The 65,929-nt window shown below is 47.0% G+C and overlaps 3 protein-coding genes across 9 annotated transcripts in view; 1 reads left to right on the top strand and 2 right to left on the bottom strand.

The window, feature by feature from the left end:
* The window catches only part of DUSP18 (dual specificity phosphatase 18), a 4,975-nt gene extending 4,219 nt beyond the window's left edge, over positions 1-756 (top strand). For 5 of the 6 annotated variants that reach the window (XM_037817024.1, XM_037817023.1, XM_037817021.1 and 2 more), the window contains one exon: positions 1-756. This exon is cut by the window's left edge. In XM_037817024.1, coding sequence (XP_037672952.1) covers positions 1-283 — 283 coding nt within the window. In that variant the 3' untranslated portion in view covers positions 284-756. The other variant, XM_037817026.1, reaches the window with a different exon arrangement.
* An 18,393-nt stretch (positions 757-19,149) lies between these two features.
* On the bottom strand, positions 19,150-25,614 carry SLC35E4 (solute carrier family 35 member E4). Its single transcript, XM_037817354.1, has 2 exons — positions 24,385-25,614; positions 19,150-20,111 (listed from the first exon to the last, which is right to left on the bottom strand). Exons 1-2 carry the CDS (start codon positions 24,989-24,991, stop codon positions 19,681-19,683), a joined length of 1,038 nt encoding a protein of 345 aa, XP_037673282.1. The 5' UTR covers positions 24,992-25,614; the 3' UTR covers positions 19,150-19,680.
* A 3,091-nt stretch (positions 25,615-28,705) lies between these two features.
* TCN2 (transcobalamin 2) lies at positions 28,706-42,829 on the bottom strand. 2 transcript variants are annotated; one of them, XM_037817261.1, is made up of 10 exons: positions 42,709-42,829; positions 42,179-42,388; positions 38,977-39,169; positions 37,941-38,116; positions 36,745-36,906; positions 35,588-35,760; positions 35,264-35,450; positions 34,208-34,379; positions 31,663-31,778; positions 28,706-29,262 (listed from the first exon to the last, which is right to left on the bottom strand). In XM_037817261.1, exons 2-10 carry the CDS (start codon positions 42,240-42,242, stop codon positions 29,201-29,203), a joined length of 1,305 nt encoding a protein of 434 aa, XP_037673189.1. In that variant the 5' UTR covers positions 42,243-42,388; positions 42,709-42,829; the 3' UTR covers positions 28,706-29,200. The 2 variants fall into 2 exon arrangements, with proteins under 2 accessions (XP_037673189.1, XP_037673190.1); XM_037817262.1 differs by having other exon boundaries at positions 42,179-42,385; positions 42,709-42,777.
* Between the last annotated feature and the right edge of the window lie 23,100 nt (positions 42,830-65,929).

Here is a 65,929-nt window from a genome sequence, read left to right as displayed (position 1 = left end):
GGGGCAGGGCCGCACACTGCTGCACTGCGCCGCCGGCGTGAGCCGCTCGGCCACCCTCTGCCTTGCCTACCTCATGAAGTACCATGCCATGTCCCTGCTGGATGCCCACACGTGGACCAAGTCACGCCGGCCCATCATCCGGCCCAACAACGGCTTTTGGGAGCAGCTCATCCGCTATGAGTTCCAGCTGTTTGGCAAGAACACAGTGCACATGGTCGACTCCCCGATGGGCATGATCCCTGACATCTATGAGAAGGAGGTCCGTTGGATGGTTCCATTGTGAGCCACCCCGGCCAGCCCCTGCCCTGGGATCAGAGGGGCAGGGCTACCATTGACCTATATACACCAAGGTCTGAACTTGAACATTCTACTTTTGCTGATGCAGAAAATCAGATGATGCCTTTTAGTAAGGTCAAGAGAAAAGGGAGGGTTAGAATCCTTATCTGTAAAGATCAACCTCACTAAAAGTAAGAAGGTGGAAATAAGTTTCCCACCTCAAGAGTGGCAGGTCATGTCTACTAGGGCCTGGCTAGAGAGGATGATGAGGCAAGCAATGTTCAGATGGTCCTGCCAACAGCACACAATGCACGTGGCAGGCTTGGAATCCTGCAGCCCTCCCCTGGGCTGATTCACCCTGGAGCGGCTCCACCAGAATCCCACTGTTCTAGTTTGCTAATGCTGCCGAAATGCAAAACAACAGAAATGGATTGGCTTTTATAAAAGGGGGTTTATTTGGTTACAAAGTTATAATCTTAAGGCCATAAAGTGTCCATCAACAAAGGGTACCTTCACTAGAGGATAGCCAGTTGCGTCTGGAAAACCTTTGTTCGCTGGGAAGGCACGTGGCTGGCATCTGCTCCAAGTTCTGGTTCAAAATGGCTTTCTCCCAAGACGTTCCTCTCTAGGCCTTAGCTCCTCTTCAAAATGTCACTCTCAGTTGCTCTTGGGGCGTTTGTCCTCTCTTAGCTTCTCCAGAGCAAAAGTCTGCTTTCAGAGGCTGTCTCCAAAATGTCTCTGTAAGCTGCTGGTCCTCTCTCAGCTCCTGTGCATTCTTCAAAGTGTCCCTCTTGGCTGTAGCAAGCTCACTCCTTCTGTCTGAGCGTATATAGTGCTCCAGTAATCAAGGCCCATGCTGAATGGGCGGGGCCATGCCTCCGTGGAAATTATCTCATCAGAGTTATCACCTCCGGTTGGGTGGGTCTCATCTCCATGGAAACACTCAAAGGATTCCAATCTAATTAACACTAAAATGTCTGCCACACAAGATTGCATCAAAGTGTGTGGCTTTTTCTGGGGGATATAATACATTCAAACCGGCACACCCACCTTGTTCTTTTGAACCCAAAGCCAGAGCCTTAGCCATCGTGACACCTCCTGTGCTCTCGATCAGTGCCAGCCAGCTAGGTAAGTATCCTGCAGCAATGCTCTGGGGGCCTGGCAACTCAGGAGACCCCCTCCCAGCACCTTCAGCCACAGCAGCCCAACTTTGGTTTTCCAGATTGGACTTGCGCATTATAGTTTTCAAAGAAAGCATTCCCTTTTTTTTTTTTTTTTTTTTTTTAAATTTTTTGTGATTTTTTTAAATTGTTTTTTTAAAAATTGTTTTAGACAGCAAGGTCTCAAGGTGCCCTCAGTGGTCCCCCAGCAGCTTTTAATGAAAGCTGGCATTGGCCGCCTTCTCCAGGGCATCTGCTGAGAGGGCAGGCCTGATGTCAGGCCTCAGGAGTTCCTCCCATGGGCCTTGGCTCAGAAAGCTGGTGCTGCAGATCGGGGCCCAACTCTGTCACCTCTGTCCCTCCTCCCCATGTGGCCTGAGGCCACTTGGAGCCTCCGTGTCCTCACCTGTCATAGCAGTGACAGCCCTTCTGTCCCAGCAAAGTGCTCTTGCAAAAAAAATCCTATGTGGAAGAAGGAAATCCAAACAAATGGTCCTTTCAACCCTGACCTCAGGGGAGCCCTAGATTGAAAAGCCTTTTCAGAGTTCCCCATGGGTCTTGAAGCAAGGAGCACCCGCCCAGCTTCTTCCCAAAATGCCTTGCTTAGAATCGCTGACCATTGGAACCAGCACCCGCATCTGGCTAACTCCTGGGGTCTGTGGTGGTATTTGCCAAAGGTACAGGTGAGTGGGCCCCACCAGTAGGCCATGGAAGCCAGCATTGTCCACAAAATCCTGAGGTTCCTTGAGACCAGCTAGTCTGATCCAAACATTTTCAGAAAATATATGAGACAAACAAAAGTCGTGCAGAACTGTGGGCCCAGAGCCTAGAGGAGGCCAAATTCCCTTTCTCTCCAACAGCTGTGGGCCCAGAGCCTAGTGGAGGCCAAATTTCCTTTCTCTCCAACTCTACTCCCACCCCCACTTCCACAAAGGGTCCCACTTTGGGTGGGGTGAGGGGAATGAAAACCATGGCTCAAGACTGATCCTCTCATATTAAAGATGGAAAAACACCCACAGGACACCAGGGCTGGTGTGAGAGAGCCCCCGCCAAGCAGCCTTTCTGGCAAAAACCCTGACAGAAAATTTCTTTTAAAGCAATTTTTTAAAGAAACTTGTTTGAAGATATTAACTTCTTTAAGTTTATAAATTAATTTGTCATAAAATTAAACTTTTTTTTTGGATATCCAGTTCTATGAGTTTGAACACATTTATAGATTCATGAACTCCCACCACAATCAACACAGAACAGTTCCACCACCCCCCAAAATTCCCTCATGTTTCCCTTTTGTAGTCAAGCCCTTATCCCATCCCACCTTCTGGCAGAACTGATCAGTTCGCCATCCCTCTACATTTGCCTTTTCTAGAGTGTGACACAAAAGTCATCATACATAATGTGACCTCAAGGGTCTGGCTTCTTTCACTCAGTGTAATTAATGTCTTCATTCATCTTGTTGGTTTTTATGGCTAAATAGTCTTCCATTGGATGGATGGACCAGTTTATTTTACATTCATTCATTGAAAGATATTTGGGTTGTTTCCAGTTTGGGGCTATTATGAATAAAGCTGCTATAAGCATTTGTTTGTAGGTTTTTGTGCGAATATGTTTTCATTTCTCTAGGGTGTGAGCTGAATCACATGACAAAAATATATTTGATTTTTTAAGAAATGGCCTAGGGGCGCGGGGTAAGATGGCTGAGTGGTGAGGTGTGGGTTTTAGTTACTCCTCCAGGGCAGTAGGTATAAAGCCAGGATCTGCGTGGACCAGACACCGCAGAGCAATTTGACTCTGGACATACTTCATACAACACTCACGAACATGTGGAACAGCTGAGATCAGCGAAATCTGTAAGTTCTCATGGCCAGGGGACCTGCGCCCCTCCCTGCCAGGCTCAGTCCCATGGGAGGAGGGGCCATGGGTGCTGGGTATAAGGAGGGAGAACTGCAGTTGCAGCTCTGATTGAAAACTCAGACTGCTGTTCAAAAACTCCAAACAGATAGACTGAGACCAGACACCGGAGAATCTGGAAGCAGTCAGCCCAGCAGAGAGGAGATAGGGCTAGCAAAAACAGCAAAAAAAAAAAAAAAAAAAAAAAAAAATCCCAAAAATAAAAACAGACTTTTTGGAGTTCTGGTGAACATAATACAGAGTAGGGCAGGGCTCAAACAGAATCAGGTGCATATGCAAATCCAGAGGGCAAGGATCCTTGTCTGAAGATCTAGTTTCTCTGTTTTCTTGATTGTTCCTTAATGGCCCTAAACTCCTTGTCTCTTAGCATTTCAAATAACCCATTAGATCTGGAAGGAGGGTGCCTTTTTTTTTTTTATCTTTTTCTAAAACAATTACTCTAATTTGCAATTTGGGCCCAGGCAAGAGCAGAGCTAAGCTAGCTCTGAGGGACAAAGCAATAAGTGTAGTGGCTGAGAAAATTCGCTAAACACCATAACTTCCCAAGATAAGGGAGGCATCCCTTTACAGCCATCTTCCCGGTGGGCTGGGAACGCTCCTGCCCAGTGCCAGTGCCACAGCCCAGAGCTATGCCAAACAACCCAGTGTGACAGGAAGCATTTCCAGCAACATGCACACACGCCAAAACATCTGGAGTGGACAATAGTCTTTTGCCCACCCACAGCTAACTATCCTGGAGCTGGGAAGGCGTAGCTGTGTGAAAAGGGGGAAATTAACACGCCCCATTCAGCCATCATTTCAGCAGGCTGGGAAGGCCCCTACATGGCCCTATGGCCCAGAACTTGCCTTGGATGGTGCTCACCTGTGACATAGCACAGTCTTCCCTCAGCAGAGGCCCTAGGAGGACATGGCTTGGAAAAGGGACCCACTCGCAAGTCCCAGGGACCATACGCCAATGCCAAGAACTTGTGGGTCAGCGGCAGAGACAAACTGTGGCAAGACTAAACTGAAGGATTAGACTATGGCAATGGCTTTAAATCTCCAGGAACACCTGGTAGATTCGATTCTTAAAGCCGCCCTCCCTCCCTAACTGCTCAGACACATGCCCCACATTCAGGGTGGGCAGCACCAACTACACACGCAAACTTGGTGCACCAATTGGACCCCCACAAGACTCAGACCCCCACTCACTACAAAGACAAAGTTGGGGAGAACTGGCTTGAGGGGAATAATTGGCTCGCGTTTGCTACCTGCTGGTTAGAGAAAGTATACTCCACCAATCTGTAGATATGACAAATTGGAGATGTGTTTGAATCAGCCTACATATCCTAAAAGAACCCTATCAAGTTAAGCAAATGCCAAGAGGCCAAAAACAACAGAAAATTTTAAAGCATATAAAAAAACCAGACGATATGGATAACTCAAACCCAAACACCCAAATCAAAAGATCAGAGGAGACACAGTACTTGGAGCAATTAATCAAAGAGCTAAAGACAAATAATGAGAGCATGGCACAGGATATAAAGGACATGAAGAAGACCCTAGAAGACCATAAAGAAGAAATTGCAAGACTAAATAAAAAAATGGACAATGTTATGGAAATAAAAGAAACTGTTGATCAAATTAAAAAGATTCTGGATACTCATAGTATAAGACTAGAGGAAGCTGAACAGCAAATCAGTGACCTCAAGGATGACAGAACAGAAAATGAAAGAACGACGGAATGAGGAAAAAAATCAAAAAAATCAAAATGGACCTCAGGCATATGATAGATAATATAAAATGTCCAAATATAAGAGTCAGTGGTGTTCCAGAAGGGGAAGAGAAGGTAAAGGTTTAGGAAAAGTATTCAAAGAAATTGTTGGGAAAACTTCCCAAACCTTCTGAACAACATAAATACACAAATCATAGATACCCAGTGTGCCAGTTTGAATGTATTATGTCCCCCAGAAAAAGCCATATTCTTTGATGCAATCTTGTGGGGCAGACATAAAAGTGGGGATTAAGTTGGAATGTTTGGATTAGGTTGTTTGCATGGAGATGCGCCCCACCCAACTGTAGATGATAACTGATGGGATATTTCCATGGAGGCGTGGCCCCACCCATTGCGGGTGGGACTTGATCAGTGGAGCCATATAAACGTGCTGACTCAGAGAAGGAACTGAGTGCAGCTGTGAGTGATGTTTTGAAGAGGAGCAAGCTTGCTAGAGAGGAATGTCCTGGGAGAAAGCCATTTTGAAACCAGAACTTTGGAGCAGACGCCAGCCACATGCCTTCCCACCTAACAGAGGTTTTCTGGATGCCACTGGCCATCCTCCAGTGAAGCATTAGCAAACTGGAACAACCACTTACAAAGGAAACAGCATAAAAGTAAGTAGTGACTACTCAGTGGCCACCATGGAGGCGAGAAGGCAGTGGCATGACATATTTAAAATTCTGAGAGAGAAAACTTGCCAACCAAGAATTCTTTATCCAGCAAAGCTCTCCTTCAAATTTGTGGGAGAGCTTAAATTTTTCACAGGCAAACAAATGCTGAGAGAATTTGCTAACAAGATTTCTGCCCTACTTGAGACACTAAAGGGAGCCTTACCAACAGAGAAACAAAGAAAGGAGAGAGAGAGATGAAGAAAGGTTCAGTACTAAAGAGATTCAGTATGGGTATTTTAAAGGACATTAAGAGAGAGAGGGAAAAAATATATCTGACAAACATAAACCAAAGGATGGGATTCAAGAAATGCCTTCACAGTAATAAAATTGAATGTAAATGGATTAAACTCCCCAATTAAAAGATATAGATTGGCAGAATGGATCAAAAAATATGAACCATCAATATGTTGCATACAAGAGACTCATCTTAGACACAGGGACACAAAGAAATTGAAAGTGAAAGGATGGAAAAAAATATTTCATGCAAACTACAGCCAAAAGAAAGCAGGTGCAGCAATATTAATCTCAGATAAAATAGACTTTAAATGCAAGGATATTATGAGAGACAAAGAAGGCCACTACATACTAATAAAAGGGGCAATTCAACAAGAAGGAATAACAATCATAAATGTTTATGCACCCAATCAAGGTGCCACAAAATACATGAGACAAACACTGGCAAAACTAAAGGAAGCAATTAATGTTTCCACAATAATTGTGGGAGATTTCAACCCATCACTCTCTCCTATAGATAGATCAACCAGGACAGAGGACCAATAAGGAAATTGAAAACCTAAACAATCTGATAAATGAATTGGATTTAACAGACATATATAGAACATTACATCCCAAATCACCAGGATACATATTCTTCTCTAGTGCTCATGGAACTTTCTCCAGAATAGATCATATGCTGGGACATAAAACAAGCCTCAATAAATTTTTTAAAAATTGAAATTATTCAAAGCACATTCTCTGATCACAATGGAATACAATTAGAAGTCAATAACCATCAGAGACTTAGAAAATTCACAAATACCTGGAGGTTAAACAACACACTCCTAAACAATCAGTGGGTTAAAGAAGAAATAGCAAGAGAAATTGCTAAATATATACAGATGAATGACAATGAGAACAAAACATATCAAAACCTATGGGATGCAGCAAAAGCAGTACTGAGGGGGAAATTTGTAGCACAACACAAATGAATTAGCTAGAAAATGAACAGCAAACCAGTCCTAAACCAAGTAGAAGAAAAGAAATAACAAGGATTAAAGCAGAAATAAATGACATAGAGAACAACAACTACAACAAAAACAAAAAACAGGAGAAAACAAATAACACCAAGAGTTGGTTCTTTGAGAAGATCAACAAGATTGACAGGCCTGTAGGTAGACTGACAAAATCAAAAAGAGAGATGACCATGTAAACAAAATAATGAATTAGAAAGGTGACATTACTGTGGATCCTGAAGAAATTAAAAAAATTATTAAGAGGATACTATGAACAACTGTATGCCAACAAACTGGATAATGTAGAGGAAATGGACAATTTCCTGGAAACATATGAACAACCTGGAGTGACCAGAGAAGAAATAGAAGACCTTAACCAACCAATCACAAGCAAAGAGAACCAATCAGTCATCAAAAAAAATCCCACAAATAAATGCCCAGGGCCAGATGGTTTCACAGGGGAATTCTAACAAACTTTCTAAAAAGAACTGACACCAATCTTACTTAAACTCTTTCAAAACATCAAAGAAAATGGAATACTACCTAACACATTTTATGAAACTAATATCAATCTAATACCAAAACCGTGCAAAGATGCTACGAAAAAGGAAAACTACAGGCCTATCACCCTAATGAGTATAGATGCAAAAATTCTCAACAAAATACTTGCAAATCAAATCCAAAGTCACATTAAAAATATCATACACCATGACCAAGTGGGGTTCATTCCAGGCATGGAAGGGTGGTTCAACATAAGAAAATCAATGTATTACAACACATTAACAAATCAAAAGAGAAAAATCAAATGATCATCTCAATAGATGCTGAAAAAGCATTCAGCAAAATCCAACATTCCTTTTTGATAACACTTCAAAAGGTAGGAATTGGAGGAAACTTCCTCAATATGATAAAGAGCATATATGAAAAACCCACAGCCAGCATAGTACTCAATAGTGAGAGTCTGAAAGCCTTCTCTCTAAGATCAGGAATGAGACAAGGATGCCCGCTGTCACCACTGTTATTCAAAATTGTGCTAGAAGTGCTATCCAGGGCAATCCAGCAAGGCAAAGAAATAAAAGGCATCCAAATTGGGAAGGAAGAAGTAAAACTGTTATTATTTGCAGATGATACGATCTTATATCTGGAAAACCCTGAGAAATTGATGATACAGCTACTAGAGCTAATAAACAAATTTAGCAAAGTAGCAGGATACAAGATTAATGCACATAAGTCAGTAATGTTTCTATGTGCTAGAAATGAACAAAGTGAAGGGACACTCAAGAAAAAGATACCATTTTCAATAGCAACTAAAAAGATCAAGTACCTAGGAATAAATTTAACCAAAGATATAAAAGACCTATACAAAGAAAACTACATAACTCCACGAAAAGAAAGAAAAAGGGACCTTAAAAGATGGAAAAATATTCCATGTTCATGAATAGGAAGGCCAACTGTCATTAAGATGTCAATTCTACCCAAACTCATTACAGATTCAATGCAATCCCAATCAAAATTACACCAACCTACTTTGCAGCATTGGAAAAGCTAGTTATCAAATTTATTTGGACAGGGAAGATGCCTTGAATTGCTAAAAACACTAAAAAAGAAAAATGAAGTGGGAGGACTTACAGTCCCTGATTTTGAAGCTTATTATAAAGCCACAGTAGTCAAAACAGCATGGTACTGGCACAAAGATAGACATGTTGATTAATGGAATGGAATTGAGAATTTGGAGATAGACCCCCAGATCTATGATTGACTGATCTTTGATAAGGCCCTCAAAGCCACTGAACTGGGACATAAGTCTTTTTCAATAAATGGGGCTGGGAGAGTTGGATATCCATATCCAAAAGAATGAAAGAAGACCCCTACCTCACTCCCTACACAAAAATTATCTCAAAATGGATCAAAGACCTCAATATAAAAGTACCATAAAACTCCTAGCAGATAATGTACGGAAACATCTTCAAGACCTTTTATTAGGCAGCCACTTCCTAGACCTTACACCCAAAGCACAAGCAACAAAAGAAAAAAAACAGATAAATGGGGACTCCTCAAGCTTAGAAATTGCTGTACCTCAAAAGAATTTGTCAAAAAGGTGAAGAGGCAGCCAACTCAATGGGAAAAAATTTTTGGAAACCATGTATCTGACAAAAGACTGATATCTTGCATATACAAAGAAATCCTACAACTCAATGACAATAGTACAGACAGCCCAATTATAAAATGGGCAAAAGATATGAAAAGACAGTTCTCTGAAGAGGAAATACAAATGGCCAAGAAACACATGAAAAAAATGTTCAGCTTCACTAGCTATTAGAGAGATGCAAATTAAGACCACAATGAGATACCATCTCACACCAATTAGAATGGCTGCCATTAAACAAATAAGAAACTACAAATGCTGAAGAGAATGTGGAGCAATTGGAACTCTTATTCATTGTTGGTGGGACTGTATAATGGTTCAGCCACTCTGGAAGTCGGTATGGCATTTCCTTAGAAAACTAGGTATAGAGTTACCCTTTGAGCCAGCGATTGCACTTCTCGGTATATACCCAGAAGATCTGGAAGCAGTGACACGAACAGATATCTGCACGCCAATGTTCATAGCAGCATTATTCACAATTGCCAAGAGATGGAAACAATACAAATGTCCTTCAACCATTGAGTGGGTGAATAAAATGTGGTATATACACACGATGGAATACTTCATGGCAGTAAGAAGAAACGATGTCGTGAAACATATGACAACATGGATGAACCTTGAAGACATAATGCTGAGCAAAATAAGCCAGGCACAAAAAGAGAAATATTATATGCTACCACTAATGTGAACATTGAAAAATGTAAAATAAATGTTTTTTAATGTAGAATGTAGGGGAACTAGTGATAGAGAGCAATTAATGAATGGGGAACGATAACCCAATAAGAACAGATAAGCAATAGTGGGTAAATTTAACATTCTGGGAATGCCCAGGAATGACTATGGTTTGTTAATTTCTGGTAGGTATGGTAGGAACAAGTTCACAAAAATGTTGCTATATTAGGTTATTTTCTTGGGGTAGAGGAGGAACATGTTGGAAGTAAAGTAGTTATTTTAGGTTAGTTGTCTTTTTCTTACTCCCTTGTTATGGTTTGTTTGAAATGTTTTTTTATTGTATGTTTTTAAAAAAATTTTTTGATATAGTTAATAGTTAATTTAAAAATAAGAGTTAAAAAAGAAAAAGACAAAAACAATGAAAAAAATATGCAGAGCCCCCCTGAGGAGCTGGTGGAGAATGCAGGGGTGTTGGGCTTCCCCACCTCGATGGTTGCTGATGTGCTCACAGACATAGGGTCTGGTGGTTTGATGGGCTGAGCCCTCTACCATGGACTTGCCCTTGGGAAGTCTGTTGCTGCAAAGGAGAGGCTAGGCCTCCCTATAATTGTGCCTAAGAGCCTCCTCCCGAATGCCTCTTTGTTGCTCAGATGTGGCCCTCTCTCTCTAGCTAAGCCAACTTGGCAGGTGAAATCACTGCCCTCCCCCCTATGTGGGATCTGACACCCAGGGGTGTAAATCTCCCTGGCAATGTAAAATATCACTTCTGGGGAGGAATCTAGACCTGGCATCATAGGATGGAGAACATCTTGACCAAAAGGGGAATATGAAAGGAAATGAAATAAGCTTTAGTGGCAGAGAGATTCCAAAAGGAGCCAAGAGGTTGCTCTGGTGGGCACTCTTACGCACAATATAGATAACCCTTTTTAAGTTCTAATGAATTGGAATAGCTAGCAGGAAATACCTGAAACTATCAAACTACAACCCAGAACCCATGAATCTTGAAGACGATTGTATAAAAATGTAGCTTATGAGGGGTGACAATGTGATTGGGAAAGCCATAAGGACCACACTCCCCTTTGTCCGGTGTATGGATGGATGAGTAGAAAAATGGGGGCAAAAAAAAAAAAAGGCACCCAGTGTTCTTTTTTACAATTGTTCTTTTCCACTTCAAGTTTTATTCTTATTATTTTTGTGTGTGTGGTAATGAAAATGTTCAAAAATTAATTTTGGTGATGAACACACAACTATATAATGGTACTGTGAACAGCTGAATGTATGCTTTGTATGACTGCATGGTATGTGAAAATATCTCAATAAAATTGAATTTAAAAAAAAAAAGAAAAGGCCTAACTTTTCCAGAATGGCCGTACAGTTTGCATTCTCATTAGCAATGTAAGAGAACCAATTTCTATGCATCCTCACCAGTATTTGGTACTGCCAATATTTTTTTATTTTAGTCATTCTGCTATCTATGTACTGATATCTTATGGTTTTAACTTGAATTTCCTTAATGACTAATGATGTTGACTTTTTTTTTTTTTTTTTTTTTTTTGCTTTCCATATATCTTCTTTGATAAAAGTGTGTTGTTTTAGTTTCCTTGGCTACTCAAGCAAATACCATACAATGGGTTGGCTTAAACAATGGGGATTTGTTGGCTCTGTTTTGAGGCTAAGAGAAAGTCCAAATCAAGGCATCATCAAGGCAATGCTTTCTTCCCAGAGATGCCTTCTGGGGCTGGCTGCCACTGTTCCTTGTTCCTGGGCTCCTCTGTCACATGACAATGCACATGGCGGCCTCTCCTGGCCTCTCCCTTCTCTTCTACGTTCCCTTGAAGTTCAGCTTCTGGCTGCTCCCCCTGGGGCTTTCTCTACCGATCTGAATTTCATTCTGCTTATAAAAGACTCCAGTAGTAGGATTAAGACCCATCCTAGCTGGGTTGGGCCACACCTTAACTGAAGTAACCTCACCAAAAGATCCCATTTATAGTGGGTTCATACCCACAAGATGGAATTAAGTTTAAGAACATGTTTTTCCAGGGCACAGAGCCGCAAACCACCAGAGTCTGCTCTCTAGACCTCCAAAAGACATGTCCTTTCCACATGCAAGATGCATTCATTCCATCACGACATCTCCAAAGCCTTAAGTAACAAAGCTAAGTACAAATTCTCACCCAAACTGGTTGTGGGTGTTGTCTGTCCTGGTGCACAATTCCCCTCTGTGGACCTGTGAAATTGAGAAAATGAATTATCTACTTCCGACATACAATGGAGGGGCAGGCTTAGGGTAGACATTCCCATTCCAGAAGGGAGAAACTGTCAGGAAAACAGGGTGATGGGTCCCAAACAATTCTGAAATGCAGCAGGACAGACTCCATTAGATTTCAAGATCAGAAAGTTATCTGGGGTTGAGGTTTTGTTGTCTGGCCCTGATGGAGCAGTAGCCCCATGGCTTCCAAGCACTTGGGCGCCAGCCATGCTCTCCCCAAAAACTGGGGTGAAGGCTCTACCCTTTCTAAGCATCAGGATGGCAGCCAGTCTCTTTGCAAATGCCGGAACATAGGCCCCACCCTTTCCAAGAACTGGGGTGGTGACCACGTTCTACATGAATGTTGGGTATGTTGGTAAAAGAAACGGCCATTTTCCTTTAATCCATTCCTGTGGGTCCTATTTTAGGTAGACCTTTTGATTAGGTTATTTCAATTGAGATGTGATCCACTCCATTCAAGGTGGGTTTGAATCCCCTTGTTGGAGTCCTTTATGAGAGGGTAAAGGACCCACAGGAGGAGGCCCAGGAAGCTCATAGAGAAAAGCCCTGGAGAAACTAAGAGAGAACTGACAGGAGCTCAGAGAGGAAGCCACTGAAGCCAGAAGCTGAAAGCAATGAAACCTAGGAGTGAAGGACCATCAGATGCCAGCCATGTGCCTTCCCATGTGACAGAGGTGTCCTTGGTGCCTGCAGCCTATTTTTGGACCAGGTGTTGTCCTGTTGATGCCTTGAATTAATCATTTTCATGGCCTAAGAACTGTAAATTTTGAGTTGATAAATCCCCATTGTAAAAGCCAACCCATTTCTGGTATATTGCATTCTGGCAGCTTTAGCAAATCAAAACACTGGGGCACAAGCCCCACCATCTCTGAGCATTGGGGTGGCAGCACTCTCCCTGGACAACAGGGTGGAAAACCTACCCACTCCAAGCACCAGGGCAGAGGGCCTGCCCTCTCCAAACACAGGGGTGAACCTGCCCTTTCCACACACACATAGGTGGGCCCACTTCTGTAGACTGTAGTTCCACTATCAGTTCAGTTTTCAAAGCCTTTGCAGTATAATTCAGATCTGTCCTGAGCTTGTGTCACCCAGAGGCCAGTCGGAAACCCAGATGGTCTATCTAATAGTTCAGTTCTCAAAGTCATTGAGATGTTCCTCAGGGTAAGATCCATGCATGTGAACGCAGAGTTCATATGCAACTTTATGGGATTCAGTTCTCAAGCTCCCTCTCCACGATCTCCACACCACAGTTTTCAAGACACCCTTTTCCTGGGCTTCTAGTTAGAAAGTGGGGGTACAGAAGGAAGTCTCCCTGCTCTGCCTTCTGTGACTGCATCTTTTCTGGGGCCAAGTGGAAGGAGGAAGAGAGAGAAAAAAAGCAATGGAGATTTCCCCTCCCTCTGATCTTCAGACCACAATTCCTTTGATCAAACAGGATTCCCCTCTCTCAGTGTTTTAGGTGCTTTCCCAGCTGCCACTGCCACTGTTAGTTTCAACTTCAGTGTGGGGCTTGCCTGGGGCCGGCCAGAAGTGAAAAGAAAAAATAAAGGGATTTCCCCCACTTTCTGTGTCTGTAGGCCATCCCTCCACAACCTTTCCTTCTCCCCAGACCAGAAAGACAGGACTTCCCTTGGTGCTCTTTCCACACCCAGTACTCAGTTCCAGAATTCATGCAGCCTGTGAAACTAGACTGGGAGATAAGGGAGTAAAAACAAAACAGGAATCTCATCACCCGATTGTGTATACCTGAAGTTCTCGTTTCCTTCCCCAATCTACCTGCTACCACTTATTTTTCAGGCCTCAGATAGCCACTTCACGCACTCTTTCCAGGGGTTTTAGCTGCATTCATAGGGACTGACAGGGTATGATTACTCCATCTTACTTAGAACTGTAACGCTAAGAAAAGTTTTTTAAACTACATGCTCACTTGTTCGTGCCGGTTTGGGTGTATTATGTACCCCAAAACGCCACGTTCTTTGATGTAATCTTGTGGGGGCAGACTTATTAGTGTCGATTAGATTGTAAGTCTTTGATTGAGTGTTTCCATGGAGATGCGACCCACCCAACTGTAGATGATAACTCTATTTAGATAATTTCCATGGAGGTGTTGCCCCACCCACTCAGCTTGGGCCTTGATTAGTTTACTAGAGCACTATATAAGCTCAAACAGAAGGAGCAATCTTGCTACAGCCAAGAGGGACACTTTGAAGAACGCACAGGAGCTGAGAGAGTAGCTGCAGCTTACAGAGACATTTTGGAGACGGCCACTTAAAGCAGACTTTTGCTCCAGAGAAGCTAAGAGAGGACAAATGCCCCAAGAGCAACTAAGAGTGACATTTTTGAGGAGCTGAAGCCTGGGGAGGAATGTCCTGGGAGAAAGCCATTTGAAACCAGAACTCTGGAGCAGACGTCAGCCACGTGCCTTCCCAGCTAGCAGAAGTTTTCCAGACACCATTGGCCATCCTTCAGTGAAGGTACTTTGTTGTTGGACAATTTATGGCCTTAAGACTGTAACTGTGTAACCAAATAACCCCCTTTTCATAAAAGCCAGTGGATTTCTGGCGTTTTGCATTCCGGCAGCATTAGCAAACTAGAACACCATCTGACAGCTCTCCACTCCTTTCCCGTTTTTTTTCACAGACATTTCCCCTTATGAATCCTTGCCATTTATTCCCATCTTTGTGTCACTTCTTAGAGGCTTTGGTCTAACACCATCGTACCCACCTCTCAGAAGTGCAAAGAGACAGTTTAAAAGCAGAAAGCTTCAAACACACATAAAGACCTCTCACTGCACATCTTTCTAGACTTCCTCTTGGCAAAATATCTGCAATGCCTTTACCCTGAAAAAAAAAAAAAGTTTTGCTAATAGCTGGGGAATGCCAAGCTAGAGCCTTCTTTTGGCAAATCCTCCCTGAGCCTGCATCCCCCAACCCTGAGACTTCATGCCCCAGCTCTGTTCTTTACAGCAGAGTGGGAAGTGGAATTAGGAGATGGTGTCCTAGCCCTGCTACTCCCTCTTTGCACAAGGTCTTCTTGGCTCCTCCTCCTCTTTGGGCTTCTGTTTAGTCAAATGTAAAATGAGGATTGACCTAGATACGTGGTTTTCAAACAGGGTTCCTGGGAGATCTAGCAGAGGTACCCCAGTGATGAGGGGGCCCTAGGCCTTGCCCTGGTCCATTGGGCTCCTGCATAAGACTGCACAGATGAGGTTCCTCCATGAAGAAAGCTCAAACCACAAAGAGAAATGCCCAACCAGTATTTCAGAGAATACCCTGGTGGGGTGCTGCAGTGTTTAGAGAATACGAGAAGGGACATGTCAGGAGGAGGCAGAAACAGGACTAGAGACTGGAAGGTTCCAGAAGGCTCAGGGACAGGAGCAGCCCCATATATATAGCTGGAGGGGTCAGGAGGCATTTGAATGGGCTTGGAGACATCAGAGCATCCAGGGCCTCCAATGCCAGGCCAGAGAGCCCAGGTCTTCTCCCATCTGCAAAGGAGGCTGCCTCCAGCTCCCTTGTTGAGCAAACTTTTGCTGAGGGCCTGCAGTGGGCCAGGATGTGGAGCACAGTGTCAGGAAGGATGCTGAGGTGTAGCCAATAAGATCTAACCCAGAGCAGGAGGCTCCCAGACTAATTCCCCATGGCTCTCGACTGTGTCCTCAATCACTCACCCAGAAAACATCCAGTGATGTGGTAGCCGGCTTCAGTGATCCCCTCTTCCTGATATTCATGCCCTGTGTCATCAATATAGGAAGGTCCACCATGAATAGGGTTGACCTATGCAACAAATAAGATATTGCAGAAATGACAGAGTGTGACTTCTGAGATTGGTCAAAAAAGGCATTAAGGCTTTCTGCTCTCCTGGATTACTCATTCTGTTGGAAGCCAGTTATCGTACCTCGTGAGAACATTCCAGCCAGCCTTCTGGAGACACTTACTTGACCAGAACTGAGGCCCCCAGCCAACATCCATGAAAGCGGATCCTCCAGCTCCTGCCCAGCCTCCAGATGGCCTCAGCCCTGGCCGCCATCTTGCCTGCAACTTCAGGAGAGCTCCAGAGTCAGAACCACCCCACTAAGCCACTCCCACCTTCTGGATCCACAGAAACTGTGAGACAATACATATTTGTGGCTTTAAGCCAAAAGGTTCTGGGATAATTTGTTACCCCCAAAGTAAAGCAACTGCTGCCTGCTCTGCCCCCAGCTCTGTGCCCAAGACCCTGTCCCCATGGTCAGCCTGCCACCTTCCCACCATTGGGACACAACAACAGCTCCTAATTTGTCCTCCACATAAGATCCAGACCAAACTGAAAGCCCCATTTATCCACCAATGTTTTTATTGAGCATCTGCGCCTGGCTTTTTCCTGCTCGAAACCATCCACGGCTCTCCACTGCCCTCAGCGAAGTAAGTGGTGTGGTTTCCTGGGGGTATTTGCAAACTGGGCAGGAACAGCACAATGTTGGAGTTCCTGGCAGCCCTGAGCTGACCTGGGGGCAACGGAGGGAGTAGCCAGAGTCTTTGTTTGCCCTGGTCCCCTGGAATGAACACGGGCCACCTGGGGTGGCACCCTGGCACCTGGAGCAGAAAGAAGGCAGCAGCTTTTTCCCGAGTCCGCAAAATGGCAAGACACCAAGAGCAGACCTGTCTGCCCCAGCTTCCTCCAGGGCAGGGCTAGGGGTTGGGTAGCTGGGGGCACCCATCCCTGCCTGCTCCAGCAAGAGGATGTGCTGGGAGCCCCAAATGTGCTACTGAACGCTGATGAGGGGTGGGGCGGTGGCCCAGATTGGGGGTGGTGCTGGGAGGCGACTGTGAGTAGGTTGTTAACATTTATTGAGGACCTACTATGCTTCAGGCACTTTTGGTTAGCATGTTGTATGCATTCACCCACTGGAGCCTCCCAAGGCCAGATGGGGTTAAGGTTCTACTCGGCCCCCACTTAGCACACAGAGGCACGATTTGGAGAGGGAAGGCCCCTACCCAAGGTCATGCAGCTTGGACATGATCTGATTCCAGAGCCCCTGTCCTCAACTAGTCTCCTCTGCCCACTCCATGCCAGACATTTATTGTGAAAAGAAACAACAATCCAATTCTCAGAGCCGGATATAATCAGGGCCCTGCCTGGAGAAGCTCCAGGAGCTGGGTCAACACTGGGGGCAGCTGGTGTGCCCCCAAACACAAAGCAGCAATCTCAGCTCTGGGGCAGGGGGAGCAACCCAGAGAAAGTGACAACTGTTATCCTGAGGAGGAGGCAGGGATAGGATGCAAACCCTGAGGCTCAGAAGTAAAGTGACTTGGCCAAGGCATCAGAGCTAGGGAGGGGCAGAGCCTACTTCTCCATGAGAGTCCTCCCCAACCTGGGCCCCTGCAAATGCTTCCCATTAGTTATTCCTGCAATCCTGACTTGCAAGAATGCTGTGAGGCCAGGAAAGACCAGCGTGAGGTCACAGCATGGGTGAGGACAGCAGAGCCCTGAGGACGTGGTCCTTTTGACTCCCAGTCCAGGGCTCTGTGCGTCCACTGCTGGGTGCAGTAATCAGGAGGGCTTTGGCTGTGACCTTGGGGGAATCACTTTAATGCTCTAAGATCCTGAGTCTGGGGACAAACCAGCCCCCAGGACAGGCACAGTTTCTAGTTCCCTCCTGCCTCACCCTGCAATTGCCCCAGGCAAGTTTTGATCTGACAGGAGACTCATTTAAACCTCCAAGCATTTTGAGAAGCCTAGGAGCTGAGCTGAGGGTGTGCAGGGCTGCAGCCTGGGCCCCCTTAAATGATGTGGGCCTGAGTCACCAGGGAGGCTCTGTACACCCAGAGCCTGGCCCAGCCTCAGAATGCAGCTTCCGGAGGTGCCCGGGCTGCACGGGGACCGGGCTGGGCCAGTGGCAGCTCTGAGTCACAAGGAGGGCCGGAGACCGGTGACTAAGCCTGGGTCCCACTTCCCCTCCTGCCAGGCCAGGCTGGGCGGAGGCTGGGGCCAGGGGCCAGGAAAGCCCACGCCTGTCGTCCCGGGACAGGTACCTCCCAGCCCCTCGCTTCCCACACCCCAGCCCTGCCTAGTATCAGCTGGCACACAGTGGCCCTCAGTGAATTCCACTTAGTGAAGCAATGAATGATTCCTCCCCGGAGCCCAGGCCCCGGACCCCGGGCCCCAGCCTGGTCTAGCTCCCATCCTTACCTAGAAAGGAGAGACGGTCCCCATTTTCCAGAGGGGCCTGGCACCTCAGAGAGGAGAGATGACAAGCCGAAGATAGGGACAGGGCCAGCTGGCCTGGTCAGGGAGGGGCTGGGCCAGCTCTAAGGGCTGGGGCTCCTGTCCTGTGTTCTCTACACCCCCAGGCCTGCCTCATCAGCTATGGCAATGGACCGTGACTGCCTTGGACACGGAAGGTTCCTCAGTCACTGAGGCCACAGCCACCCTTCCTTCCTCTGCCCTCTGTGCTCCAGCCCTGGGGACCACCTCTGACAAAGACCCTTCCTTCACTGGGTTCATCTGGCTTCCTTTTTCTTTATGGTTTTTCTTTCCAAGGAAAGCTGTATGGTTGGGCTTTCTCCTCCAGGAAAAGGTTTAGCCATGAGAAGGAAGGGGATATGTAGGAAGGGTGTCCCAGACAGAAGGAACAGCCTGAGCAAAGTCTTTGGTGAGCAGGTCTGGGATCCTGGGGGAGCCCAGGGAAAGTCAGTAGGGCTGGAAGGCAGAGCCCAAGGGGCTGAGAAGTGAGGAGGGAGCCCTGGGGAGGCCACAGCTCTTGCAGTCTGAGATAGGATAGTCTGACTTTGTCCCCAAAGCACCGAGGAGTCACAGAAGGGTTTGGTTTTAGGAAGATGGAGTGGAGAGGCCAGGCCAGGGCAGGGAGGAGTCCGCTGCATCATCCAGCAGATGGGCAGTGGTGGCCCAGCCAGTGGGGGATTCTAGAGAGTCGGGGGTGGGAGCCTGCACAGGCTGGGGTGGGCAAGGGAGAACATCCTGGTGTCTGCACGGGTGGCTGGCAGCCCCATGCCCACCCTCTTCCCTCCTATTCCCCTGAGGAATCATGACACAGGCATACAAGCAAAAATAGTTTATTTCAGGACGGAAGACCAAAACAGGGGAGTCCGGGGGGTGAGGCTGCGGTAGCTGCCTGGAGTTGGCCTGGTTTACCGCAACTCCCTGGGGAAGCCCAGCAGCAAAGAAGCCTGTCCTTGGCCCACCCCACTCCCCAGCTGCCTCCCCCACCAAGGTAAGGATTGTGCAGCCGCCAAGAACCACCATCATCATCATTATCATAATGCATCGAGGTCTTCAAAGTTTGGCCAGCAATTTTCAGCATAGTGGTTGACACCGATCACAATAATTACTCCGTCAAGCACGGTATATGTGCCAGGCTGGGACACACCATCCAGTGGTGAGTGGGGTCTCTGATGGGGTGAGGGAGGTATAAGAGGGAGGCAGGCCTAGAGGGGAGGCCCCCTTCCAGTGTCCGAGGTCACCTTTCCAGAAGGTGCTTCTCCCTCCTGTGGCCCCAGTGATGGCGTGTGCCTGCTCCCCCCACTTTTCCTACGGCCAAGTGGCTGAGGTCGGGGGCTGTCACAGACGGCCCATGCATTCCCCCAGGTCTCAAATACCCTTGCCAGGCCGGTCCCTCCACCACAGTCCCCGGCGGGCAGCCCAGGAGGCAACAAACTCACAGTTGTGGTAAAGGAACATTCCCGAAAGGGTGAGTGCAATTCCCACGTAGCTGAGGCCACTGAGGCGACTGCCAAAGAGGAGCCGGGACAGGACAAGGTTGCCCACGACGGTGAGGTTGCCCAGGACGTGGACGGTGAGGGCGGAGGTGAGGGCCAGCAGGGAGAAGCTGGCCAGGTTGTAGAGCACAGACAGGAGGCAGCTGAGCAGGATGCAGGCCCAGAGTTGGGAGTCGGGAGCGGGCGGCGGGGTCAGGCCAGCCTCCAGCACCAGTGCCGCACCCGCCAGCAGGCAGAAGCTGGGCAGCGAGGTGGTGTAGAGCAGCGTCACTGCGTCCAGCCTCTCCTCCTGCAACAGGGCACCTGCAACCAGGACAGTGGCCATCAAGCCCCCTGAGTGAGGAAGACAAACCTCACTCGGCCGACACGGATGGCCCTCTCCTCCAGGAAGCCCGCCCTGACCTCTCTGCCTGAGTCGGTGGCTCCCCGCTCTAGACAGCCTAAGGTCAGCGTTCCGGAGTCAGCTGGCCTGAGTTTGCAGCAGGTGTGTCCATTTCTTACTACCTGTGACCTGGGCTCTTGCAAGCCACTTCACCTCTGTGAGCCTTGGTTTTCTGGTCTGTAAAGCTGGGTAATAATAAAACCTAACAGGAGGGTTGTTATAAAGATTAAGACAGATAACACATAAAATAGAAAATGAAATAAATAAGGCTGTTATCACCAACTTCGAGACATCTCCCAAAGGCTGAAATGATTATCTGCTTATAGCTTCTACCTTAGGCCTGCTTAAAAATAGCTTTTGGGGCTCCTCAGACTCTGTAGAAAAAACATCCTAGGTTCTTAACCCGGTTTTCAAGCCCCTGTACCAAGTGGCCCCTCACCCACCTTTCTTGGCCTCAGCCCTTACTGCCCCCCCCTGCCCCCTCAAATCCCACCTCCTAGGACCACACATTTCCTTTCACCACCACAGCAGGGTCGGGCCTGCAGAGCAGTCCCAGCTATGCCTCTCACTCATGACGTGAGCTTCAAATTAAAAACAAAAAAGTTTTGGGTTTTTTTTTTTTCCCCAGAGAAATGAGAACGTTCTCATAATGACTGTGGTGGTGAATGCATAAAAATAGAGTTTTAAAATAAATAAACGGTTTGCATCAAAACGGTGGGTCCATTCATTGCTTCATTCACTTATGACCATGGGGATGACAAAAAGACAAGAAAGTCATTGTTTGCACTTGGCCATCAGCCACTGGTTATAATGACTATCAGCATCTTTTGCTCTCTACACTGAGGCTTGTCAAGATGAATCCAGGACTAAGAAGAAACCTCTTAGCTCTGCAAGGAATGAAGGAATCCTTCTGCTTTGCACATGTGTACACGTGTGTGTGTGTGTGTACCTGTTAGCACCTAGCCAGTTCAAAAAGGACACGGCCCCCATCATCCACGGCAGCTGCAGTGCAGGTGAGGCGACAGCGTTGACCCGAGGGCAATGATGGCATGGAGCTATCGCCACGATTTAGTGGAGAGCCACGAGTAACCGGTACAGACCCCATCCTGGCATCCCTGCATTTTCTGAACATGCATTCCAAATAGCCACAGATGCTTACTCATAGGCTCCGCTTAGAATAGGAAATTTTATTTCTTTCTCAATTTGATTCTGATGTTTGGGCTTTGTTCTCTAGGCAACAGTCCCGCCAGCTCAAGCATTTCTAGAAATGAACAGATAACTGGAATGCCTCCTGCTCGTTGGCTCCAAATTTAGCACGCGCACAGGCGGCTCCTGGCCTGCAAGTTACAGGTCGTCCCAGGAAGGCATTCGAGTTTTCAGGTGAACACCGTTGGTGAATTTACTCTCTGTGAGGCAGCCAGACAGGAGGGTCCTAACCTTCCCACTCCCCCCATCCCATCCACCTGCTCTGCATCCCACCGGGCCCTCCACCTCCCCTCCCCGCGGCCCAGGGAAAGAACAGTGGTCTCCTGCCAGAGGTGGCTCACCCTCACCCCAGGCCCCAAATGCTGGCCTGTCACCCTGCCTCCTTGGCATCCACACCCCTGGAAGCCCCCCAAACCTTCCATCACAGCCTCTCCCTCTCGGAAGGCCCTTTTGTTTCAGCATCTAACAAATGTCCAGCCCTTCTCTTAACCCTGTCCCACTTGCTACCGGCTTATCCCTGACCTGTTCCTCTGCTAGCTGTGTCGTGTCAGGCGAGCCGCCCTCTCTCCCTGCCTCGGTCTCCTCCCATTTGTGTGGGAGAGTGACGACACCCCTTCACTGGGGCATGCGGAGTTCTGAAACATGGTCCTGGAGCGCGGTGGTAACTACCCATGATGGCAGCTGTTACGACCTCCCAACTCTGCTCTGGCTGGCTGATGCCCTGTGTCCATACATGCCTGTTTCCTCTTCCCACAACACGATTTCCTGCAATATTCAGCTGAAGAGCTGGACACGGTGCTGCCCTAGAGTGAGGGCTCCGTAACTGTTCACTATTATTACTACAGTATTGTTATTTTCATCGCACCATGCCTCCTCCTCCGAGCAGCCTTCTCGGGTCTCCCCAGGAGAAAGCAACAGTTGCCACCACAGTGGCACCTGCCTTGGCTCTAGCGCTTCTCTCACTTGCCACTGTGATCTCTACTTCTGAGTGCGTCCCTGCCAGCCTGACAACTCAGAGGACAGGGATTGGGTCAGGCCACTCCTGGCTGCCAGTGGGGACAGCGAAGAGCAAGGTCCTCTCAGGAAGCAAGTTGGCATCCCACTTCCCAACCTCTAGCCCCATGGGCTCTCCTCTCCCTGGACTCTCTTCCCCAGTCCCATAGTTCTGCTCTCAGGAAAGGAGCTGGTATCAGCCATTTCCACTCTAGTCTGAATTTGGCCTCAGTGCCTCTCCTGGAGCCTCTGGCAGTAGAAACCTGGCCTCCAGCCTCCCAAGCTCCCTCTTGGCACCCCGAGCCATGTAGCCTGGCCAGCCCACCAATTCTGCTGCCAGAGCCTTTAATGAATCCACTATTTAAGAAGTAGCTGCCCTGGGCCAGGCCCTGTGCTGGGTACTGGGAACATGGAGATGCCCCAAAGCCTGGCCATGGGCCCTCAGAGCTCCTGTCTGGTGGGAGGCAGACAGGTGCACGGTGGCTATAATACAGGGCATTTGGAGGTGGGATGGGAGATGGGGACAGGGCCAGGGCAGCTGAGATGGGAGAGAAGAAGGAGCTGGAAGAGGCCAAGAAGCAGCCTGATGTCAGGCACCTGCAGCTCCAGAGCCCTGAGTGCCTGCTGCCCTGAGCCCCTCCTGCAGGCCAGAGTTGCCTGGGGCCTGTGCAAGGGGCGCTGGCCTTGGCAGGTGAGGTGTGGGCCTCTGGGCTGGGGTTTGCCAGGGAGGCCCTACTGGGTCGGGTTTCCCACTGCCAACTCATGCCCGGAGCTCATGCCCGAGCTGTCCCCAGATCTCATGTAACCTGAGGGCAAAAATAGAACTGGGCTTTGGCCCAGCCTCAGGACCCAGGAGGCTGGGGACAGGGCCTCTGGTTGCTGCCTTCGAAGATACCAGGGCAGGGCTGAGCTCTGACTTCAACCTTCCCTAGCCACAGGCGGCCCTTGACTCCAGCCCAGGCCCCTCGAAGCCCTCACTTTCTTCCTTCTCCCAGGCCTGGGTCACAGATTTCAAAGCTGGAAGGGAAGGAGAGCAAGAGGCCCCTTGGACTCCATCAACTCTGACCCCCCTCCACTGAACAAATGGGGAGACTGAGGCCCAGACAAGGCCTGAACCTGCCCAAGGTCACCCAGTAAGTATGAGCAAAGGTGTGGCCCTGGACTCCCCCACATTTCCCTGGAGTTGAGGCAGAGAGAAGTGGGGGCTGTGACTCAGATGCCCCTAAATAGGACAGGTAGGGAGGTGGCCTCCACCCACAGGCAGAGTGATTTAGCAGGGTCTGGGCATGGAATCTTGGTCCCATCCTCTACCCAGAGCCCCAGCTGCCCCCACCCGTCAGAGTAGGGTCCCAGAGTTGGCCCTTAGGAGCTGCGTGGCCCTGGGCAAATCCCAGAATCTCCTGGGTCTCATTCCATCTTCTGTAAAATGGGCATGAAACTAGTGGCTGTCACTCAAGGTCAACCCCCAGCCCTGGCCTGCCCCACTGTGGGTTCCCAGTACACATCAGCCTTCCCGGACTTAACCAAACCCCTCATCTTCCAAAGCCCAGCTCAAGGACCTTGACTGTGTCCTCTCTCTCATTCCAGTCAGGCCACCCTCTGGGTTCCACAGCCTTAACTGCCTGGGTTCAAATCCTGCCTCTGCTGCTCACCGGCCACACAGCCCAAGCCAAGCCCTTCCCACTCTGGGTAAAATGGGGACAACACAGTACCTGCCTCAAATAGGGGGGCCAGCGTGGGGATCTAGTGAGAGAGAGGGCTTGACAAAGCACGGGACATAGATACTGAGTGGGCCTCTAGAGACTGGGTCCTGGAACACACTGAGCCATTTCGCCCTTTCTGAGCCTCAATTTCTGCCTCTTCCAAAGCCATGAGCCTCAGTTTTCTCAACTGTAAAATGGGATGATGGCCATACCCCCTGGCCAGGCCATCCAGGCCACACACACAGACCCCCCCCCCACCCCAACCTCCTCAGCCCATGATCCGGGCACTCACTCTGCTGAACTGACTTGAGTCCGCGGAGACAGGTGGCCACCAGCAGGAAGCCGCAGCCGGCGAGGGGTGCCCGGAGCTCTCCCGCCAGGCTGCAGGCGGCCCCCAGGCAGAGAGGGCCCATGGCGACGAACTGCAGCGGGTGGTGGCGGCGGCCGAGCAGCAGGGCCGAGAGGGCCAGCGTGAACAGTGGCGTGGTGGTGGTGGCCAGCTGTGCCAGGTCCAGCGGCACTGCGCTCAGGCCCACGTTGCCGCAGGCCATCGAGGTGCCGAAGGTAAGGCTGAGCAGCAGCACTCGGTGGCGGGTGCGACCCGGCAGGGGGCGCCGCGCCCCCCAGCGGCACGCCAGGGCCGCCGCCAGCATGTGCAGCGCCGAGAGCAGCAGGGGCCGCCCGAAGCCGTGCACCGTGAAGATCCACTTGTTGAGGCTGGACATGCTAGCGCCCGCCAGCAGCCACACCAGGGCCACCACGGCCACCCGGGCCTGACCGGGCCGCCCGACGGCTTGGGGACTGCCGGGGGACCATTCGGGGGACCCAGCTACTTGGGTACCGCCAGCCCTAGCGGAGGTCATCCTGCTGTCATGATGCTCCAGCCGGCAGCGGCACATCCGTCCCAGAGGTCCGGGACAGGAGGCAGGTTCCCCAGTAACCGGCTCTGGGTCCACAGAGGGTCCCGTGTTTGGGGCCAGGCCAGGTCCCCGTTCCTCGGACCCGTGCCGCGTCTCAGACAGGTGAGGGGACCGTTTCTTGCGCCAGGCCCATGCTCACCGAGATCCGGGCACTATGCTGACCGAGTCCCGGCTGGGACTAGGGAGAGCCCAGGTCGTGGCTTCTAGGATGCCAGGCTCTCTGGCGCTCAAGCTTGGCCTGGTAAGCTCCGGGCACCTGTGCCCGTGCCGGGTGACGTCTCCACTCTTGCTCGTGGATGGAATCCTTCCTTTTTCTCTTCGATCCCGAGACCATTAAGGTGGTACCCAGATTCCGGGACCTCCTGCGTGCTCAGGTCGTGACCAGGCCTGGTCAGGGGCGATCCGGGCTCGCGCGCCGGGTGGCGTCAAGGGGTCCTTGCTCGCTGCCTCCGCCAATGCCCCGGTCTTGCGGCTGACTCGCCCGCGCTCGGGCTCCAATGGGCTCCGGCTGGGCCTGCGCTGCCGCTCTGACTCCCCGCGGCTCCGGTGCGGCTCCCGCCTGGCTCCAGTCCCCGCCCCGCCCGGCAGGCGCGGTCCCGGCGTCCCGGGCCCCGCCTCCGCCGCCATCGCTCCCGCCCCGCCCCGCCCCGCCCGGAAAGTTGGGCTGAGCCCCCGTTCCCGCCCCCGGCCAGGCCCCGCCCCCAGAGCCGCGAGGGCGCGCGAGCCAGGGGGATCCCCCGGCCAGGCTCCGCCCCGCCCCCACGCCTTAGGCAGGCAGCCCCTCCCGGGTCCTTCTGGCGGTCCCTCCATCGCGCCTCCTCCGCCATCGGCTGGCGCATTGCCCATCAGAGCCCCCTAAGCTGGAGAGGTCGGCCTGTCTGCCCCTGTCGCCCACGATGGGGATCAGGCCCCACCCCACCCAGCGCTAAGGCAAATCCCCCTACTCGGGGCGGGAGACACCCGGGTATCCCACAGGGGCCCCTCCCCCATGCCATCTTCAAAGAATGTGCCCACAGCCTTCCATCCCAGAACCAATCCCACGTCCTCTAGGTCTCTGGACAGTTATCCCGTGAAACCTCGATATTCAGCAGAGTGGGCCATGGGATCCCTTAAGGCCCCTCTGTGGCCCCTCTGTAGCCCCTCGCTATCCCCAGCGGCACCCCCCACCCAACCCGGGCGCGGGGCGGCGCCCCCTCTGGGAGGGCGGAGAGACGCTAAATCACACCTCGCTACCCACAGCTGCGGAAGCAGGGTACCGACCAGCACCCACCCGCGGCCGGCAGTCCCTGTCCCGTCCCCTGGGTACTCAGAGTTGACTCATCGCTGGACTTCCTAGGCTCTTCCCAAACCCCAGCACTGGCAGGGCAAAGAGGCCTGGCCTGTGCCGGGGGGCGGGCAACTGCCACTGAGTCTGGGCCTCGGTTTTCCCATTCGAAGGATGATGCCCTCTGAGCTCAGGGTTGGGTAAACGGCGGGCCCCACAGCAGTGCAGGGGGACCCGGATGCCAGGCCGGGCCCCCGCCTCCCTAAACTCTCGATTCCGGGTGCTCAAGGACCCAGAGTGGGGGTGGAGGTTGGGGGGGTGCCTGGCCCAGTGAGTCACCCGGTACCCGCTGCGAGCCCCTTTCCTGACAACGGCTTCCTCTCGTTGCAGAAGCTCTTGCCCGGCGGGACACGGCACGCCCCTCCCCTTTTGTCTGACCAGCAAGTCCCAGATGACAGCAGCCTGCATGGGGGACAAGACCTCAAAGGAGACCGCACAGCCCGGCCAGCGGCGCCCTCTCGTGGTGAGGCCGCGGAACGGTTGCAGGTGCTTACCCCTCTCCCCGCACCCCGTTCCCCCTCCCCGTACCCCGCCCCTTCACAAAATGCGACCCGCAGCCTCATAACAGACGCGCTCTGTGGAGCGTGGGGCCCAGGAATGTGCATTTCCACACTTGCCGCTGGTGATTCTAACGCCCACTGGGGGCTGCACATCTCTGTTGAATAGCCCATATTGGGGGGTCAGGGGGTGCAAATTGGGGGATTGTCAAGCCAAAAGCCAAAAAATGGGTGAATTTACAAGGGGTTTCTCCAGGAATGGTTGTGGGTGGGAAGCTGAGCCAGCCAAGGGGGCTGCTCCCCCACATTTCCTGAAGAGGGGGTGTCTGGGCCACTTAAGGGTTATATTCTTTGAGGGATTTTATCAATTTTCCAATACATTTCCTTTAATAAAGGAACAATAATCTATGTAACATGTAACATTATACACACACTCATATATATCCTGACCTTAGAGGGGAGCTGGCAGGAGTGGCGGGTGATGAAAATCTGTCTACACTTCCTCTAGGACTACCACAAAGTGGCTCCTGCCTGCTCTGCCTGGTGAGGGGTGACTATGAGGTTCTATTAAGACCAGGCCCGGGCTGGCCTTGCAGGAACAGGGAGTGTTTTCCCCCAGGAGGGCCAGGGGGAGGCAGGGGCACAGGGCAAACTAAGCCCAGAGCAGGTGACCTGCAGCAGCCGTCCCTGACTGGAACACAAAAGGGCAAGAGCGCAGGAAGAGATAACACCACCGGCTGCCAGGGATGGAGGGCCAGGGCCAACAGACTCCACCACCACCTCCTCACCCCAGTGCAACAAACCATCCGCTCCTCACCTTTACCCCGAAGGCAGAGGCGGGCATTATTCCACTCACAGACAGAGGGTTTGGAGAGGCGAAGAATGTGAAATGCCCAGTGTCCTGCAGCCCAGCTGTCTGGTCTGAACCCCATCTGGCTTTTAGGCAGCAGGACTCCAAATGTTAGGGGGGCCAAGGCACCCAGCTTCGTGGAGGACAGCAGGGGGTTCTGTCGTATTCCTCAGGGTCCACCTCCAGGCCCCCAAGATCTGTTGAATCTGCTTGCTGCCCTTTGGGGGCCCAGGCTGCTAATGAGGGATGCAGGTGATGTGGGGAGGGGTGCACCGGGAAGGGGAGAAGGCCAGGTTACCAGCAACTGCACTGCAGAGGCTGCAGGATGGGCCTCTCCTCTTTGCTGGAAGTGGTGAGAACCTCAGCCCTGCCATCTGCAGGCTGTGTGACCTGAGACAGGCTGCTTGAGTCTGTACCCTCGGCGACAGGGTTGCGACAGGGAATCATAAGGGCATGTCTCCAGGTGCTGCTGGCCATGATCAAAAAACCCAGCACTCCAGGATTCTGGGTAGACCTTTTACCTTAAAAACAGAGGCCAATTTTGCATTTGGCTTCCTGATACTTCCATCTTGTTTCAAGATAAAAGCAAGTCTTCAAACGCTTGTTTCTCCTACCTCCCTGGACCCTAAATAGTTGACACTGGTGCTCTAAGAAGGGGCACATGTTTAATCTGTGGTTTCAAGGCCAGGGAGTTCCCTTGACTGTGCCTTGCTCCCACTTCCTAGTCTGTGACCTTGGGTGAGTCACTTTCCCTCTTTGATCAAAAGTTTCCTTATCCAGAAAGCAAAGATGAAAATATCAACAACTTCACAGAAGTTTGTGCCAGAAACGTGTCCAGCCCAGTGCCTGTACCAAGGACTCACTCAGTAAACAGCTGTCAACAGCACCACTGTCACTGCCGTCCTCATGGCCTCTGGTGCCCAGGAGGACATTCACCCACCCTCCTGTCCTCCACCTGGGATCTCCACACCCCCTGCCCCCTTCCCCTGTGCTCTTGAAGCATGGGGCATCAGGACGCCGCAGGGTGTGCACAATCAACACTTTAATCATTTCAGAGGCGGGCACTGAGCAGCCGTGCAGAGCCCTCACCAACTACTCTGCACCAGGCGATGGGCTGCCACCCTGACAGTGGTATGGAGAGCTAAGGTCGGGCCTTGGAGGCCTCCTGGCAGGCCCCCAGCCCCAGAGTGGGCAGTACTCACAACCAAAGCATCCGGTCAACTTCTCCCAAAGGAGTCTGAGATTCTTCAAGCCCTTCAGACGAAGAGGTGACCTTTCTGGGATGTCTACAGGGCCTGGGCTGGGTCACACTCAGACTTCTTAGGAAAGGCACTTGGTTCCCTGCTCCAAGGAACGGGGGGCTGCGGCTGAGGACCCCTGCAGGGCCGGTGGCTGGGGGTGATGGCTCCATTGCACAGGAGGTGGCAGCAGGGTCAAGCAAGCGCCTGTGATAGGGACATCTGGAGGGAGAGCAGACTGAGGAGGTGCAGGGTGCTGAGATGAGTGAGCCCAGGGGACTACCAGGTGACCAGCCTCAGCTCAATGGTTTCTCCAGCTGTGGGTCTGTAGTCAGCAATTCCTGCAAGAACAGATTGGGCCTGGTGTGAAGTGGTTACCAGGACAGAGTATGCCACCCCCAGCATCATCATCTGGAGCCCCCCACCCTGAAACCAGGGTCTTTAAGGTCCTCTCAGGGCTGAGTGGCAGGAAGCTGGGAGCTGTCCAGACCCAGGGTGGAGAATCTGAACTCAGCTGTATCCTCGTGGGCTGTTGAGTCTCCGGGGCTTATTTTACAACGGGGAAATCCCCAGAGGTTGGAGGCATTGGAGGGCATGCTGTACTACCAACATGGGACAAGAAGGACCAGGGACCCTGACAACACCTGATGGGCAGAGTCACTGTCTTAAGAGCCGAGAGACTGTTAGGAAGATGGACTTGCTCAGTGTGGTCCCCGGGGAGAACCCCAGCCAGGGTGATATCTCCTGGGAGCCAGCCCTCGCCCACCAGGCTCTATCTAGTACACACCTGGCTTCAAGCTCCAGCCGTGTCACTCACTAGCCATGTGACTTTAGGCAAGTTATTTAACCTCTGTGAGTCCCAGTTTCCTCATCTGTGAAATGAGATGAGGATATCAAGAACCTGCAGGATAGTTGGGAGGATCCTCTAAAATAGCCCATGTGTCAAGGACGTTTCCTTTGAATGGAGGGAACTCGTTTACTATAAATCCCAGCCACTTTCCATTCTAGGAAAGTGGAGAGTGGCTTCTGTGATTGGTTAATTTAGGAAGAATAAACTAGGCCTGTGTAGCCTGAGCAGGAGCCCTCCCTTGGGCAGGAGCAACCTGGGCATATGGGTTTTCTGCTGAGCTGGGTAGGAATGAGTAGAGGACAGAACTGTCCAGTCCGCCACGTGACTCGGTCCATCTGGCTCTCCCCTAAGCTCCATCCTTCAGGCAGCCTTTATAAGTCCTAAGGACCACATTTGGGGTCTCCACCTGATACCCCTTTGTTTTATTACTTCATTTTTTTTTCTGGACCCAGGCAGGGAAGAAAAAAATTTTTATTGGGTTCCCTTAGAAAATCCCACTTTCAATGAAGCACTTAGCATGATGTCTGACACATGGCAAGGGCCCAAGAAAAGGTCATGTTGTAAAAGGATCTTAAGTAGCGAGAGTGGGGACAGATGACCTTGAAGAGTTGCCCATTAACTGGGCTGATGCACAAGGACACTCATCACAGCTTGGGGCATAAGAATTAAAGCTGGAGACATTCTAATGGCCCAATAGGAGTTGGTCCAACTGTGGCCCATCCATCCCACTCGGCACCCCCATTGGGCAGTAGCCCAGCACCAAGGGTGGGCCCTGATTGGCCTAAGCCAGTCGTGATATTCTCATCCCACTAGCAAAGGTGGGCCATCTCCTAGCAACAGGGGTGGGTCCAAGAATGGGCGTGTGTCCTAATTTAATCTGTAATACTCTAGGAGAAGTTTACTGGGGACTTCAGAGGAAAGTTTCCTCAATCGTAAAAGGGAGGAGCCCTGGGAAGAAACAGAAGAGTCTCTGAAGGAGGAAGCCAAAAAGAGAGGACAGAATCAGAAGAATCATAGGGACACGGGGCTGAAGCCCTGGTTACATAACCCTGAAGTTCTTACTCCCTCTGGACTTCTATGCACATGAGCCAATCGATGCCTTTATTGTTGAAGCTAGTTTGCATTGCATTTCCTGTTACTTGCAGCCAAAAGCATCCCCATAGATGATATACCCCACAAAGATCGAGGGAAATCTACGTATGCCAACATAGAAAGATGCCTACAATGTATTAAGACTGAAAACACTAAGTTTCAAAACAGTATACAGGCTGTGCTGTCCACTGCAGTAGCCACTAGCCAAAAGCAGCTAGTGAGCACTTAAAATTTTAGTTCCAAAAGAAGCATGGAAAATATGTCATTCATAAGTTTACATTGGTTACATGTTGAAATTATAATATTTTGGACATATTGGATTAAATAAGATATATTATGAATATGAATTTCACCTGTTTTTTACGGCTATTAGAAATTTTTAAATTACACATATGGCTCACACGTTGTTACTGGACAGCACTGATATAGACTATGGGTCCATTAGAGTGAGAAAACAAACTTAAATTTTTTCTAAAAATGATCTGGAAGAAAATAACACCAAAAAAGTGAAAAGCTGTTATTTCTAGGTAATGAATTACGGGTGATTTATATTTTCTTCTTTTTTTTCTTCTGATCTCCTAGAGTTTCCACAATGACTGTCATAAAAATTCTAAAAATTTGGTTTTAAACAATTATATCCAGCCTTGAGCATCAATGATTTTATGAAGCTGAAGCCCAAGAAGATTCCAGGAAAAGCTGGGTGAGTTGAGTGAAGCCTCATGGCTGGAGCAGGTCAACGGACGGTCATGGCTGGAGCAGGTGAGGGACGTGTCCAGGGGTGACTGGCCACCAGACTCACCTTGCAGCAGGGGGGTGCCAGGGGCTCGGAGGAGCTGCCAGAATTCCCGTTCCCCAGGCCCTTTCCCCATCACGGAGGTCACGTAGGGGCCCGACAAGGAGGCTTGGGTTCCATACCTACCAAAGGAAAAGGCGAAGAGGAAGAGGAGGTGACCGTCATTCCCATCGACCCAAGGGGAGACATCAAGTTCACCCACACCAGGAGAGTCCTGTCCTCACCCTCAGGGCCAGCACTAGCCAAACCCTTCCTGAACCACCTCGCCACAGCTCTCGCCTCCACACCCTCTATTCCAACCCCACTGACACTGCCGGCTCGGGCTCCATCCTCTCTGTGCTGACCATGACCATGGCCTCCAGGAAGGGACACCTATTATGCTGTCCCTCTTTGGGAGCTGATGTTGTAGGTGATGAGAGTCAGAAGCTGCCGCCATCACATGGGAGATGCCAGTGTTCAACGAGAGAGGGAGAAGCCAGCGTGCGGAAAGGGAGAGACTGGTGGTGACGGTGAGACTCTTGTTCTGGAAGTTTCTGTGGCCCAGTGACATTACCCTTATCTCGTGGCTGGGATGCTCTGCCTTCCTGCTGATTCTACAAACCCCACGCTTGCCATTGGGTTAGATTCTGCCCCCTGCAACCAAGAAATGCCTGACTCATCCCCCTCCCTGAACTTCTCACTGCCAACCTTGAGTTTCTCCAATCCCATCTGGACACCACTGCCAAGGAGATTCTCTTAAACTCGGGGTTCATGTCCTTCCTCCTCCCAAAAGGCTCATCAATGACTTTAGTCTTAGAGAGGGATTTTTTTTTTTAGTTTTAAGAAACAGAAACCCATTAGGTAAAGGGAAGGTATTGTTCAGGGAATGTCACAGAGCAGCCCCTTCTCAAGTGGCTCCATAACTTTGCAGGGACGTGTGCTGCTCAGGGCCATTTCTCTCTGCACTTCTGTCTCTCTCTCTCTCTCATTCAGTCTCATTCACTCACTTCCATTCATTTGTCCTCTCTCATTCATTCATTCCTTCTCTCTCTGTCTCTCCCTCTCCCTCTCTCTCTCTCCACATTCATGTGTCTCAAACATGCCTGACCTGACCCCCAAACCTAACAAGGCACCCTCCCCAACAAGAGAATTCTTCTCAAATTGGGGCCCATAGATGTCTCCTCAGAGATCCTCAAATTCTGAATGAAACTGTTAAAGTCTGTGTGTGTGTTTTCATTTTGATGATAATATCCAAAGCTGAGTGCCAGCAGGTTCTGGGAAATCTTAAAGCTTGCCACGACGGAGCTCTGCCAAGGGTATGCAGTGTGTGGCTGTCTATGAATGTGTTGGTACCCAACACTGCCCTACACACTGCCAGCTACCTGGGATGGAGGTGGGCTTAATAGTGAATGAAGTAGTCAGGTCTCAGGAAGATCAAACGAAGCCACAGCTGCCTGCAAAAACTCAGGCTTTACAGTGGTTCATATTGAGGGAAGTGTTTCCCACCATGCCTGGCAATGTTTGCCTGCATCTCAGTAAGTAGTTGTTATTTGAATTTCATTGGTTTTACAGTTTCCTTTGGATTTAATTTGCAAAGTTGTTTAGGATTTATAGCTGTCTATGAGCTGGAAGGAGAGAGGAGTTTATATTGAGTAGATTAGTACATGTATAAGTCACACTATTACAGAAATAACTTAACACTGGGAGAATTTTTGTCCTTTAAAGGGGGTCTTTGCATTCTCCAGTTTGAGATTCCTTGGCCCAGATGATCCCAAGGCACCGGCTGTGCACCTTCCTTGGCTGCAAGAGGACTTGTTTTGGGGACAGAAATTGAGACCCTCTGAAACTAAGGCACATCATTGTAGGGGAGAAGTCAGGGTCTGGGCGACCTGGTGGGAGGTACTCAATTTCTCTGGACCAGTTCCCCATTTGTAAAACGGGAATTGCACCCATCTTGTTTAGATATGGATGGGGCTCAACAGAGAGCAGTGCTCCAGAACTGCTTGTCCTCAGACTGGGGATGAGAAGCAAGTTTAAGGACATTGTCCAGCCTCCAATATTACAGAGGGCTAGTCCAAGGTAATTAATAACAGTGATTGGACCAAGATTGTTTGATGATAAAAATTCTTATTCTTCTTATTATAAAGGCTAACCTAAACTGAGAACTTATTATGGGCCAGACCCTGCACACGTCAAATGGATGACTCACCTCTTCTATATGCGCTAACCCTGAACTCCTCCCATCAGCCTGGGAGGGGAGCACAGCTGGTGTCCTCACCAAGTTATGAGTTATGGTTACTTGACCTGTTCTGGGTTCCTGGTTGGAGAGCGGCAGGGCTGGGATTCCAAGGTGACTGCTCTGTCTCCTCAGCCTGCTTTCTTAATGACGATGCTCCCACACGCTCCCTATTTCCACTCCACCGTGGGTGGGTCAGGAGTGGAGAATGGGGCAGCACAACCCAGGCCAGTGCCTTTCCCGAGGGCATCCTCTCCTCTGTTCCCTGTCCCTCATGATGCGATTTCAGGGAAGAGTGGTCGGGTGAGAGTGAAGGGTGGAAGGCAGGGGTCTCACGTGAATCCTCCCAGCTCCTGGGCCTTCTTCAGGACATCCTGCAGAGAGGATCCGGCAGGGACAGAGATGGATTGGTCATACGGTGGCCTGACGCTGGGGACCTTCAGTGTGATGCTGATGTCCTCAGGGCCTTGTGTCTGAGAAGGGATCTGCAGAGCTGGTTCCAACATGGCTGTGCCAGGGGGAGAGGAAGGGGCAGCTGGTTTGAGGAGGAGGTCCTGGGTAATAGCCCTCTTCTCTTCCCTCAAGAACTCTCTTCTTCCCCAGTTGCCATCTCAGCCAACACCACAACACAACTTAACTTGAAACCTAGCTGCCATCCCAGCCTCCTCTCTCCCTCAGCCCCACATCCTGCCACCACCCGAGTCCAGGTCCCTCACTGCTTTCTTTGCTTCCAGTATCTTGTCCCCTTGCCTCTATGTCAAATAGCACCCCAGTGGGCCTTTCTAGAACATTCATTTGTTCATAACATTCCCCTGTTATATCTGACGGACATCCATTCTTTTCATTCTCCTAATTGCCACTCCTGTTTATTTCCTCAAATTCTTAACAAGATCACCCCCCAAATCCCACTCTTCCACACTCCGTGCCTTTGTTCTTGCAGCTTCCTCTCACATCTGCCCTTCCTTCTCCCTCCTCTACTGGCAAATTCCACTCACCTCCTCAAATCCCACAATGGGATGAAGTCCTGGTTCATACTGCTAACTGGGGCTCATCATGTTGTTTCAGAGTTAACCAAAATGTGTTTCTCCCCACTCACTCATTCATTCATTCATCCATTCATTCATTCAAACACTTCTATGCTGGGGACCACATAAGGGACTGGAGTGTCATGGTCTCAGGCCACCCAGAGCTCTCTGTCTCCCTCCCCACACCCACTATACACTGTGAGCTTCTAGAAGCTGTGACCACATCTTTGCTGCCGGTTGCATCCACGGTACACTCATGTTGACTCAGCAAATCAAGGCTGAGCAACCTCCTGGCCCTGGGACCTGGTGGACTTCAGTGAGTGCTCTGCAGATGCTAAAGAAAGGCTTCCATGAAAGGCTTGGCTACCTCGAGGCGCCAGGCAGTCTGGGGAGATAAGATCCACATAGCTCTTGTGGTTCAGGACAGGCAGCAGCTGGGAAATCACGAGAGCATTCTGGAAGGTCCCATCCTGCAGACTGGCCAGCAGACCAGTCCTTGCCTTGAGGCACGGGCGCCCCAGCTGCACCCCAGGCGTGGAGAAGGTCATCAGCAACTGGAGCCAGAACAGGGAAGAGGGAGAGGGGGCTGGGTCAGCCAGCGGGCAGGAACTGGGTCTTCCAGCTCCCCCTGCATCAGGCCTGCCGCCACCAAGCCTCAGGGTGAACCACAGCTCCAGGGCCTGTTTCCCACCTGCAGAGCCAGCGGGGTGCTGAAGACATTCCCAAAGTGGCCCTTGGCCGTCTGGGCCTTCAGGATCTTGTCCCGCACTGTCCCGATGGCCAGGACAATCCGGTTTCTCTGATCGGGGTTGAGGTTGGAGCGCTCCAGACAGGTGAAGGCTAAGCCTACCATGGCTGCAGAGTCTGCAGGGGACAGGACATGCAGTCAGCTGAAGGGTCCAGTGGGCCTTTGGAGCAATGGGCAGCCAGCCCCAGCAGGGCTTGAAGAAGAGGGATGTCATGGTAAGATCAGCATTTTAGAAACTTCCACCAGCTAGGCTGACCAGCTCAGCCCATTTGCCCAGGACAGTCCCAGTTTGGGCACTGAAACTCCGGGTCACCTGACCACTGCGTACCACTTGGGGGTTAGAGAGCCTGGAGGAGGGAAACTGAGGAGGGCTTTGCCCTGCACCAATAGTTCTCAAACCTATCCAAACATCGCCATCACTTGGGGAGTTAAGAAAAGCATGATCAATACCTGGGTCCATCCCCAGATGATCTGATTGAATTGGCACCAGGTGTTTTTTAAAGCCCAGAAGGTGATTTTAAGGTGTCCAAGCGGTTTTTCTACACGCCTCTGAGGCAGAGTAAGCTCCCTGATAGCAGGGGCCCTGCTACCCTGTTCTCTGGACACCTACAGCCCTGCCAAACTTCTCCCTCCTACCCCATTCTATTTGAAGCTCGCGCTCACTCACAGACATCAGGCTTTGCAGATACCTGGAATAGCAATGACAAGAGACAGAAATGGAGGCCCAGGGTCACACGGTTTAGGAAGCAGATCCAGAATCCATGCTCGAGCTTCCCAGCTCATTTGACGATGAGATCATAGTTAGGTACCCAGAAGTTTCTCCATGTCAGGCACTGTGCTACACCCTTTACTTAAGTCCTTTATTGGGAGGCTGCTGGGAGGTTATGTTATGGAAGGAGAAGCTGAGTCAGAGACTCCCTGACTTGCCCAGGTTCCTACAATGAGTGTGTGATGGAGCTTGGGTCAGGATCTGGGTCTGGCCCTTGCCATTGCACTCGTAAGGGACTTGGTGAGTGTGCGGCCAGGATGTGGGGTCCTTGGGTTGGGGACAGGGGCTCAGGGAATGCCAGCCAGGGCCCGGCAGGAACGGGCCCACTCACCCACAGAGAGGTGGCCCTGGTCAACAGGCTGGTCATGTTCCACGGTGTACAGGAGCTTTCCCACCACGCTATCATGGACCCGCTTCTGATGGAGGCACAGGGCCAGGATGCCCAAGCCATACTGGTAGTAGCTGGTCTGGGGGTGGCCCTTGTGATCGTGTCCTGGGAGGAAAGAAAGTGCAGGGTGGGGGTGTCACGCGAGGCCTGAGGGGCTTGCCCTGCTGCCCCCTCACAGCTCCCAGCCCCACCAGCACATGGGACCCCCACTGCCTGCACTTCCCAACACTCACCTTTGGGTGGTGAGATCCTTCATGCCTTCATTACCTCAGTACACATGCACCGAGGCCCTGCTAAGTGCCAGGCATTGAGCACAGTGAGGACAGGACAAGCCCCAGGCAGGCAAGTTCTCCAACGATAACACAACCCACACCCACAAAAGTGCAGTCACAACCCAAAGCAGACCTTGGTTTGTGGGACCACATAACATAGGTATTTGACTAGCTGGGGAGTCAGAGCAGGATTCCCTAAGGAAGTAATGCTGGGGGTGGGGGTGAGGGTGAGCAGGGATGTGCTGGAAGGAGAGGGAAGCCACTGCAGGCAGGGGACCCTGTGGCAGGAAAGAGCCCAACAGAGGGAGGCCAGGGTGGCTGGAGCCCCAGGTGGGGTGGGAGAGGGGTGAGCAGAGCCTGGAAAGGGAGAAAAGGGCAGAGGGGTGGGCAGTGCTAGCAAGATCAGATTGACAGTTAAAATGCTCACTTTGGCTGCTGGGTGCTGGATCAAGTCAGGGAGGCAGGAAGGGGTGCAGAGAGACTACGGGTAAGGAAGCTGTGCAGTTGTCCCAGAAGGTGAACAGAGGCACCTATCTTGGAGGCTGGGTAGTCAGGACTTGCTGTCAGAGTGCGTGTGAGGGGTGCAGGAAAGGATGGATCAAAGATGGCTCCTGGGGCAGGCTTGAGCCGCTAGGTGGATAGTGAGATGGGCAGAACTGGAGTGGGGAAAGAGGCTTGGGGAGAAAACCCAAAGCTCTGATGCAGCCGTGTATGTCTGAGATGCTTGTGGGGTCTCCAAGGGAGCTGACCCTGAGACTGCAGCTCAGATGGGCAAGGTTGGGTGCATGGTAATCGCCTCACCAGAGAATGTTTCCCAACAAGCCCTCCCAGCCTGCTCCCTGCCCCTGGAGGATGACGTCCCCTCACCAATGGCTCTCTTCTCGTCCTCCAGGAACCCCTTGAGCATGGAGACCAGCCTGTCCCCCTTGCGGCCCCCGACAAACTCGCAGTTGGCCCTGAGAGCAAGCAGGTAGAGGGCCAGCTGGCCCATAGTGGGCTTGACCTGGAAGTCACTGCTGTCCTCGCCGTCACCGGAGGCAGACCTAGGAGAAGGCAGTAAACCCCACGTGAGGGAGTGCCACCCCAGTAAGCATGGTGGTGCCCCCGACAACAGCCAGGAGTGGAAAAAATGGAAACAATTGCTAGAACACTCAAAAGCAGATGTAGTTAGTTATATAAACTGCAAGGTGTCATTCATAAAGATTAAACTCAAGGATAAACTCTGAGGCTCTCACATCCAAATGACTTGTGCCTGCCTCTCCATTTTGACCACTCTTCACCATCGTGCTCTCGCCTTTCTCTCCTCTCCCACTCCAGGCACTGCCCTGCACCCCTTGAGATGGAGCCCAGGTAGCAGTTGCTCTGTGGTTGCTCCTGATTCTAATATCTCATTCAAACTCCCAACACTGAACACCAGAACAAGCCTGTCCTCATGCCCCTCTGGAAAGGGAGCACAGAAAAGCAGATGCAGCTGCTGGTCTTAGTATGAAAGAGTGCAGTCATGGATTAGTGATGTCTGTCTCAGGCATGAGAGAGGAGAACAGGAACAGTCAGATGCAGCAACTGGTCTCAGTATGAAAGAGTGTGGTCATGGATTAGTGATGTCTGTCTCAGGCATGGGAGAGGAAAACAGGAAGGGTCAGATGCAGCTGCTGGGCACAGTATGAAAGAGTGCAGTCATGGATTAGTAATGTCTGTCTCAGGCACAGGAGGATGCAGTAGCTTCACAAGGGCCCAGACAACCCCTTCAATATAACAGATGTAGAAAGTCAGACACAAAGGAGACAAACCTGCCTAAAATGTCCCAACAAAGTAGCGACAGGCCCAGGCATGATCCAGGCCTCCCGTCTCTTAGGAGGTGGAGTGAGACATGGGGAAAGGAGAAGACAGAGTGCAGCAATACCCCAGGAGGCTCTGTTGGTAATAGCGCTTGAGGCTGTGCAGGTAGAGGACCTCCTTGGCCCCGGCCTGCAGGCTGGAGAGGCGCAGGCCCACATAGATGCTGGGGTTCAGATGCTCCGGAGAGAGCTGGTCCATCCAAGGCAAGAGGTGCTGGCCCAGTTTCTCCACCAGCTTGCTGTCCCCCACTGGTACCTCTTAGGAAAGAGAACAGGGCAAGTGAGATGGTGGAACTGCTTTTACCTTACCAGAGCTTTCCCTAGGGAATATACATTCCCACCCAGCACACATCCTGCTTGCATGGGGAAATATGGCCATTCTGAAAGGCCGTGGGGAAAGCAGGGGAAGACAAGTATCCCAAAAGAGCAGTTGGGGTGGGCCAGAGAGAGGTGGTGGGGCCGAGGGCAGAGGTTGTAACTGCCAGGCAGTCAGCTCCACCCCCTCAGGAATGAGAGCAAGCTTGGATGCCAAGGTGTATGCTGTGTGCCAGGCATCATGCCCTGTCTCACTTGGTCTTCACGCCAGCCCTGGATGCTGGTACTGTCATCTTCCAAACGGAATCTGGAAGACGTGTGGTATATTACATGAGATTGCAACGCCAAGGGTGGACCTGCCCGCAAAGCCCCTACTCTCCGGCATGCTGCTGAATGGGTGTTCCATGTTTACCAAAACTTCAACCCACAACCAGAACATGTTGAACATCAAATTTCAACCCACTGCAGACTGCTGACTTGCTAGTTGGGGCTGCCTGGTGAACTTCCTCTGTGCAGATCTCAAAATAATGCTTTTCCTGCCATCTCTGTTTAAGTGATGAGAACCTGGGTGGCCAGGTGAATTGCTAGAGAGCTGTTAGCATTTGCAGCCATTTATCTATGTGCTTTGGGATTTACTTAAAGCTGTGCAACCCAAATACCCTGGAAGGAGATGGTCTTGGGGATATTCCCGGCTCCAGCTCACTTCAGCCTTCTTCCAAGATGAGCACACGGGGGTAGAGGAAGTCACCCTAGTGGCATTTTGGACTCTCTAACCCCATTCTCTCCCCCCTCCCCAGTCCATCTCCCATGGCCTCCAATGGATGCCATCCCAGGCCACTGGGCAGGCCGGCCCTCCTAGGACTCCAGGCAGAGTAACCGCTGAGCAGAGCAGGCAGTTCAGCTGCCTCCTGGGCCCCATCCTGACAAGAGGACTGCGGTTCCTGGCACCCAGACACTCGGCTCCACCTCTCTTGATTTGTGAGCTGCCACCTCATGCCTGTTTTCCTGAAAGCCACAGATATCTGTGGCTATAAGTGGACCATTCACTAGCATGGAAACCCTAAATAATTCCTTGCTGTGTGGACCCAGGGAAGAACACAGGGCTGGTTTCTTCCCAGATGCTAAGTAAGAGAGACTGGGGGCAGCTTTTCTTCTCCCTTTATCTTGCTACCTCTCTATCTCCGTGTCTGTACCTGTTTCCTCTCTCGTGCTTTCTCTGAAGCTCACTGGGTCTGACTGCCAGTCTCTGCATCTCTCAGCCTCTATCTCTCTGCTCATATGACCCTCAGCATCTCTTTCCCGCACCCTTTACTTAAAGCTGGTGAGGGATCCCCCACCTCCACCCCCACCCTGGGCTCCCACTGCTGCAGCAGGTGAGTCAGCCCAGAGTTAGCAGTGATAAGATGAGGAGCTGGCAGTAGGGAGAGGCCAATAACCACAATTCAGCGTTCCCGGAAGGAAGGAGCCAGGCAGATTCACCCAGGGTAATAAACAGTGGCCTTGGGAGAGCTACCTCCCCACTGGGGCCTCCTCCTCACAGGGCCGCCTGCTTTGCCTGCTGGGGACTGATTGGCATCCAGAATCGGAAGCACAAGGAGCCCACCTTGCACTAGCATTAATGCCACAATCCCACTCGATTTTACACCCTTCCAGAGCTTTAAGTGGGTGATACACCAAGGAGGAAGGCAGGGAGGCATGCTGAGCTCTGAGAGGGAATGAGGCAGAGGGTGATTAAGTGGCCCGGCAGCAGCGGGGCTGCACCCTGAACCCCAGTCCAGGGCTCCCTGGATCCTGCAGGAAGGGGTTCTTGTGGGGTCAGTCTGTCCAGAGGTTCACACCCAGGGAGAGTGGGGACAGGGCTGGCCAGGAAGGGAGGAGGCGAAACTCTGGCTGGCAGAACTCAGGTCTCTCCTGGGGACTGTCTGGAACCAAAGGCCCAGGGCAGAGGGGTCTGACTGCACTTGGGGGACACATGCAGGGCTGCTGGTGACCAGGAAGGACCCTGGCCCCACCCTCCTAGAACCGAGGCAGGCAAAGCCCTGGTGAAGCTGAACCACCTTGAGCAACTCACCTGGTTCCTTCACCTGACCCCCTGAGTCAACAGTTTCTCCAAGAATTGCAAAGACCATGGTGGTAAACGCTTATTGCAGAGTGCAGCCCTCAGGGTACAAGAGGAGGGAAGAAGGTGGAGGGAGTCTGGAGGCCTTGGGGCTGGACCCTGTGCACTGAGACTCGCAGACACGACCCCCTCCCCGGAGGGGGGAGGGGGTGGAATATAATCCAAATGCCCCACTCCTGCCCCTCTCCCACTCAGACCCCTCTCTCTGCAAGGTGTACTTGCTTCCCACTGCCTGGGGTGCTAGTCCCTGACTCCCGTCCTCGCTGGCTCCATGTCCTCCTTTGTGCCTCAGGTCCCATGTCACCTCCTGGTCCCAGGGAGCCTTCCCTGACTCCTTCCCTGTGTTGGTGTTCCCTGTTCTTTACCCCAAGGCTGGCTGGCCTCCTCTGGGGCCCCTCACCGCTGCCTCCAAATGCTGCACCCATTTGTCCTTGGGTCCGTTCCCTTTGCTAGGACTGAAGCTCCAGGAAGGCTAAGTTCAAGGTTGAACCTGTCTTAGTCTTTGCTCTTTCCCCCGAGCCTAACCCAGAGCCTGGCACAGAGAAGGCTCAGTAACTGCATGTTGAAGGAATAAACGAACAAATGACTGGACTGATAGAGGAGATCTCGTGGGCTTGCAAGTCCGACGTATAATTAATTGCACTACGATGTGCGAAGCACTGCGGTCCTGCTAAGCCCAAACTAATGTGAGAGCCCAGAGAGGCAGATAAGTCCCTTGTCCCCAGCTCTGGGCCTCAGTTTCCCTTGATAGATAATGAGGGGGTTGAACAAGGCAGTTCTGCGTTCCAAGGACCCAGGAGGAAAGAGGCACAGGGTAGAGGCTGTTTACTCACCGCAGCGTTTGGCGAGAGCCCCCAGGGCCCCCAGCAGGAAGAGGAGGGCCCCGAGGCTCCCCATGGCAGGAGCAGGTGGGCGAGCAGCGGGGGCAGCAGACAGACTCCTGGGGCTGGCCTGGCAGAGCTCTGGGACCCAGCAGATCACTGCTTCGAGAGAGGCAGCTTCCTGTCACTGATTAATCCCTCCGCGCCCGAGCAGCGGCGCTGCTAAGTCAGCATAGAGAAAGGGGAAAAGGTCTGTTGTCGAGGAGTAAGGACAGCCAAAGAACAGAGGAAGGAAAGCGCAGAGCCGCCTTCCTCGGAGGGGGTGGTGGCTGCAAGGAGGGGGGCAAGTAGGGATCCTGAGACACCTGGAGGCCAGCCATGATCTGTCCCCACTGCCTAAAAAGCCCTGGACCCATGCAGAAGGCCGGACAGGAGGTCTACCCAAGCCCGAGGGGGAAACAGAATCTTCTGGCTGAGCTCTGCTGGGCCTGGCCGATGTCCCCCGTGTTACAGGGGTGGATGGGTGGGGCTGGGGTGCCTACCTGCTGCTCCTCACAGCAGGGGCCCATCAAAGCACCCACCCTGACCCGGGACCGTCAGCGGAACCGGGTGCTGGGGCGGTCACATGATCGAGACGGCTGAAGTCAGCTGCTCCCCGCCAGTGGGGCAGGAGGGGAAGACAGCTGGACCCAGACAAAAGCGGCCGGTTTGCACAGCCAGCTGGAAAGCCGGGGCCTCCTGGGGAGGACAGGCCCAAACAAAACAAGTTGAAGAACAGGAATTAATCATTTGAGACACAGGCATCAGAGCTGCTTGTCAACATTAGGAAAGTAACCCGATCCTTAAATCTCTGTAAGGCGAGGGAAACCTCAGCCCTGGCAGAGGAATCCACGTACATGAGTTAACTCTAAGGGCTGTGTGAGGTTGGCTGGGTCACTTAACCTCTCTGAGTTTTGGTTTGGAGATAGGGTTGGACAAGCTCAATCTAAACTCCCTTCTAACTCCACTTGTGAAGACTACCACCTTAAAATCACCTCTAATTGTTAACAAATAAGATTTTGATGGCAATTATTTTATGACAAACTGCCAAAGTTCATTCTTTCAAGATAATCTTGTCTCTGTGCTTGATTTATTACCTTAAAATGGATGACATAGATTAATAGAGATGTGCATCTATTTTGTGGAAGTGCTTTGTGCATTTAAAGTAAGGTAGATTGACAAGCGCACCAAGGCTGGGTGTGACAGATCCGGGCAAGCCCACTCAGGGGTTGGAGTTGGGGGGAAAGGGCAAGGTTGGCTGGAGATCCAACCTCTGAGGAACCATGTGTCATGCTGGGACCTCCAGGGGAGCTGCAACACAATGAACAATGGGGCTACCTCTCCATCTCCAGCCACCATTCTGGGTCTGGCACCTCCAGGAGGGCAGCCTGGAGGAGGCAGCCATGGCAGAGGGTCACTCCACACCCCCAGCCTCTGGTGAGTAACAACTTCCTTCTGGAGGGTCACCACTGCAGTCAAGGAGACAGACAATCCCCTGTCTGCATGGCCTCATGGCCCAAGAGGGATGGGCAGTGCTTAAAGACTTTCCCATAGCCAACAGGATTAAACGGAGAGACCAATTGGGGATGGAGCTGGGCTGTTTTAAGTAATGTGGTCAGGGAAAGTGAAAAAGAAAAATGATCAAATTATTTGGTTCCAGATTTCTATTCGGGAGACTAAAGCTGAGAAAGTAAAACTTAGCTTCTGACAAGAAGGTAAGGGTCCTCCTGGCTATGCATCAAGCTGGAATAACAGACACAGTAAAGGAAGCAATAAAGTTAGTGAGAAACATTATTTCTCCCAAGAACACGCTGTAAAGTGTCCTGATAGCCAAGTTCTTTGAGAGATTAATGCTGTTTTAGAGATTTCCTTTTTATTTTTTCAAAACCATAGACTATCAGAAATTTGCAGTTTGGAATCATATTAGTAAGTGACAATGTTTAGTTTTACCTGAGCCTTTGTGTTTCTGGAAAACAGCAAAGTTTAAAAGAAACTACCTGCCCCCTTTGTGTTCTGGAAAACGGCTTACTACAAAGACCCACCCTCTCCCATATGACCTAAGACTCATGGGTGCCCCCTTGTTTACCTGTGATAAGGCCAGACACAAACCTTCCAAATTCCCATTCTTTGCCTCATAAATGATTAGCTCAATGGTTTGTTCCCCCGCTGCTCAATTAGAACAAAATGCTTGTTAACCGGACTTTTCTCCTTCCTCAAAGATCCCTGAACTTTGAAGGATGCCTCCCAGAAAGTAGACTGCTTCAGCATGAAATACTCTCATGAAATGATCTTTCTCCTCTGTAAAAGAAAAACCCTTTCTGCTAACTCGCGAGATGCTTGCTGATCTTATGGCCAGAGCGTTTCCCCTATTGCAATAGTCCCCTCTCTCTATTGAAATAGCCCTTTTCCCCCTTTGCAATGATCCTTTTGGACAAAGCTTCTCCTTACCAAGGCCAGATTTGTTTCTTATTTGAAGCCCACTCTTGCCTGCAGGATTTAAGTCGCTTTGCCATAGAGAAGCAGACTCAGATAAAGAATTTCTGGACCCAGCATTCAACACCTACCTTAAGTGTGTAGTCTCCAAGGAAACAGGATCCTGGTTGCACTTTGCAATGTAGACCTGTTATGGACCCTTTTCACACAGCCCTGGTTTGCTCTGAGTCTATCAAAACACAGCTTGATTTACATTTCACTTAATTCACCCTTCCCCAAATCCTATAATAACCTTCCCCTTTGTTTGGCTAGACGCCTTACAGTTCCCCTGCCATGTGGTCTCCCTGCTTGAACTGGGTCAATAAACCTAACTGTGTCAGATACAGGTTTTCTGCTGATGGCCTTAGGCTGATTGGGCTGGGACATAGCCTAGTTGGATTATTAAGAAACAAACCAAAAGATAAAAGAAAAATTGCATGCATGAAGACAACATGAGAAGGAAGAATATAACAAATACACAACTACATGGTTATGTATGGAATATTCATACTATGTAAGTAAACATTTCAATAGCTCAAAATCTTATTTTAAAGGCCATTTGATGTGGAAAAAATATTCACAGTTAATCTTAAATGTTTGCAACACATGTAGATTGCAAACAAGTAAGAAAATACAGATTGATTAGAGTGAGGAGAAAGAGAAGAGAAGCAAAAAGAAAAGAAAAGAAAAGAGAAAAGAAAAGAAAAGAAAAGAAAAGAAAAGAAAAAAGAAAATCATCTGTAGTCCAATAACCTAGAGCAGTGGTTCTCAAAGTGTGGCCTGTGGGTCCCTCGGGGTCTCCGAGATGCTTTCAGGGGATCTGTGAATTCAAAATTACTTTCAAAATAATTCTCAGGCATACTTTTGATTGGAGCATTTGCACTGATGGTGCAAAGCAAGGGTGTCTAAAACTGCTCTTGCCTTAGTTTGAATCAAGGCAGTGGTGCCAAACTGTACCAGTAGTCACTGTGTTCTCCACTGCAATGCACTCTAAAACAAACAAACAAAACAGTTTCACTTAAGAATGTCTTTGATTGAGCAATAAAAATTAATTTATTAAATCTAAAAAAAAAAAAAAAGGTAGTCCAATAGACCTGGGCTCCAATTCTGACTCCGTGATCTTTGTTTGGCAAGTCACCTAAACTTTCTAAGCCTGTTGCTTTGTAAAGTGGAAGTGTAACACCTTGCTCTTAGGTTTCTTATGAGCATCAAGTGAGGAGGCTTATAAATGCCTAGCACAGTGACTGGCCCATGGTTCAAGCTCATTAAATTTCAGCTATTATTAATAGCTAACTATCAAAATCTAAGAAAGAATGCTACAGGGAAGAATAAGTGTCTACTTACTGAGTTTCCAAATTCTAAGGGTCGGGATTCCAGCTAAGTAAAAGATCCCTGCATACGGCACAAGGCTGTTAGACCATCTTGAGCCTTGTGGCATGGGGTAACATCAGATGGTGCTATGACATGATCTGCATAATCCTAATAGTCTGTCTTTCTTCCCCTGTACCCCAGTCCCTCCTCACAGGCCAGCTGTCCCAACGTGGAGCCCTGGAGCGGCCACACTGGATTCCTGCTGGCAGGTCCCAGGTGAATTGCACAGACTTATCCTTGGAATTGTTCTGAACCTACAGGCTCCTCTGTGCAGCTCGGGTTCCAGCTCCAAAGTAAACATTGAGCCCATCATTCTTCCCTTTGGTCACTTCTCCAGCCAAGAGGGTTCCAGAGAGAGGGAACAGCCTGTGCAAAGACTATCAGTGGCTGAGGAAAGGGGGCTGGCAGGGAAAGAGTGGAAGGGATAAAGCCTCCATGGCCTGGTGTCTGGACACAGCAATACAAGAACAACCATTTGTTTTGGCCTCAATTTCCTTCTCTCTAAATGGGATCCTCATAATAACCACATGTAGGAGGGCTGTGTGAAGATTAAAGCAGGTCAAGTAACTGGCCCACAGTCCACGTTCATGAAACAGAATCTGACTCAAGGTATGTCAATGGAGTGCGTACTAAGTGCCAAGCAATGGCATACAATTCTCAATTAATCCTCAGAACAACTCCATTATCCCATTTTGCTGATGAAAAACTGAGGTTCAGAGAGGACAATGAACTCACCTAAGGTCACAGCAGTCAGGGGCCAAGGCATCCTCCTCTGCCTCACACTGCCTTCCTGAGAGGACCACCCCTCATTCCAGGGTTGGTTCACCCTTCCGTTCCCAGTGCCAAGACCCTAACAATAATTATTAAGACTAAAAGTGATTAATTATTATCATTATTATAAATATATGTTTTAAATATGGTAGAAATAAATATCTCTTTCAGAATGTACTTCAAACCTAGGCTTCAAAGAAGTTCAAGAGACAGAGAAGTTAAAAAAATGTGAGCAGTAAATCTAGCACAGTATGTACAGAATCTGTATGTGTTAAATTATGAAGTTATGATGAAAGAAATCAAAGATGTAGATAGAGAGATATTCATGTTCAAAGATTGGAAGATTCAATATTGTTAAGTTGTCAATGCTTCCCAACTTTATCCATAGATTCAAAACAATCCCAATCAAAATCACAGCAAGCAGACTCACTTCCGGGAAGATGGCAGAATAGAGAGTTGCAGGGCTCACTCCTCTCCCCCAAACAGCTAATGGACAGGAAGAAATTGTCCAAAACAGCTGTTCTGGGGTTCTGGAGACTAGAGGAGTACTGCACACCATCCAGGGAAGAGCAAGACTAAGAGACTGAGAAACTGTGATGAAAAACTCTGAGCAACTTGCATGACTGAGGCTCCTGGCACCCATCCTCCACACTCGAGGCAAGCAGCTTCAGTCTGCAGGCTGTTGGGGACTGGGAGGGCCACAGAAGCCTTCATCCCCAACAGAGGGGAAAATGGTCCAGTACTCAGCCAGCTATTGGCTGGTGAATTTAGATCTCTGGGTCCCACTGCTTTAGCCCATCCTAACAGGCATCTCCCACACCACTGGTTCCACCACCTGACAGAGGACTGCCAGAGAGCTAAAAATATCCTGTCTTCTTAGGAGTACTGGGAATAGGTTGCCAAACAGCACCATCTGCTGGGCAGCCCATGAAAGTGCACCACAGATAAAGGCTTTTGGGCATCTTTCCTGATGCTATCCCCAGGGCCATTTGGAACTGGTCTGTGCTTCTAGCATGGGTTCCTGGCCCTGTTTTGACTGGGAAATACTGATGAGCCAAGGGTCAAAGAAGAGCCTTAACACAAATCCAATTAACAACAAAATCCTAGACAAAAGAGGAAAACTGACCTTCAGAATAATCTCTTTAAGATAATCAGATGACCAGACATCAACAAAAAAATTACAAGACATACCAGGAAACAGGAGGATATGGCCCAGTCAATGGAACAAATTAAAAAGTCAGAGGAGATCTTCATGACCAAAGGAGGGATGTGGGGGGAAATGAAATAGGCTTCAGTGGCAGAGAGAGTCCAAAAGGAGCCGAGAGGTCACTCTGGTGGGCACTCTTACGCACACTTTAGACAACCCTTTTTAGGTTCTAAAGAATTGGGGTAGCTGGTGGTGGATACCTGAAACTATCAAACTACAACCCAGAACCCATGAATCTCGAAGGCAGTTGTATAAAAATGTAGCTTATGAGGGGTGACAAGGGGATTGGGAAAGCCATAAGGACCACACTCCACTTCGTCTAGTTTATGGATGGATGAGTAGAAAAATAGGGGAAGGAAACAAACAGACAAAGGTACCCAGTGTTCTTTTTTACTTCAATTGCTCTTTTTCACTCTAATTATTATTCTTGTTATTCTTGTGTGTGTGCTAATGAAGGTGTCAGGGATTGATTTGGGTGATGAATGTACAGCTGTGTAATGGTACTGTGAACAATCGAAAGTACGATTTGTTTTGTATGACTGAGTGGTATATGAATATATCTCAATAAAATGAAGAATTAAAAAAAAAAGTCAGAGGAGATATGGAATTTGGAACAAAGATATTCCAAGATATTCTAATCTAATCTAATATAATTAAATCTAATCTAATCAAAGATATTCAGACAAGTCTCCTTAATCAATTCAAAGAGATGAAGGAAAATATGACTAAAGAGATAAAGGATATTAAGAAGACACTGGGTGATAATAAAGAATTTGAAAGCATAAAAGAAAAATGACAGAATTTATGGGAATGAAAGATACAATACATGAGATTAAAAATATGCTAGAAAGGAGGTGGGGCAAGATGGCAGAATGGTGAGGTGTGGGTTTATTTACTCCTCTGGGGTGGCTGGTAGATAGCCAGGACCTGTGTGGAACAGTAACCTCAGGGAAATCTGTGATTAGTCACACATCATACAACAGTCTGGAAAGTGTGGAGCAGTTGAGATTGCAGTGAAACCTGTAAGTTCCCACAGCCAGGGGGCCAGTGCCCCTCCCTGCCAGGCATGGCAGACTGTCTTGTAGCTGGTTTCCTGAGGGAGGAGGAAGCAGCTTGTGCTGGGAACCTAGAGGGAGGCTCATCCCAGCCCCAGTTGCAGAACTGATTAACAAACTCAGACTTCTGAGTAAAAACTCCAACCACAGATAAACTGAGGCCAGACACTAGAGAATCTGGGAGCAGTAGCCCAGTAGAGAGGAGACAGGGCTAGCAAAAACAGAAACAAAGAAGCAAAACAGAGACTTTTAGAATTGGGTATGTTCGTAATGAGGAGAAGGGCTGGGCTCCAACAGAATTAAGCACATACGTGAACCCAGGAAGCTTGGGCAAAAGCCAGCTTTTCTGGTTTCTTGTTTCTTCTTCTCTTGCTTTCCAACTCCTTATCTTTTTGCACTTCAATAGCCCATCAGAGCTCGTGTGTCAAACTGGCACCCCTGCAAGGGCAGAATTCAAGTTGCCTTAGAATTAACTATCCAGTAGGAAGAGATAATAGCCTAAAGGGCTTATCTTTAAATAGTCTATACCAGGACTGACAAACTTAGCAGCTGGGGAAAGGCCTTTCTTTTTCTTTTTTCTTTGTTGGTTTTTTTTTTTTTTTTTAATAACTATTCTAAGTAACCCATTACAGAAAGCCTCAAAGATTTGCAATTGGCAGACACAGGCAAGAGTGGAGCAAATATAGTTCTGAGAGACAAAGCAATCAGTCTAGTGGGGAGACAATTCCCTAAAGAGCATAACTTCCCCAAGAAAAGGGGAGGGCGGGGTCCAGCTCAGGTGGTCAGCCCTCCTTCAGAGAACTCAGTACCCAGGGACTGCAAAACAGAAACCAGCTTGAGTCAGTCATGCCCATGACAGGGACAAGTTCTGCAGAGAATTAAAGGCACCTGTGGCACCTTTCTACACTGGTGGGGAGCTGCTGGTTCAAAAGCATCACCTACTGGACAGGATAGGAAAAGCACAGAGTCTAGAGGCTTCACAGGAGGGTCTGACAACATGCAGATTCTTATTCTCAAAGAAACTCCATACCCTCCTCTTGAGACTGGGAAAATCTGATTGGGATTGATCTTATCTGAGGAGACTCACAAAATGGTTACATAGAGAAATAGCAAGAATCAGAAAAACAAGAGGTGAAAAACTCTGATCAACTAAACAGAAGTTACGGTAGAGGTCTAGAATAAGTTGAACTGAATGCCAAAGAACAGATAGAGAACAAAGCCAACAAATAAGAAAACCTAAATAAAGAAGTGAAAATGAGCTCCAGAATAAATTAATCAAGAAAACCAGATGCCTAGACAGCTTACAATAACAAGCCACATTAGGAAGTACAAAAATATGGACCAGCCAAAGGAACAAACTAACACTTCAACTGAGATACAGGAATTGAAACAACTAATTAATAACCAAACAGATCTCCTAAATGAATTCAAAAATCAAATCAAAAATCAATTCAATGAGCTGAGGGAAGATATGGCAAAAGAGATTAAAGATATAAAGAAGACATTGGGGAGGGGAATGGAATGTTTTGGATGTTCTTTTTCATTTTTATTTTTATTTTAGTTTTTGGAGTAATGAAAATGTTCAAAGATTGATTGTGGTGATGAATGCACAACTATATGATGATACTATGAACAACTGATTGTGCACTTTGGAGGAGTGTATGTTAGGTGAATATATCTCAATAAAATGCATTTTAGAAAAGAAGACATTGGGTGAACATAAGGAGGAACTCAAAAGTATGAAAAAGCAAATGGCATAACTTATGGGAATGAAAGGCTCAATAGAAGAGATGAAAAACACAATGGAGACTTACAACACCAGATTTGAAGAGGCAGAAGAAAGGATAAGTGAACTAGAAGACAAAACATCTGAAAGCCTATGCATAAAGGAACACATAGGGAAAAGAATGGAAAAATATGAGCAGGGTCTTAGGGAACTGAAGGACAACATGAAGCACATAAATACACATGTTATGGGTGTCCTAGAAGTAGAAGAGAAGGAAAAAGGGTCAGAAAGAATAATAGAAGAAATAATCACTGAAAATTTCCAAACTCTTATGAAAAACATAAAATTATAGATTCAAGATGTGCAGCATGCTCCAAACAGAATAGATCCCAATAGACCTACTCCAAGACACTTACTGATCAGACTGTCCAATGTCAAAGACAAAGAGAGAATTCTGAAAGCAGCAAGGGAAAAGCAATCCATCACATACAAGGGAAGCTTGATAAGACTAAGTACAGATTTCTCCACAGAAACCATGGAGGTGAGAAGGCAGTGGTATGGTATACTTAAGATACTGAAAGAGAAAAACTGCCAACCAAGAATTCTATATCTGGCAAAAGTGTCCTTCAAAAATAAGGGAGAGGAGGCGGGGCAAGATGGCGGAGTGGTGAGGAGCAGAATTTCGTCTCTCCCCTAGAGCAGCTGGCAATTACCCAAGAACTATATGAAACAGTGTTTTTGGGGTCTCCAGTAACCAGTCACACATTGGACACAAGTTTGGAATTGGAGGAAAAGCTGAGATCGCAGTGAACACTGTAAGTTCCCCGGACCAGGGGTCTGGCGCCCCTCCCCGCCCAGACCTCACAGACTGTCTTGCTGCCGGCTCCCTGAAAGGAGGGGAAAAAAAAAAACCCAAAAAACAGCAATCTGCTGAGGGCGAGAAGGGAGGCTCAATCCAGCCTCAACTGCAGAATTAATTAACAAATTCATTAACTAACTTTGGGAGCTGGGGTGCTAAAGAAGGGCTGGGATCCAAGAAGTGGGGGCACGTAAAAGCGGACACCCATTGCCAGACTCCAAAAAAGCCATTTTTTTTTTTTCCCTTACATTTCCTCCCTTCTGGCTTCTCACTGATCCCTTATCTTTTTGCATTTCAATAGCCCCCGGCAGGGGTGGAACTGAAGCGGTTGGAGAGTAATTATCAGACAATAGCCCAAAGCATACCTTTAAATGCTCTATTCTGACACTGACAAAACTTCCAGGCTGGGGAAAGACGTTTAAAAGAGACTCTTTTTTCTTTTTTTTCTTTTCTTTTTTTTTTTTTTTTTTAAATCTAAAAGTAATATATGTGGTTATTTTCTATCGGAAAGCCCAGGTTGAGGGACTAGGCTGGGCTTGAGAGGAGACAGAGTACCCACAGTGTCTTTGAATTCCGTATTCACTACTGAAGGCCTCCACCCCCATCTTTAATTAGCAACTCAGGCTGACCAAGTAATCTACCTGGAGAGGCCTCAAAGAGGAGAGAGGAGAAGGGAATAGTGCCCCTGAGAGACAACTGGAGTTCTGAGGATTGGGAGAGTGGAGGGAGGCCCAGCTCAACTGGCAGTCCTCCTTCTGGGAATTCAGACCCCAGGGGCTGGAATTCAGATTCCGACTTCAGTCAGCCACGCCCCTGACAGGATCAGAGTCACCAGGAGAACTAAAGGCTCCATACCTCCTTACACTGGTGGGGGAGCTGAAGGCTGGCCAGCGCCACCTGCTGGACAGGAGAGGAAAAGCACCAATTCTAAAGGCCTCATAGGAGGATCTCATTCTCAGGAAAACTCCACACCCTCCCAATGAGACCTGGGCCTCACTAGACTGGGAAAATCTGACTAGGGTCAACCATATCTGAGGAGACCCACTCACAAAAAGGTTACATAGAGGCAGAGCAAGAAACAGAAAAAACAAGAGGGGAAAAATTCTGATCAACTAAATAGAACCTAAGTTAGAGGTCTAGAATAAGTTGAACTGAATAACAGAGGCCAGAAAACAAAGCCAACCAACAAGAAAACCACTAGGTAAAAGATACAAAACAAGCTCCAAAATAAACTAATCAAGAGAATCAGATGCCTAGACAACTTAAGATAACAAGCCATACCAGGAAACACGAAAACATGGACCAGCCAAAGGAACAAACTAATAGCTCAGCTGAGACACAGGAGTGGAGGCAACTAATGCTAAATAAATTTGATGAAATGAAGGAAGATATAGCAAAAAAGCTGAAGGATATAAAGAAGACACTGGCTGACCATAAAGAAGAATTCATAAACTTAAAAAAACAAATGGCAGAACTCATGGGAATGAAGGCCACAATGGAGGAGATGAAAAACACAATGGAGGGACACAACAGTAGATTTGAACAGGCAGAAGAAAGGATCAGTGAACTGGAAGACAGGTCATTCGAATTCATACACACAAAAGAACAGATGGTGAAAAAAATGGAAAAATATGAGCAGGGTCTTAGGGAGCTGAGTGACAACATGAAACGCACAAATATACGTGTTATGGGTATCCCAGAAGGAGAAGAGAAGGGAAAAGGGGCAGAAAGAGTAATAGAAGACATATTCACTGAAAATTTCCCAACTCTTATAAAAGACAGAAAATTAGAGATTCAAGAAGTACAACGTACCCCAAATAGAATAGATCCCAATAGACCTACTCCAAGACACTTACTGGTCAGATTGTCCAATGTCAAAGACAAAGAGAGGATTCTGAAAGCAGCAAGAGAAAAGCAATCCATCACATACAAGGGAAAGTCAATAAGACTATGTACAGATTTCTCTGCAGAAACCATGGAGGCAAGAAGACAGTGGCATGATATATTTAAGATACTGAAAGAGAAAAACTGCCAACCAAGAATTCTATATCCAGCAAAACTTTCCTTCAAAAATGAGGGAGAGATTAAAACATTTTCAGACAAACAGACACTGAGAGAGTTTGTGAATAAGAGACCGGCACTACAAGAAATACTAAAGGGAGTGCTACAAGCTGATAGGAAAAGACAGGAGAGAGAGAGTTGGAGAAGAGTGCAGAAATGATGATTATCAGGAAAGGTAAAAGGAGAGGAAAAAATAAGATATGACATATAAATTCCAAAAAACAAAATGGTAGTAGAAAGTACTGCCCTTACAGTAATAACACTAAATGTAAATGGATTAAACTCCCCAATAAAAAGACACAGACTGGCAGAATGGATTAAAAAACAGGACCCATCTATATGCTGTCTACAAGAAACTCACTTTAGACACAAGGACAAACATAGACTGAAAGTGAAAGGTTGGAAAAAGATATTTCATGCAAACAACAACCAGAAAAAAGCGGGAGTAGCTATATTAATATCAGACAAGTTAGACTTCAAAAGCAAAACAATTAAAAGAGACAAAGAAGGACACTATATATTAATAACAGGGTCAATTCATCAAGAAAACATAACAGTCATAAATATTTATGCACCAAACCAGAATGCCCCAAAATTCATGAGGCAAACACTGTGATCACTGAAAGGAGAAATAGATACCTCTACAATAATAGTTGGAGACTTCAACACACCACTCTCATCAATGGATAGAACATCTAGACAGAGGATCACTAAAGAAACAGAGATGTTGAATTGTATGATAAATGAACTAGACTTGACAGACATTTATAGAACACTACATCCAACAACAGCAGGATACACTTTTTTCTCAAGTGCTCATGGAACATTCTCTAGGATAGACCACATGTTGGGTCACAAAGCAAGTCTCAACAAATTTAAAAATATTGATATTATACAAAACACTTTCTCAGACCACAATGGAATGAAGTTGGAAATAAATAAAAGGCAGAAGGTCATAAAATTCACAAACATATGGAGGCTAAACAACACCCTCTTAGAAAACCAGTGGGTAAAGGAAGAAATTACAAGAGAAATTAGTAAATACCTCGAGGCAAATGACAATGAAAACACAACTTATCAAAACTTATGGGATGCAGCAAAGGCGGTGCTGAGAGGGAAATTTATTGCCCTAAATGCCTATATTAAAAGAGAAGAGAGAGCAAAAATTGAAGAGTTAACTGCTCACCTGGAGGAATCAGAGAAAGAACAGCAAACTAACCCCAAAGCAAGCAGAAGGGAAGAAATAACAAAGATTAGAGCAGAAATAAATGCAATTGAGAACAGGAAAACAATAGAGAGAATCAACAAAACCAGAAGTTGGTTCTTTGAGAAAATCAATAAAATCGATGGACCACTGGCTAGGCTAACAAAAAAAAAGAGAGAGCAGATGCAAATAAATGCAATCAGAAATGGGAAAGGAAATATAACTACCAACCCTGCAGAAATTAAGGAGATAATGAGAAGATACTATGAGCAACTATATGCTAATAAACTAGACAACTTAGATGAAATGGACAACTTCCTAGAAAAGCATAAACAACCAACATTAACTCAAGAAGAAATAGATGAACTCAACAAACCAATCACAAGTAAAGAGATTGAGTCAGTGATCAAAAAGCTCCCAAAAAGGAAAAGCCCAGGACCAGATGGTTTCACATGTGAATTCTACCAAGCATTCAAGAACGAATTAGTACCAATCCTGCTCAATCTCTTCAAAAAAATTGAAGTAGAGGGAAAGCTACCTAACTCTTTCTATGAAGCCATCATCACCCTAATACCAAAACCAGGCAAAGATACTACAAAAAAAGAAAATTATAGACCAATTTCTTTAATGAATATAGATGCAAAAATCCTCAACAAAATATTCGCAAATCGAATCCAGCAGCACATTAAAAGAATTATACACCACGACCAGGTGGGATTTATTCCAGGTATGCAAGGCTGGTTCAACACAAGAAAATCAATTAATGTAATACACCACATCAATAAATCAAAGCAGAAGAACCACATGATCATCTCAATTGATGCAGAAAAGGCATTTGACAAAATTCAACATCCTTTCCTGATGAAAACACTTCAAAGGATAGGAATAGAAGGGAACTTTTTCAATATGATAAAGGCAATATATGAAAAACCCACAGCTAACATCACACTCAATGGGGAGAGACTGAAAGCTTTTCCTCTAAGATCAGGAACAAGACAGGGATGCCCACTATCACCATTGCTATTCAACATTGTGCTGGAAGTTCTAGCTAGAGCAATTAGGCAAGAAAAAGAAATAAAAGGCATCCAAATTGGAGAGGAAGAAGTAAAACTTTCACTATTTGCAGATGACATGATTCTATATGTAGGAAATCCGGAAAAATCTACAGCAAAGCTACTAGAACTAGTCAATGAATACAGCAAAGTAGCAGGCTACAAGATCAACACGCAAAAATCTGTAGTGTTCCTATACACAAGTAATGTGCAACAAGAGGAGGAAATCAAGAAAAAAATCCCATTTACAATAGCAACCAAAAGAATCAAGTATTTAGGAATAAACTTAACCAAGGACACAAAAGGCCTTTACATAGAAAACTATAAGAAACTGCTAAAAGAAATTGAACAAGACCTGAAAAAATGGAAGAACATACCATGTTCATGGATTGGAAGACTAAATATAGTTAAGATGGCAATTTTACCTAAACTGATTTACAGATTCAATGCAATACCAATTCAAATCCCAACAACTTACTTTACAGAAATAGAAAAACCAATAACTAAATTTATTTGAAAGGGTAAGGTGCCCCGAATAGCCAAAAATGTCTTGAGAAAGAGGAGTGAAGTGGGAGGTCTCACAATACCTGACTTTGAAGCATATTACAAAGCTACAGTGCTCAAAACAGCATGGTACTGGCATAAGGACAGATATACTGATCAATGGAATTGAATTGAGTGTTCAGAAGTAGACCCTCACATCTATGGACAACTGATCTTTGATAAGGCAGTGAAGCCAAAGCAACTGGGAAAGAGCAGCCTGTTCAATAAATGGTGTTTGAAGAACTGGATATCCATTTCCAAAAGAATCAAAGAGGATGTCCATCTCACACCTTATACCAAAATTAATTCAAAGTGGATCAAAGACCTAAACATTAACACCAAGACCATAAAACTCTTAGAAGAAAATGTAGGGCAATATCTTAAAGATCTTGTGAAAGGAGGTTGTTTCTTAGACCTCACACCCAAGGCACGAGCAACCAAAGAACAAATAGACAAATGGGATCTCCTCAAAATTAAACACTTTTGTACATCAAAGGACTTTGTCAGAAAAGTCAAAAGGCAACCTACACAATGGGAGATGATATTTGGAAACCACATATCAGATAAGGGTTTAATATCCCAAATATATAAAGGAATCCTGCATCTCAATACCAGAAAGACAAACAATCCAATTAAAAAATGGGCAAAAGACATGAACAGACATTTTTCTGAAGAGGAAATACCAAAGGCTCAAGAGCATATGAAAAAATGCTCAACTTCACTGGCTATTAAGGAAATGCAAATCAAAACCACAATGAGATATCATCTCACACCTACCAGAATGGCCATTATCCAAAAAACAGAAAATGACAAGTGCTGGAGAGGATGTGGAGAAAGAGGCACACTTATTCATTGTTGGTGGGAATGTAGATTGGTACAGCCACTCTGGAAGACAGTGTGGAGGTTCCTCAGGAAGCTAAATATAGATTTGCCATATGACCCAGCTATTCCATTGCTGGGTATATACTCAGAGGAACTGAAATTTAAGACACAAATAGACATTTGTAAACCAATGTTTATTGCAGCATTATTCACAATTGCCAAGAGATGGAAACAGCCCAAATGCCCATCAAAGGACGAGTGGATAAACAAACTGTGGTATATACACATGATGGAATATTATGCAGCTGTAAGACAGAACAAAGACATGGATCATGTAATAATGTGGATGAACCTTGAGGACATTATGTTGAGTGAAGTTAGCCAGAAACAAAAGGACAGATTCTGTATGGTCTCACTAATATGAACAGACATTAATGAACAAACTTTGGGAGTTAAAAGCTGACAACACAGGTGACCAAGAGATAGAAAGAGGGCAGAGATCAGCCATCTGATGCTGAAGGAGTACAGAATGTTTAGGATTGATTGCATAGATCCAGAAATAGATAGCATAATACTGTGTGATGGTAGCACGGTATTGTAAGTACACTGAACAAAGATGTCTGTGAGTAAAGCTGAAAGAGGTGGGATAGGAGAATGTATGACACCAGAGTTAAAGATAGATGATAAAGACTGGGACTGTATAACGTGGCAAAAACTGGAGTGGCCAATGACTGTTACTAAATATACAAATATAAAAATGTTTTTGCATGTGGGAAAGCAAATGAATGTCAACCATGTAGAAATTTGAAAAAGGGATGGTATACAGGAAAAAACATAATCAAAGCAAACTGGAGTTTATGGTCAACAGTAACATTGTAATATACCTCCATTAAATGTAACAAATGCAATACGCCAATGCTAAATGTATATGAGAAGGGGATATAGGGGAGTAATATGGGATTCTTGGTAGTGGTGTTATTTGCTGTCCTTAGTAGTATATTGTATTGTATGACATGTTATTTTTCTTTTTATCATCTTTTCTTATTGCTAAAAAAAAATTTTTCTTGTAGTAATCAGTATGTTCAAATGCTGATTGTGGTGATAAATGTACAACTTTATGATGATACCATGAACAACTGATTGTACACTGTGGATAAATGTATGGTATGTGAATATAACTCTATAAAATTGTAGGAAAATATATATATAGGAGTAAAAGTGTTGTAGAAAACATGGTGAGAGGGATGATGCCTCACCAATATGAACTAACTACAATGTATAAACTCAGAATTGAATCTTAGAACATAGCCTAACGTGGACACAATAATTGTAATAGTCCCTAGATTGTAAGCTCTTACAGCAGTTAACTCTATCCCTGAATTGTAAGGCCTATCTCTAAACTTTGAGATGCTGATCCCCTACCGTATGTTGTCACAAACATTGGGACTGGCGGTTTGATGTGCTGAGCCCTCGAGCATGGGACTTGCCCTTATGAAGCTCATTACCACAAAGGAGAGTCTAAAGTTGTATGTAATGGTGCCTAAGAGTCTCCCCCTGAGTACCTCTTTGTTGCTCAGATGTGGCCCTCTCTCTCTCTAACTGAGCCATCTCGACAGGTGAACTCGCTGCCTTCCCCCCTACGTGGGACCCAACTCCCAGGGGTGTAAATCTCCCTGGCAACGCAGAGTATGACTTCCGGGAATGAATGTGGATCTGGCATCGTGGGACTGAGAGTATCTTCTTGACCAAAAGGGGGATGCAAAATGAGACGAAATGGTTTCAGTGGCTGAGAGATTCCAAATGGAGTCGAGAGGTCACTCTGGTGGACATTCTTATGCACTATATAGATAACATCTCTTAGGCTTTAATGTATTGGAATAGCTAGAAGTAAATAGCTGAAACTACCAAACACCAACCTAGCAGTCTGGACTCCTGAAGACAATTATACAATAATGTAGATTACAAGGGGTGACAGTGTGATTGTGAAGACCTTGTGGATCACACCCCCCTTTATCTAGTGTATGGATGACTGGAGGAATGGGGATAAAAACTAAAGGACAAATGGGGTGGGATGGGGGGATGATTTGGGTGTTCTTGTTTTCACTTTTATTTTTTATTCTTGTTCTGGTTCTTTCTGATGTAAGGAAAATATTCAGAGATAGATTATGGTGACGAACGCATAACTATGTTATCATACTGTGGACAGTGGATTGTATATCATGGATGATTGTATGGTGTGTGAATGTATTTCAATAAAACTGAATTTAATAAAAAAAATAAGGTAGAGATCAAAATATTTTCAGACAGACACTGACAGAGTTTGTGAATAAGAGACCTGTGCTTCCAGAAATATTAAAGGGAGTGCTAAAGACTGATAGAAAAAAACAGGAGAGAGGCTTGGAGAAGAGTGTAGCAATTAAGGCTATCAGGAAGGGTAAAATGAGAGAGAGAGAAAAATAAGATATGACATATAAAATCCAAAAGACAAAATGGTAGAAGAAAGTACTACACTTACAGTAATAACATTAAATGCCAATGGATTAAATTCCCCAATAAAAAGACATAGACAGGCAGAATGGATTAGAAAATAAGACCCATCTATATGCTGTCTACAAGAAACTCACTTCAGACACAAGGACAAAAATAGGTTGAAAGTGAAAGGATGGAAAAAGATCTATCATGCAAACAACCACCAGAAAAAAAGTGGGAGTAGCTATATTAATATCAGACAAATTAGACTTCAAATGTAAAACAATTAACAGAGACAAACAAGGACAACAAATATTAACAAAAGGGACAATTCACCAAGGAAACATAACAATCATAAATATTTATGCATCAAGTCAGAGTGCCCCAAAATACATGCAGCAAACACTGTCAACACTGAAGGGAGAAGTAGATACCTCTACAGTAATAGTTGGAGACTTCAATACACTGCTTTCACCAATGGATAGAACATCTAGACAGAGAATCAATAAGGAAACAGAGATGTTGAATGGTATGATAAATGATCTAGACTTGACAGATATTTATAAAACACTACACCCCACAACAGCAGGATAAACATTTTTTTTAAGTGCTCATGGATCATTCTCTAGTATAAACCACATGTTGGGTCATAAAGCAAGTTGCAACAAATTTAAAAGAATTGATATTATACAAAACACCTCCTCAGGCCATTATGGAATGAAGTTGGAAATCAATAACAGGCAGAAGTTTGGAAAATTCACAAATATATGAGGCTAAATAACACACTCTTAGACAACCAGTGGGCAAAGACAGAAATTACAAGATAAATCACTAAATACCTTGAGGCAAATGAAAATGAAAACACAACATATCAAAACTGATGGAATGCAACAAAGGCGATGCTGAGAGCAAAATTTATTGCCCTAAATGCCTATATTAAAAGAGAAGAAGGAGAAAAAATTGAGGAATTAACTGCTTACCTGGAGGAACTAGAGAAAGAACAGCAAACTACCTCAAAGCAAACAGAAGGAAAGAAACAACAAAGGTTAGAGCACAAATTAATGGTATTGAGAACAAGAAAACAATAGAGAGAATCAACAAAACCATAAATTGGTTCTTTGAGAAAATAAATAAAATTGATGGGCCCTTAGCTAGGCTAACAAAAAAAAAAAAAAAAAAAGCACATGCAAATAAACACAATCAGAAAGGGAAAAGGGGACATAACTACTGACCCTGCAGAAATAAAGGAGATAATGAGAGGATACTATGAGCAACTACATACTAATAAATTAGACAACCTAGATGAAATGGACAACTTCCCAGAAAAGCATGAACAACCCATACTGAATTAAGAAGAAATAGCCTCAACAAACCAATCACAAGTAAAGAATTAAATCAATCATCAAAAGTTCCCAAAGAAGAAAAGCCCAGGACCAGATGGCTTCTCATGTGAATTCTACCAAATTTTCAAGAAAGAATTAGTACCAATCCTGCTTAAACTCTTCAAAAACATTGAAGAGTAGGGAAAGCTACCTAACTCATTCTATGACGCCAACATCATCTTAATACCAAAGTCAGACAAAGATACCACACAAAAAGAAAATTATAGACCGATCTGTTTAATGAATATACATGAAAAAATCCTCAAGAAAATACTTGCAAATTGAATCCAACAGCACATTAGAAGAATTATACACCATGATCAAGTGGGATTTATTCCAGGTATGCAAGGCTGGTTCAACATAAGAAAATCAGTTAATGTGATACACCACATCAATAAATCAAAATGGAAGAACCACATGATCATCTCAATCGATGGAGAAAAGGCATTTGACAAAATTCAATGTACTTTCTTGATGAAAACACTCAAAGGATATGAATAGAAGGAAACTTTCTCAATATGACAAAGGCAATATACGAAAAACCCACAGCTAACATCATACACAATTGGGAAAGACTGAAAGCTTTCCCTCTAAGATCAGGAACAAGACAGGGCTGCCCACTGTTACCATTGTTATTCAACATTCTGCTGAAAGTTCTAGCTAGAGCAATTAGGCAAGAAAAAGAAAAAAAAAAGCATCCAAATTGGAGAAGTAAAATTTTCATTGTTTGCAGATGACATGATCCTCTATGTAGAAAATCCAGAAAATTCTACAACAAAGATACTAGAGCTAATCAATGAATACAGCAAAGTGGCAAGCTACAAAATCAACATGCAAAAATAAGTATTTTCCTATACACAAGTAACTAGTAACAGGAGGAGGAAATCAAGAAAAAAATTCCATTTACAATAGCAACCAAAAGAATCAAGTATTTAGGAATAAACTTAACCAAGGCCACAAAAGACCTATACAGAGAAAACTATAAGAAACTGCTAAAAGAAATTGAACAGGACCTAAAAAAAAAAAAAAAAAAAAAAAAAAAAAAAAAAAAAAAAAAAAAAAATGGAAGAACATACCATGTTCATGGATTGAAAGGCTAAACATAGTTAAGATGTAAATTCTACCTACACCAATTTATAGATTTAATGCAACACCAATTAAAATCCCATCAATTTACTTTGCAGAAATAGAAAAACAAATGATCAAATTTATTTGGAAGGTCAAAGTGCCCAAAATAACCAAAAATATCTTGAGAAAGAGGAAGGAAATGAAAGGTCTCTCACTACCTGACTTTGAAGCATACTACAAAGCAACAGTGGTCAAAACAGCATGGTACTGGCATAAAGGTAGATATTCTGACCAATGGAATAGAATTCAGTGTTCAGAAATAGACCCTCTCATCTATGGACATTTGGTTTTTGATAAGGCAGACAAGCCAAAACAACTGGGACAGAGCAGCCTCTTCAATAAATTGTGTTTGCAGAACTGGATATCCATGTACAAAAAATGAAAGAGGACTTCTCTCTGATACTGTATACAAAAACTAACTCAAAATGGATAAAGGATCTAAACATTAGCACTAAGATCATAAGACTTTTAGAAAAAAATGTAGGGAAATATCTTTAGAATCTACTGATAGGAGGTGGCTTTCTAGACCTTACACACAAAGCACAAGCACTTAAAGAAGAAATAGATAAATGGGATCTCCTCAAAATTAAACACTTTTTTACATCAAAGGACTTTGTCAGAGAAGTAAAAAGGCAGCCTATGCAATAGGAGACAATATTTGGTAATCACATATCAGATAAATGTTTAATATCCAGAATATATAAAGAAATCCTACAATTCAACAAGAGAAAGAAAAACAACCCAATTAAAAATGAGCAAAAGACATGGATAGACACTTTTCTGAAGAGGAAATACAAATGGCTCAAAAACATATGAAAAGATGTTCAATTGTAGCTAGTATCAAAACCACAATGAGATATCATCTCACACCTACCAGAATGGCCATTATCCAAAAAAACAAAAAACAACAACAAAAAAAAAAACCAGAAAATTAAAAGTGCTAGAGGGGATGTGGGGAAAGAAGCACACTTATTTACTGTTGGTGGGAATGTAGAATGGTGCAGCCACTCTGGAAGACAGTGTGGTGGTTCCTCAGGAAGCTAAGTGTAGAATTTCCATATGACCCAGCAACTCCATTGCTAGGTATATACCCAGAGAAACTGAAAGCTAAGACACAAATGGATATTTGTAAATCAATGTTTTAGCAGTATTATTCATGATTGCAAATCATTGGAAACAGCCCAGATGTACATCAGTGGATGAGTGGATAAACAAACTGTGGTATATACACACAATGGAATATTACACAGCTGTAAGACAGAACAAAATCATTGAACATACAATAACGTGAATGAACCTTGAGGATGTTATGTTGAGCAAAGTTAGCCAGAAACAAAAGGACAAATATGGTATGATCTCTTTAATATGAACTAACATTAATGAACAAACTTTGAGAGTTAAAACTGAGAACACAGATCATCAGGAGATAGAAAGTTGTTAGAGATCAGGCACTTCATCCTGAAGGATTATAGAATGTTCAACAGGATTGACTGTGTAGATCCAGAAATTGAGAGTTCAGTGCTGTGTGATGGTAGCACAGTATCGTAGGTGCACTGACCAAGGATGTCTGTGAGTAAAGTTGAGGGAGAAGGGCTGGGGGCATGTGTGATACCAGAGGAAAGGATGGATGATAGAGACTGGGACTGTGTAGCTTGGTAAAACCTAGAGTGGTCAGTGATGGTGACTAAATACACAAATGTAAAAATGTTTTTACACAGGGGAGAACAGATGAATGGTAACCTTGTGGGATGTAGAAAAGGGGAGTGTATTAGGGGAAAGAATATAACCAATGCAACTGGAGTCTGGGGTTAACAATGTGACAGGGGCAATACACTAAAACTGAATGTCTGGGAGGGAGGGGTATAGGGGAGGGGTCTGGGATTCTTGGTAGCAGTGTTGTGGACTGACCTTATTGCTGTATTTTATTTTATTTTTACTTTTACTTTTATCCTTTTTATTATTCTTTAGTTTCAATTCTTTTTTTGGGGGGGTAATGAACATATATACATGCTAATTTTGGTGAAGAATGCACAACCCCGTGATGATACTGTAAACAATTGATTGTACACTGTGGGTGATTGTATGGTATTTGAATATATCCCTATAAAATTGCAGGGAAAAAATAGAGGGACACAAGTACTGGAGACAACTTGGAGAGAGAGAGAGAGATGTATGTATTCACTGTTGGTGGGGAAGTAGAATAGTGTAGCCTATCTGGAGGATAGTATGGTGGTCCCACAAGAAGCTAGGTATGTGGGGATTTCAAGATCCTGCAACTTCAATATGGGGTATATACTTGGAAGATTGGAGAGCAGGGACATGAATGGACATTTATGCACAGGTATACATGGTGGCAGTATTCACTATTTGCAATAGATGGAGATGGCCTAAGAGTACATTGACTGATGGACAGAATGGTGAACTGTAGTGTATGCATATAATAGAATATTAAGCAGCTACAAGAAATGAACCTGTGAGACACACAACTAGGTGAATGGATCTTGAGTACATTTTGAATGAAGCACACCAGAAATGAGAGGACAAACATTATAATGCCTCACTAATATGGACTAACTGTAATGTGTAAACTCTGAGAACTGAATCTTAGAGCACAGCTTATCAGGGAAATGCTTATTGCAATGGTCCCTAGATTGTAAGCTCTTACAGCAGTCACATCTAATCCTGAGTTGTAATGTTTATCTCTAAATCCTGAGATGCTGAGCTCCTTGTGTATAACCTGGTCAGTCTCTGGAACTTTGGGTATCTATATGACACACAAGACTCAGAGCTAGAACTTGGCAGCTATGAATGTCAGTATTGCCCATATGGCAACTGTTGAAAAAGCTGAAAAAGAATTCAGACTTTAATTAGAAATATGAATAAAGAGGATCTCATTAGAACTAGGCAAATCAGGTCCAAGAGTAAAGGATGATACTGACTGGGTTTTAAAACTACAACTTATGTGTGAACCAAGGGAGGAGATGTTTATCTGATGCAGGACCTATATTTTCTGTAGCAACTAGATAATTTAACTTGTATGAGCAGTTTGAACACCATAGGTGCATGGAGCTTTGAATGGGAAATGGGATTTAGTGAGTTTGTACAAGCTGGGGTGAAATCCCAACAGAACCCAGAGTGACATGAGCAGAGAGTATAAATATATTTGAGCCCCTCCCAAGGAGCTGAGAAGAAATGCAGAAGTGTTGGACTTCCCCACCTGGACTATTGTTGGTTTTCCTGGGCTGAGTCCTCAATCAAGAGGCTTTCCCCTGTGAGGCTAGTTGCTGCAAGGGAGAGGCTAAGCCCACTTATAATTGTGCCTAGGAGTCCCTCACAGAGAGCCTCTTTGTTACTCAGATGTGGCCCCCTCTCTCACTAAGCCTACTCAGCAGGTGAATTCACTGCCCTCCCTGCTAAATGGGATGTAACTCCCAGGGGTGTGAATCCCTCTGGCAACATGGGAAATGACTCCTGGAGATGAGCCTGGACCCAGCACTGTGGGACTGAGAGGATATTCTTGACTAAAAGAGGAAAGAGAGATGAAACAAAATAAGGTTCCAGTGGCTGAGAGACTTCAAATGGAGTCAAGCGGTCACTCTGGA

Source organism: Choloepus didactylus, chromosome 23, assembly GCF_015220235.1.
Source record: "Choloepus didactylus isolate mChoDid1 chromosome 23, mChoDid1.pri, whole genome shotgun sequence".
Classification (NCBI taxonomy): Eukaryota; Metazoa; Chordata; class Mammalia; order Pilosa; family Megalonychidae; genus Choloepus; species Choloepus didactylus.
This window is presented reverse-complemented; position numbering and strand designations above follow the sequence as displayed.

What these genes read in the sequence shown, in the direction of transcription:
- SLC35E4 (XM_037817354.1), bottom strand. Translation starts at nt 24,991, where the DNA reads ATGTGCCGCTGCCGGCTGGAGCATCATGACAGCAGGATGACCTCCGCT. An exon ending in ACTCAAGTCAGTTCAGCAGA is followed by an intron (nt 20,112 to 24,384) that starts GTGAGTGCCCGG and finishes TCCTGGTTGCAG; the next exon opens with GTGCCCTGTTGCAGGAGGAG.
- TCN2 (XM_037817261.1), bottom strand. Translation starts at nt 42,242, where the DNA reads ATGGGGAGCCTCGGGGCCCTCCTCTTCCTGCTGGGGGCCCTGGGGGCT. An exon ending in GGACGAGAAGAGAGCCATTG is followed by an intron (nt 36,907 to 37,940) that starts GTGAGGGGACGT and finishes CTTTCCTCCCAG; the next exon opens with GACACGATCACAAGGGCCAC. An exon ending in AGACTGCCTGGCGCCTCGAG is followed by an intron (nt 34,380 to 35,263) that starts GTAGCCAAGCCT and finishes CCCCTGGCACAG; the next exon opens with CCATGTTGGAACCAGCTCTG.